The sequence below is a fragment of the Hibiscus syriacus genome, unplaced genomic scaffold (genome assembly GCF_006381635.1).
Source record: "Hibiscus syriacus cultivar Baekdansim isolate YM2019G1 unplaced genomic scaffold, ASM638163v2 tig00004046_pilon, whole genome shotgun sequence".
NCBI lineage: Eukaryota > Viridiplantae > Streptophyta > Magnoliopsida > Malvales > Malvaceae > Hibiscus > Hibiscus syriacus.
The window spans coordinates 487,540-559,628 of NW_024061997.1; the positions used below are offsets into that span (position 1 = coordinate 487,540).

General features: G+C 33.3%; 5 protein-coding genes, 1 long non-coding RNA gene and 5 pseudogenes across 7 annotated transcripts; 4 read left to right on the top strand and 7 right to left on the bottom strand.

Annotated features, from left to right (window-relative positions):
* Window positions 1-12, top strand: part of LOC120188279 — a 5,185-nt pseudogene extending 5,173 nt beyond the window's left edge.
* Window positions 13-1,309: 1,297 nt separating this feature from the next.
* LOC120188349 lies at window positions 1,310-4,047 on the bottom strand (annotated as a pseudogene).
* Window positions 4,048-4,989: 942 nt separating this feature from the next.
* On the bottom strand, window positions 4,990-10,052 carry LOC120188358 (annotated as a pseudogene).
* A 2,384-nt stretch (window positions 10,053-12,436) lies between these two features.
* Window positions 12,437-15,019, bottom strand: LOC120188369 (annotated as a pseudogene).
* A 2,456-nt stretch (window positions 15,020-17,475) lies between these two features.
* Window positions 17,476-19,304, top strand: LOC120188158 (protein OCTOPUS-like). The gene has a single exon (XM_039191677.1). The coding sequence runs from the start codon at window positions 17,625-17,627 to the stop codon at window positions 19,197-19,199; it is 1,575 nt and encodes a 524-aa protein (XP_039047608.1). The 5' UTR covers window positions 17,476-17,624; the 3' UTR covers window positions 19,200-19,304.
* A 5,012-nt stretch (window positions 19,305-24,316) lies between these two features.
* LOC120188380 (pentatricopeptide repeat-containing protein At3g09060-like) lies at window positions 24,317-27,486 on the top strand. Its single transcript, XM_039191830.1, has 2 exons — window positions 24,317-26,765; window positions 27,251-27,486. Exon 1 carries the CDS (start codon window positions 24,411-24,413, stop codon window positions 26,496-26,498), a length of 2,088 nt encoding a protein of 695 aa, XP_039047761.1. The 5' UTR covers window positions 24,317-24,410; the 3' UTR covers window positions 26,499-26,765; window positions 27,251-27,486.
* LOC120188390 lies at window positions 27,028-28,092 on the bottom strand. Its single transcript, XM_039191840.1, has 2 exons — window positions 27,702-28,092; window positions 27,028-27,624 (listed from the first exon to the last, which is right to left on the bottom strand). Exons 1-2 carry the CDS (start codon window positions 28,044-28,046, stop codon window positions 27,190-27,192), a joined length of 780 nt encoding a protein of 259 aa, XP_039047771.1. The 5' UTR covers window positions 28,047-28,092; the 3' UTR covers window positions 27,028-27,189.
* A 2,129-nt stretch (window positions 28,093-30,221) lies between these two features.
* LOC120188169 lies at window positions 30,222-31,443 on the bottom strand (annotated as a pseudogene).
* Window positions 31,444-32,489: 1,046 nt separating this feature from the next.
* Window positions 32,490-34,523, top strand: LOC120188402 (transcription factor DIVARICATA-like). The gene is made up of 2 exons (XM_039191846.1): window positions 32,490-33,429; window positions 33,841-34,523. Exons 1-2 carry the CDS (start codon window positions 33,002-33,004, stop codon window positions 34,337-34,339), a joined length of 927 nt encoding a protein of 308 aa, XP_039047777.1. The 5' UTR covers window positions 32,490-33,001; the 3' UTR covers window positions 34,340-34,523.
* A 2,600-nt stretch (window positions 34,524-37,123) lies between these two features.
* LOC120188412 (sulfoquinovosyl transferase SQD2-like) lies at window positions 37,124-41,725 on the bottom strand. Of its 2 annotated transcripts, XM_039191864.1 has the most exons (12): window positions 41,215-41,725; window positions 40,878-40,944; window positions 40,062-40,132; window positions 39,335-39,452; window positions 39,146-39,219; window positions 38,918-38,973; window positions 38,745-38,828; window positions 38,419-38,506; window positions 38,259-38,336; window positions 38,007-38,063; window positions 37,728-37,786; window positions 37,124-37,643 (listed from the first exon to the last, which is right to left on the bottom strand). In XM_039191864.1, exons 1-12 carry the CDS (start codon window positions 41,565-41,567, stop codon window positions 37,291-37,293), a joined length of 1,458 nt encoding a protein of 485 aa, XP_039047795.1. In that variant the 5' UTR covers window positions 41,568-41,725; the 3' UTR covers window positions 37,124-37,290. The 2 variants fall into 2 exon arrangements, with proteins under 2 accessions (XP_039047795.1, XP_039047788.1); XM_039191857.1 differs by having other exon boundaries at window positions 37,124-37,786; window positions 41,215-41,724.
* On the bottom strand, window positions 37,124-54,097 carry LOC120188425. The gene is made up of 3 exons (XR_005522414.1): window positions 54,087-54,097; window positions 42,960-42,968; window positions 37,124-37,285 (listed from the first exon to the last, which is right to left on the bottom strand). It is a non-coding gene; the product is annotated as an uncharacterized LOC120188425 (long non-coding RNA).
* Window positions 54,098-72,089: the final 17,992 nt, after the last annotated feature.

A 72,089-nucleotide genomic window follows, 5' to 3' on the forward strand; every position in this document is an offset into this window, starting at 1 on the left:
ATATGGTAAGAGCCATGAATGCTTTTTCCTATTGTTGAATGTGTATGCCAATACGAAACTCTTAAACATACAAACGCAATCAAGCTTGTTATAATTTTAGAATAATTGTGCGGTTTTAGCATGGAATCCTAGTCCCATGATATTGATAGTTGATGCATGTGTCTTAGCTGTTTTCATCCATGCAATCATCTTTGATTAGATTTTCACCTTTCCCTACTAGCAGTTGCCTTCTTACTTAGGAATGTCCCATGATATATATATATCTTTTGCTATCTCTTTTAATATCTTTTTTTTTAACTTTCAAAACAACTAAAATTATCCCTTTTTTAATTAAGAATATATAGTTGATGGTTTTGGTTTTCTATTTTTCTAATTCAAAAGAAAATCAAAAAACAAAAGCTGGGCTTTAAGTTGGATTCTTTGAAATTTTAGTTGACTGGACAAAAAAAATTAAAATAAATGGTTTTTTTTTTTGGAATAGTAAGGAGGCTAAAGCCAGAGAGTTATCGCTTTACACGACAATAGGGAGGGCCTAGAAGATCTCTTGACATAATTTCAACTAGAGGCGCAGGAGGCGACTCCAAGACTTTGAGGGATCCATCCGATAGAACGTCATGTTTTGCGATGAAGTCAGCAGCCGAGTTTGCTTCCCGGTTAATCGGAACAAAATCTGTCACCCAGGCTTTGTGGACAAGGTTGTCGATAGCACGGACCAAGGAGAAAGGGCTATCACTCAAAGAATGGTTGATAAGCTTGAAGGCATCGGAGTTGTCCGTTTGGACGATAACACGCTCAAAACCATTTAACCATGCGAGAAAAGACCTTCAAAGATACCCCACAACCATACGAGAATGGTTTCTTTTTTTAATTATAAATGTTTTTTTTTCATGGTGACCACCCTGTTCTTCAACTGTAACAAAGGTAAGATAAATAGTTATCCAAGCATTTTATTTTATTTTCCTTAAAAGTATTCTATGCCAAATTCTTGTCTCTAACATTAGGCGCGTGGTTAGAATGTCATGATAAAAAAACGTATTGATATTTGGCACTTTAAATCCAAATAATATGATACTAGCATCATTGGATACAATATGATTACGACATAGATAGAATTAGTAAATACTAGTTTTTATTCGTAAAGACAAACTGAATTAACCCAATACTTGCCCAAACCCAAATCATCCAGCAGGACTGAGTCCGACTACCGATAGAGATGAATCTCTCTGATTCTCCAAATATAACACACACACATATAGGGATGATAAATTGTATAAACTTGGCTAACTACCTAGAATCGAAACAAGATTGAAACCATAAAGCATTAAAAGAAAGAACCTATTGTTATTGGTATCTATGCAAATTCTGCTCCATACAAAATCATTGCAATGTAGGATACTTGTATCAACAAAAAACTATTTTTCTGCAGAAACCCTGAAACCTCTATAGCATAACAAAAGCCAGAATATAGATACGAACCAGGGGAAAAGATGGGTTTCGTTGCACATGTTGTAGTTCTCGAGCACATTCCGAGTCACAAAAATGATTCCCTCGTGAAGATTTTATTTATATTGAGCGACTAAGACGTGCTTTTCTTGCTTCTGAAGTTTTCCTTTAGTAATGCAATTTTTTTCTTGAATTGATTCACTGTCTTTCCCGGAACAGCAGTGGCCACTCGTTCCCAACGCTGAGGGGTTTCCTTTGGAAATGTCTTCAGAGCCTGAACCAGTGCTCTTTCTTGTACAGCTGACCATGCATCTTGTTCTGAACTTGATGAAACACCATTGCTGGAAGCTACATCAACAGGAGTACTTGTGGTTTTACCTGAGTCCTCGGGGCTGCTTGTCTTGACAGCTGTGTTTTCAGTCTTTGAAGTTGAAACCTCTACCACTTCCTCCCTGGTGGAAAGCGGAGATGAAATAGACACTGTTGGCTTCCTCTTCACAAGAAAAGAATCGAATACTTTGGTAGCATCAGGCTTCTGGAGGAGGACTGTTTTGGTAGCTTTCAGAATTTCTTCCACAGATCAACCTGTACCAATGAACTCTGAAATAACCTCCCACCTACGAGATGTCCCTTTTGGAAATTTCTGGGTTCCTTTTCTCAAAAGCTCAATCTCTTCTTTGGTCCAAGGTTTCTCCTTCTTCTCAAAGCTGCTTGATAGGATACTCCCATTGAACTCCACAAAACCATTTGGCTGTGACTTGTTCGTTTCATCTATTTTTTTGTCGTTCACATCACTATTGTATCCACGAGCATCTCTAATCAGTTTAGCCTGCTCTAATGCTTCTCTGTTATCCATTTTATCACATAAACTTCTCAGCTGCTCAATGCCAAGGGTCATACATAGACTTTCCACATCATCCTCAGAAAGATCCAGCAAATGTTGCGATAAAACAGGTGCAGAAAGTGATCGAAGGCGAGTTCGCTCTTTCCGGAGGAGCTTCTTCTCTTTCTCCTTTGTTTTCTTATGCTGTAAAGCAGCTTCAGCAGCTCGTTTCTCATCCTCTTCTTTCTGGTGTCTCTCCTCTTCAGCAGCCCTAGCAGCTTCTTCCTCCTGCAACAGTTTTGCACGAACCTTGGCTTCTTTTTTCCTCTGTTTCTCAGCTTTCTCTTCTTCCTTTCTCCTAAGTATTCTCAGGTCTCTTTTATAAGCATTGTCAACAAGTGCACGTATCCTAGCATATTCCTCCCTCCTAGCCTTCTCAGATAGTTTTGCATTCTGCCTCTCCATCCACCTTTTATGATCACGAGATTCGGCTTGTTCAAGGTCATACTCATCTGCATGTGGGAATTCCCTCCAACTTTTAAAACTATACCAAAAATTATAGAAAGTGTCGACATCTTTTAGCGGAGTGCTCTCATCTCCTAAAGGTGGGACAGGCTGGGTCACCGACCATCGGCCATTCCTCATGAAAGCTGGACCAAACACCTTGAAGTAGTCTTGTGGGGCACATTCGGTAGGAATTTCATCATCAAACTCATCAGTGGAATCATAGATTCTTCTCTTTACAGGATCGATCAAAATTTCATATGCTTCTTGGATGGACTTGAAGTGATTCTCTATTTCATCCTTTTGCCTGTTTTGCATCCTCAGTTTCCTCCGCAAGAAGAAGGTTTGCGAGCTTGTCCGGATGATGTCTCAAGGCAGCTTCACGGTAACTTTTCCTAATTTGATCCTCTGTGGCAAGATATCTCAAATGGCTCAACCCGAGCAATGCATAGTGATCTTGTTGCTTGCCATCAGAACCTGATTTCTTTTTCCCTTTGCTGCTATATGAATCAGATGATGGCATATATACATTCTCCTTATCATTACTGACTTTCTGATCATCGACTTCTCCAGTATCATCCTCCTCGCAACCAAGGAGTTTAAGAGCAGCATTATGAAAAGCAAGACCAGCAGGTTCATACTTTAAAGCCTTAACAGGAAGGCAATTTGAAAAGACACAGAGTGGCTGTCCGTCCACAAGCTCCTGAGAATACGATACAAGCCGAATGCTTGTGTGGACCGCCATAATGATTAATAGTGGGTACACGAAGCCAAACAGGAAAAAAAAAACAACCAATATCCGGGAATAGCTTTTGCGTATCTTTTCCTTGTAATCAACTACAGAATCAATAATAGATATTCAAATTAGAAATCAACTGCAAATCCAAATCAGAGATACGCAGAGAAAGAAAACACAGCTTAGAAAAATCTGAGTAAAAACAAAATTGGAAAATAAAAAAATAATAGCAAATAGTAGTGGTGGTGGGGAGGAAATAGCAAATCCGAAACTCAATAGTAATCAATCCAATTTCAATATCGGAACTTCTAACATGAAAACATCCATAGAGAAAATGACAATTTTCTAAGAGTTAAAAACATGAAAGAAAATACAAACGTTAACCCAAAAAATTATGACAAATTGAGGAAGAAGATGGTGGAAGTAACTAGAGTGAAGAGAACATACCACTTTAAGGCTTTGGAGATGGAGGAAGAACAAAGAAAACCTCAAAAAATTAAACGGCTATTTGGAAATGGGGTGAAGAAAAGAAGAAATGCGGGATAGCAGAAAGGAGATGAAGAAATAAGAACGAGAAAATGAGGAAATTAGGCTAGACGCGGCGTTGGAAGGAAAGGAGGGAAAAGTAACCCTAAACAGTATATAAAGTTTTTGTAAATATTAAAGTAACCTACATAAATGGGTTTGAATAAATTTTATTTTTCTTAAAAAATAATTGATCATTAATATTATTAATTTATGATAAATTAGTCCTTCTTCATGAATTGTAAAGTGAAAGATTACTGATGTGACACATTAATCAAATGATATAGCATCGTATAGTTTTGACTGATCATTTAACTCTTCTTTGGGAAAATTTCCACACAACCATATAAATTAAAGATAAATAGTTTATTTGGACACAATAATTGTAAGCTGAACAAGTAGTAAAGACCAAGGATTCACTTAATGTTGCCAGCCATTTTCTTATTCTTTAGATATCAAGTGGTTAAAAGATAAATATTCATATTTAAATTTTTTGTTATCAATTATAAATTGGTCTAACATGATTAGATATTATGTCTTTCAAACAATGTCTATAATTCGAATCTCAGTATTGTAAATGGAATAAATGAGTTGCAAGAATTTTTCGATTGCCTGTGCATCCCTCATAGATCTTTCTTCATTGCCATTTTTTGAGGTGGTTTTCACTGGTATTTCACATCATATAACTTTACTTTTCCTATATGGAACGTTTACAGGAGCATTAGAATGCGGCATGCAAATTAACAAATGTGAATATGACAAGCAAATCAAGAACAAAGGAAAACTGAGAGACAACCCTCCAGGGGCTCGAACTTGACACAGGACAACAGAAGTTCTCGGTCCGATGAAAGAAGCTCGCTTTCTCCGATTCAAACATACAATCGATTCAAACAGCTGCAAATAAGGGACGATCTGACATCAACTATCCCATGAAAACTAATACTGGAGATGTTCTTGATTAAGATTGCGTGAAGTCCATGTTATTGCATGTGGGTTGCATGGATAAGGGCAGTCTATCTGTTTCGATACTTCACGATTGAAGTACCAATCACCCACGGACTCCGCAATGGTCTGTTTTAAAAAACGTAACCCCACAAAAATGGGGTTACTAATTAAAATTCCAACTGATGAACAAATATGAACCGAAGCATAAGTATTAGACAATCACAAGCCAGACCAGACTGCAGCATTCATAGATTCAGATTCATGAGTCCTATAAACGAATCACCGGTTTTCGATCATGAAAATAGTGGCAGATCCAGAACACTATCATTTTCATCTTCATAATGCAGTACATGTAAATCATTCCTTACCTTATTGTTGATTCTTGGAGAATGAGGTGAATGCCATGTCTCGTCCATCACTGTCTGGCAATGAGCAAGCAAGATTTATAAACACACCCCCTTCTTTGTTTCCTGAAACATGCTTAATGCCCCGAGCATAGAATCACGGAAACCTATATGCCAGAAGCAACAAGAAGATCAGTCCGTAACATTAGAGCTGCATCAGTAATTGGAAATATTAACAGCAAGCCATATCTCCAATTTTCACGGAATAGTTAACAATGTCGGCAATTTGAACTAAGTAACGCCATTATAAAGATAGAGGACCAAATGCCAATTTAAAGTACAGGGACTAGATCACAATTTTCAGATTAGTAGATTTGATCATTACTATCCAACCAACCAGGTAACCACCTTGTAGTCTTCGATCTGTGTAGAATCACACTTCTGAATGCTCAGTCTGCAACTGCTCCAGTAGCCCTGAGGATCTGATGCAACTGGGACTAAAATATTTTGTATCTAAAAGGTTATGCCAGTGTTAGAAAATGTAAATGGAATGGAAAATGGCAATAAAACTTAGCAAATCGATCGGTTTCAACAAGTTACCTGCCAAGAATCATAAGCTGGGTTGACAATGAAAAATGGGATCCTAACATTTTTTATAATTTCTTGAGGAAAAAAACACTGCAATGGCAGTTCATAACAGATCAAGGCAGGTACATGTAAAATATGTTGAACTTGAACAAATGAACAGATAAAAAGCAAAAACATGCCTTAACCGGTTCCATTATTTCGACACAATTCTTGCCTAAACTTTTCGCTACGCCCTGAAACGACAGGCAGACGAGGAATTAGCAGCGTCCACTAAATAACTATGATATATGGACATTGAAGAACCACCTGAAGTTGGACAATATCATGATAGAAAGCAAGTATGGTACGATTTCCAAGTACATCTGGCCTGCATTGCAAGGGAGAAAATGGAAGTAGACGAATTTTCGACATTACAATGCATGAAATATCAAACGGATTAATGAAGCACTAGTTGATTCTAGATGGTTTTAGTTCTGCTGTACTGCATCTGCATGCTTGCATGCATAGACTGATAGATACATACAATATGAGATAGAAGCATACATAATTCTATAGTTTCAAATTCAAACACGTATATAGACCAGTATGGTTTAAGTATAGATTGGAAAGAATTGATTTGTACCGAAAGAACATACTCGTTAAGAAAAAAACCTGCATCTGCAAGACATTTCACAGTAGCATTCTTCGGCAAATGATCTCGAAAAGCATCGCAATGTATAAAAGATGCCAACCCCCCAGCAGAAATCCTGAAAGAAGTGCCTGTAAACGGGGACAGACACAAGATTTTTTGTTATAAGGGGCGAACTTATAAAATTAAAACATATTTTTAGAAAATACAAAGAAAATATCTAAATATATAGGAATTTGAAACTTTTAGGGGACCGCCCCACCCACACCCTTCTAAATCCATCCCTGCCTGCAAAGTCATCAAATCCATCACCTTGCAACAAAACAATGGCATGACAACAATTGAAAACAAAGTAGCAAATAACAAGTTCACCATTAAATATGAATCTCTAATACCTGTTTCGCCTCAGACAAGCCAAGTGATAAGAGTTCTTTCATAATTGCTTCCCAAATGAGTTGGCCTCTGAAGAAAAGTTCTGTTCCATTCTATTAAAAATAACAACAAAACAAAATACTGGAAATGTAAACCAATTATCTTTTCTTTGACGCGAAAAAAAAAGGAAAGATAAATTGCGTCCGTAACGCATCATAACGGCGGCATTGTAACATTTTCCAAAGTTAGCGGGAGTATAAATAAATCGAGCTTGAATGAACAATGTTATGCTTGTGTTCGTTTGTTTATTTTTAAAGGTATTCATATTCGGTTCGTGTTCGTTTAAAATATTAATATCATGTTCATGTTCGTTTGTATATTTTTTAAGTTGTTCGTGTTTGTTAATATTGGTTTATTCGTTTATATGTTCAATTTTTAGTTTTGTATTTTCATTTAAGCTAAAGAATGGTAAAATTATGCTACTAGTACTTTAATTCCTTAAAGTTTACAGTTTCAATTTCAACTTTTACTATGTGTTCAATTTAATCATCATCTTCACAAATATTTAAAATATAAAAAATAAAAGGAAAAGGAGATCGGGTAAACGAGTTTTCATGAGCATAAATGAACGAGTCGATAAAAGAGCTTATAGACGAACTCATATATGACTTGTTCGTAAACATAAACGAACCGAACACACCTTTGTTCATGTTCATTTATTAAATGAAATAAATATTTTGTTTCATACTCGTTTATTTAACTTAATAACGAACATAAATGAACAGGTTACCGAATACTCTGTTCATGTACGCCCCTAACCATACCGGCAATTTAATATAACGGTAAAGACCAATCTGAATTCATAAATAACTAACAAGTTTTACCTTGAACTCACTTTCAGGGTGGCCAGCAAAGGATGCACCATCACAATAACGTATCTTAACTCTGTTCCAATTATAAAAATCTAAAAAAGAAAGCGAGAGAATAAGTTTAATCATCTTGAAAGAACATTCTTTAAACAACATAAATTCAGAAAATTAAATTAAATTAATAATGCAACAAATAAAAACCAGGATTTTGAGTAGGGTGAGGGCTTAAAATCCCATCAAATTGAACTCCGTCCATGTACTTTGAAGAACCTAAAGCTGTTCCTTTTCGAGCATTACACGTTTCTATTGAATTACACCAACCTCCACCCTATACTCCATAAAAGCCATAACAAAAAGTCAAATTATTGTTTTAAAAAATAGAGAGCAAAAAATTTTCGAATTATTGTTTTATTTTCTCTGATCTTTATTTTGCTCAAATTTGGTCCGATAAAATAAATTGGTAGTGTTAATCCAAATATTTTTGTTTATTAATCTAGAGCGATTATAATGTATTATCTGTTTTAAAGATTCTCTATCATTTGACAATAAAAGTTCTAACATCCTTGCAGTATTTGGTGTTCGAACTTGAAATCTCTAAAAATAATAATTATCTCTTTAATCACGGAGATAATTTAGTTCGTGAAATTCAAATAATTAAACATTATGTTGTAGTAACTAGAAGCTAGGAATTGGTTTCGTTGTTATAATCGATTAAAAGTGGTTAGGATTAGGGGTGCTTATCGAGCGAGTCAATCGCGAGTTGGGCAGTGCTCGACTCGTACTCGTTAAAAAAATTTGCTCCTCGACTCGACTAATTGCTCGTTAAGCTCGTTAAAATTGTGCTCGGCTCGTGCTCGTTAAAAAAAAATTGTTGATCAACTCGACTCGTTGCTCACTAAGCTCACTAAAAAATTTACCTTATTTTTTTAACTAAAAATAAAATTTACTAATACTATATGAGAATATTAAAGTTGTTTTTTTGTATTAAAATAATATGATTAATTAATAATACTTTATTATTTATTAAAAATAATAGATTAGTTAACTTATTATTTATTAATAAATTAATAATTATTATTTAGATTTATTTTTTGAATGAATAATTTTAAGTAATTACTAAAATATATTTTTAAAAAATTAACGATCTGCTCGCGAATTTATCGAGTCGAGTTAGATTTTGTTCGGCTCAGCTCGTTAAGATCTCGAGTCGAGTTCAAGTTGAGACAACTCGAGTTAAGTGTTTACTGAATTTTGACCGAATCGAATTCGAGCTGCTCAACTGGTTAAGCACCCCTAGTTAGGACAAATCAAACTGATCGAAAAATATGTGATCATTATGTATTTTAATTTAGGTAAACTACATTATATATCACCAAACTTTAAGTATTGTATCGTTTATACCACTAAACTTTTAATTTTACAAATTATAACATTAAATTTTAATTTTCGTTTTAATTATACCATTGGATTATTTAATTGTTAATAGCCAGATCAAAACGACGTCATTTTGGTGAGGTGTCTAAGTCTATAACTATCAGCCATGTCGGTAGTTGTGAGCCACGTTGGCAGTTGTTAGTTAGTTTAAGTATTATAACGATTCAATGGTATAATTGAAACAAAAATCAAAGTTTAGTCAATGAAAAAATTAAAAGTTCAGTGGTATAAATGACAATGCCTAAAGTTAAGTAGTATGTGATGTAGTTTACCCTTTAATTTAATATGAGGTTGTTGGTTGGAGTGAAAATTGAGTTTAAAGTAGAGAAATTACCTCAAGGTGGAGAAGCCAATTGGCAGAGCCAGATCCAAAGCCATTCTGGAAATGGTATCCAGGTAAACTTCCGTCTAAGCAAACTGAAACATAGAATTAATTGGAAACTGAAATAGTTAATACCGGCACTTTAATAATTTAATATGAAAAATTTTGGAGAAGGTGGGGTGGGATCGTTACAGGCGCCTGTAGCTTGGGCTGTGTAGAGTAAAGTTAACGGAACGAGATCGTCGGAGGAGTGGAGATCAAAGGTAGAAGAGGGAGTAGTAGAGTTACGTGAATCGGAGAAGAGAGTGAGAGCAACGATGATGATGGTGGTGAATCCGACGATTGCGCTGCCCCATTCCCTTTTCGTGCCCTTTGTCCACCAAGTCAAAGCGCGAAGCCAAGGATCTGGATTTGTTGCCATTGATTTTTTTTTTTGGCACCAAATTCAAAGCTTAATTCTTGTCTTATAAACTCGGACGGGTTACCGAACACCAAACCCAGATAAACAAAGACGACAAGTTTTGAATATTTTATTTTCTCTCTTAACTTGGTTTGCAAGTTCAATTTGGTAGTTATAATTATTTGGAATCCTTCTAGTTTTAAAAAAATTAATGTGGCCCTCAAATTATTTTTGTATTAAATGTGACCCTTTAATTTACAAGATAAATTTAATATGGTCATTTGACTAATGTTTTTTGTCATTAATTGTTACGATGTTGACGTGGAAATTCATTGTACTAACATGACGATTCACAGTATTAACATAACAGTTTATGGTGACTGATTACATGGTGAATGACATGGTAGATGAGCTAAATTAATTTATTTGATATAGTTTTAGGGTCAAATTGATTTTTTTAAGGTTCAAAGACTTCTTTAATTTTTAGAAAAATAAAAATTATTTTAAATTTAAATTATTAAATATCCAAATATTAAAAAATAAAAATTAAATTACTAAATATATATATATATATATTAAAATACTATTAAAATTTTAATATATATATATATATATCATAAGCTCTAAAATGATAAATGATAAATTATTAAAAATATTTTTGAAAAGATATATTATACAATCATAATATATATATATATATATATATAATGTACAATCACATCATCAACACTTGTATAAAGTACTTTGACTGGATTAATCGAGACTTACAAATTTTATATCTAAATATAGTTGTGAAACATCGTAAGTTATTTGCACCAATACACAAACATTGTAAGTTACAAAATTTGTAAGTCTGAACTAATTCAATAAGAATACTTTGTACAAGTATTGATAATATGACTATATGTTACTAGGGTTGTAAACGAGTTGAGTCGAACTCGAGTATTATTGAGCTCGAGTATTACTAAGCTCTATTCAGCTCAAAAACTTTAAAACTAAGTTCGACTTGATTCGAAAACTCGTGAACTTAAAATTGTCAAGCTCCACTCGAACTAGAAATAAAAAATTGAAGTTGGACTCGACTTGAAAGCTCGCGAGCTTAAGATTTTCAAGCTCCACTCGAATTAAAAAAGTGAAGCTCGACTCGAACCCGAACCTTAAGTACATAAAAGTCTTATATTGTATTTTTTTAAAAATAACATATAAATGTTAATATTATTAATAATTTAATTTTAATATATTATTTTTTGAGTAGCTCACAAGTTTTCTAAGTCGAGTATTAAGTAGTTCGCTTTGGTTCGTTAAGAATTCGAGTTAAGCTCGAGATCGAGATGAGTTTATTCGATTCAAGTGTTGACCGAGCTTTAACGGAGTCGATCTTGAGTAGCTCGCTATCTGTCTCTTTAGGACTCTATATGTTATGTTATATTATGTATCTCGTCTCATTTAAATTTTTAATATTTTAATATTTTATAATTTAGGATATATTTAATAATTTAATTTTTATTTTGAGTATATTTTATATTTATTTTATATTTATTTTTTGAGTATTTTTATATTTTAAATTTAAAATAATTTTTATTTTTTTTAAAATTAAATAAGCTATTGAACTTTAAAAAACTAATTTGACCCTCAAACAAGACAAAAAAATTAATTTAGCCCATTTCTCATACCATTTGCTACATCATTAGCCATCGCAGACTGTCACGTTAGCATCGTAATGATCAACAATGAAAAATGTTAATTAAATAGTCACATTAAGTTTATTTTTTGAGTCGGAATGTCACATTGAGTATAGAAATAATTCGAGTACCACATTTATTTTTTGTAATTATAAGGGCCTCAAATGCTTTCTTACCAAATTTTTTTAATTAGATATCTGGATTTAGTTTCTTTTAAATAAATTATCTTATATATAATTTTATTAAATTTTTAAGAGTTAAAAGGTTGAAATGATATATGAAGTTAGTTTTTGGGCTAAAATTGATGCTTGAAGTTGGTATTTCATTATCAGTTTGAATAAAATAATTAAGTTTATGTGTTAATTTGAATCTTAACTTTTAAAATTTGGGCAAATATATATTTGATATCAAAATTTTATTTGATATCATTGTCCAAACGACAAGACGAGGGAACCAGAAAATTTACTAACAATAAGTTGGTGGAATATGGGATATTAGATCTCTTAATAATATAAAGAGTATGGATTATGATATTATGAATAAAGTAAACTGATCGAAAGAATCACTCTATAATAAACATTTACGGTATTTAGTCTGAATTTCTCGATTAGATATCGGTAATTATAAAAAATATAATTGAAGGGAACCATAAAAATATTCAAAGTTTCCAACAGTAATCAATTCTTTCAAGATCATTGTCCAAACCACAAGACGAGGGAACCAGAAGAAAAAAAGATGATGAAACAGAAATATGAAATCGCAAAAAAGCATTTACTTCCTCAGATAGAGCAGTTTTTTAGGGTCAGCCCATCTTTTCCTCGCTTGTGCTCAGAAACACTTCCTATGCACAATTGAAGGGCCAGATTCATCATATTCAGCTTTAGCAATCCACATCTACAATTACACCAATAGTTAAGTCGCGTGTTACAAAATTGTTCGTAAAATTTTGCCAATAATGTAAACTTACCTGTTGGAAAGTGCTGAGGGATGCTAATATGGAACCACCGATCCACACACTGTACTTCCTCTCAGGTGGTGCAACCACCTTAATCTTCATGCTGCTAGGAGCCAGTGCTGTAATCTCTTTGCTCATTCTATCGGCAATACCAGGGAACATGGTGGTGCCACCACTGAGCACGATGTTTCCATATAAATCCTTTTGATATCCACATCACACTTCATTATGAGTTGTACGTTGTTTCGTGGATACCAGCAGCTTCCATACCAATAGATGGCTGGAAAAGGACTTCTGGACATCGGAATCGCTCGGAACCGATGGTGATCACCTGACCATCAGGCAACTCATAGCTTTTCTCGACGGAAGAACTGGTCTTAGCGGTTTCTAGTTCTTGTTCAAAGTCAAGGGCAATGTAAGCCAACTTTTCCTTCACGTCCCTCACGATTTCCCGTTCAGCTGTAGTGGTGAACGAGTAACCACGCTCGGTTAAAATCTTCATCAGGGCATCAGTGAGGTCACGACCGGCAAGATCGAGACGCAATATTGCATGTGGAAGAGCATATCCCTCGTAAATAGGGACAGTGTGGCTAACACCATCTCCGGAATCAAGCACAATACCTGCACCAAACCCACAAAACAAATATCTCACATCAGATAACTCTGCATTACCACCATATTAAGTACAGCCAGTCAAGCATAACTATAATTCGATTTGCAATATGATGTAAGAAAAAAAAAACTTCATTGCCTATGCTGGTAATAAACCTTCCTAGTGAGAGACCTTTCAACAATGAAATTATAGTTAGTTGGCTAAGGCAGGTGATCTTCCTTCGATGAGATACCAAAACAAGTTAATGAGTAATGACACAAAACATTGCGAGACAAATCGAAACAGATCATAGTTTAGAGGAAGCGAATGGGTAACAGATCATAGTTTACAGGAAACGAATGGCTTACCAGTTCGACCACTAGCATACAGGGAAAGAACGCCTGAATAGCAACGTACATAGCAGGAGCATTGAAGGTTTCAAACATGATTTGGGTCATCTTCTCACGTTAGCCTTTGGGTTAAGAGGGCTTCAGTGAGGAGAATCGGATGCTCCTCTGGAGCAACACGAAGTTCATTGTAAAATGTATGATGCCAAATTTTTTCCATGTCATCCCAATTATTGACAATGCCATGCTCAATTGGATACTTCAGAGTTAAAATACCACGCTTAGATTGAGCCTCGTCGCCAACATAGGCATCTTTCTGCCCCATACCGACCATCACTCCAGTATGGCGCGGACGACCAACGATACTAGGAAACACTGCCCTTGGAGCATCATCCCCAGCGAATCCAGCCTAAGAAACAATGTCAAAACTTGTCAAGCTTAACTTATTAATTTATTATTGGAACAGCATTAAAATTAATGATAAAGAATCAAGCCAAGTACCTTAACCATTCCCGTTCCATTATCACAGACAAGGGGCTGAATATCCTCACCATCAGCCATCTTTTACAGTCTGAAACATAAGCAACAACATCAGTACTAAGTAACAAAATTCTAGGTAATTAAAGTCATATCTAACAATACCATATATTGGTCTGAAATCAGATATTTAAACAATTCAACAATAAATACTTAATACTCTCAATCTTCCAATTCAACAGGTCAGATACCTGTAATGTTTGTAAAATCCAATTCAACAAATCTGTTTTAAAATTCAAATCCTTTAATTATCCGCATTTAACCTGCATATGACTATCCCAACCAAAATTAATTAAATCAACTCCAGGATATTCAAATCATTTAATGAGTCCAAAATATTTTTAAAAAGCAAAGCGGATAATGAATTGTAGTATTCGAATCTGTAAGTAAAGTGAATTCGGATAATTCATATCTGAGTGTCAATATCCGCCTTTGCTACTAAACCATTGCAGATAGCAATAAGAATATCCAGATTCAAATATACTGAATTCTAGGCACACAAAAAAGTCAGATATGGACAAATATCTTCCGCACTGTCATCCCTACAGTTAACCAACATTCCCAACCAAAAACTAAAAATGGACTGGATCAAAAGGTAAACGATTCGAAAAAAATTGGGAAAGAAACAGTGTAAAATCAACTACATTTTGGATATATATTGTTAATCAATCCATAGATTCGCACAGTTCGTAGGAAAGAGATTTCAAATGAGTCAAAAAACATGATTTAACAAAAGAAAACGACAGATCAAGATAAAAAAAAATTACTAGCTCCAAAGCAACACGTTACCAAATGCAGAAAAGTAATCAAACGAATAACAAAATCAAAGATTGAAGAAGAAAAACCTAAAAACGGATTGAAGATTTAACCTTCTGAGAAGGAAAAAAAACGAATAAAGAGAAGGTGTGTTGAGAGATTTCGGGTTCCTTGAGGTTGTTTTCTCAACTGCTGCCCGCGTTTGGAGCCTGGCGTTTGATTTTATGGTAATTTACTAATTTAGAAATGGGGTTATTCACCAAGTGGAATTATCGAATGTCTGTTATCCGCTACATCTAAAATGTACCACATATAGATTATCCACCATTCATCCATTTGATAATTTTAGACTTACAAAGAATGATATAAAAGTAATATATTTCATAAATACGAAATATGATAAATATAAAAATAGTATTTAAATAATTTTAAAATATTGAATAATTTATTTTTATTAAGTTGATATAAAAAAGTATGAAATTTAATACTCATGCATGGACAGTGGCGGATGAAATCCGAATTTCTTTATACTAGTTGTTAATTTTACTGGTGGTGCGCACCTTAAAATTTTATTTGTGTCTATCTCATAAGAATTTTTTTTGTTATTAGTAAATATGTGCCCATTTTAAAAAATATTTATGGATCTACTACTGTACATGAATTGCTTTTTTTTTAAAAAAATAATAAAGACATGTATTCTTAGAACAATATTAAATGAGGTAATATATTTTTTGAAATTGTATTTTTACGTTTGATTTGAGAATATTTTTCAAGGGTAATAATCTTTCCGAGGAGTAACATTCTTTGATTTATTTTCAAGAAAATATTAAGTTTATATTAAATAAAAAGACAAAATATATATATAAAAAAGGTAACACAATCTTAACATAAAAATTCAAAGAGCGCAAGAAAAAAATTAAATAAAAGACTTCCTTTCAATGCATGCTTCCTATCCCACAAAACTTAATAACTATTAATAATCTTTTTGTCTCTATTCAAAACAAAACATAATATTGATGTAAGCGTGGAAATAGAGAGAACTAATATAACAAATTGCTTTGAGAATGATTACACATACATTGATAAACTTACTGCATACAGAATCTGTAACATATGACCGCATCCCCCGATTGCATGCAAACAATGTTTTAGCCACCATTCCACATAAAGGATAATAGTCATTAGACATGTCCGTCAACTGAAGACAACAACCAACCGGAAGCACCCTCATATGCCAAATGCCATCCAAAAATATGGATAAATGGGACATAAAAAGCTAGAGTGCTCGTATGATTTAATATTGAGTAAACTACATATCAATCACTAATGTTATCAATTTATTATAAATTGGTCATTCGACGTTAATAATCATTAACAGACGTGGAAGAAAGTACAACTAAAGTGTCAACTTCTTACCTTGATTGCCACGGTGAAAATTCAAATATCTTCAATGGTCACCTCTTTACCTTTAAATAAAAATTCAATCCCTAAACCTAATTTATCCTATTTTCATCTTTATCTCTTTTGTTTAAAATTTCTTGGAAAATTTCCTAGAAAAAATCCAACTAAGGTGAAGATGGAAGACTTAATGGATGTTCCGCTTTACAACTGTGGACATTCGATTAAGGTGGCCACCACTCGGACGAATGAAAATTGTAAGAGAAGATTCTTTGGTTGCTGAAATTATGACAAAAAATGTTATTTTTTTTTTGTTTGAATGGATCCTCCCATGGATGTTCTGACCATTCTTTTCTTACATTTTTCTCGGATTATTGAAGTGCCTAATGTCAGTTGGGAAGATATTGGAGGCTTTGAGAATGTTAAAAGAGAGCTTCAAGAGGTAATACTCCAAATTGATTTTCATTTCTTTACTCGTCTGTTTCTCATAAAAAAAAAAAAGCATGATCAAATAGTTACGTTGGTCTGCAGACCGTTCAATATCCAGTGGAGCACCCTGAGAAAGTTTGAGAAGCTTGGAATGTCGCCCTCAAAGGGAGTACTATTCTGTGTTCCTCCTGGATGTGGTAAAACACTTTTGGCCAAAGCTATTACCAATGAGTTCCAGGCAAACTTTATTAGTCTTAAAGGTCCATAGTTACTTACAATGTGGTTTAGAGAGAGGTTAATGTTCGTGAAATTTTTGACAAGGCATGACAGTGCGTACCTTGTGTCCTCGTCTTCGATGAACTTTACTCGATTGCTACCCAGGTAAGCTCACAGCCTTCAAATTTTATCTTTACAGATTAAGTAGTTCTGTGGTAATATGGGTTTCAATACATGGATTGTTTCTATCAAGAAAAGCATTCTTGTCTTTGAACCCGGTTGGCGTTGTTTACCTTTCCCTTCCATCTTAGGAATTTTCTGATAATTTTTAAACAAAAGAGATGAAGATAAAAACAGGGTAAACTATGTTTAGGGATTGGATTTTTATTTAAAGGTGAAAGGATGATCGTTGAAGAACATTTGATTCTTCATCGTGATGATCCAGGTAAGCAGTTAATGTTCTAGTTGTGCTTTTGTCATACATATTAACGATTGTTACGTTTGAGTGATCAATTTATAATAAATTAATAATGTTAATGACTAATTTATTACTTTTTCCAAACTTGAAAATTGCAACGGTGCAGTTGAGTAGTGTATGGTGGGGCATTCTTAATTCTAAGCCGAGATTTCCTCTCCTTTCCAGATATCAATCTATGATTATGTTTCTCTTTCATGATGCTTACGTCTACTTGGATCCTAAAAGGATAATTCTTCCCTTTTTTCTTTCTTTGAATTGAAGCTAAGAATATGGAGGAGCTGTTCATTTCATACCACTGCTTATGAATCCCAACTTGGATCCACCACTATCACTGCCGCTGCCTCCCCCTGCTTCCACTTCCTGCGCCCGCCATCCTCAAGAGTGTTTCACCGTCTTTTGTCCCTCATGCCTTTACGAACGTCTCTCTCTTCTCGACCCTTCTTCTTCTTCTCGGAAACCTCCCATTGTCGCCGCTACTTCCACCACCACCGCTGCGCTTAAATCCATTTTCAAACCTTCTGGAGGAAGCGGTACCAGACTCGGGTTTTCCCCAGAGCTCCGGCGAACAAAGTCCTTTTCTGCACCAAAAAACGACGGTCTTCCCGGAGGTTTTGAGCCTCAGAGGAAATCTTGGTCACTCTTTTCTCAAGATTACGAGAGAAATCAACGAAAAGCTGGACATTTGGGTTCATCTTCTAGTGTTGTTCAAGGCCCTGTTTTTGAAACCAACGAAGAAGAGCAAACTGAGAGGGAAACCAATCACGAAAACGATATAGAGTTCGCAGAAGAACGACGACTCGATTTGGGTGTTGATACAGGGAGTTTAATCGAAGAGAAAGTTGAAGAAAAGGAGCTGAAGCCCATGAAGGATCATATAGATCATGATTCGCAAACAAAGAAGAAGAGTACCGGAAGCTTCTGGTCGGCCGCTTCAGTTTTCAACAAGAAACTGCAACAATGGAGGCAAAAACAGAAACTTAAAAAGATGAAAAATGGAGGTGGGTCGGTTAGATTACCAATGGAGAAGTCTTTAGGGAGAAGGTCTTGCGATATAGATCCAAGGTTTTCATTTGATGATCCAAGGTATTCAGTCGATGAGCCAAGAGCTTCCTGGGATGGGTGTTTGATTGGAAGAACAACATTTCCAAGGATCCCAGCAATGGTTTCTCTTATGGAAGATGCTCCAGTTCATCAAGTTATAAGGTCTGATACTCAAATCCCTGTTGAGGATCCGTTGGTAATGGATTCCATTAATGGTGAATCTCTCCCTGGAGGATCAGCTCAAACAAGGGATTATTATTCTGATTCCAGGAGAAAGAGTCTGGATAGGTCCCGTTCTATAAGGCAAACTGCAGCAGCTGTAGTAGCTGAGATCGACGATATGAAATCCATTTCCACTGCAAAGGTTTCCCCTGCTATTCTTGATTGCAAAGACTCGAACTCTGAGAGTTTCGGGATGAGCTTTAGAGACGACGCGTCTATGATTGGCAGTGGGGAACGCAAGGGGTCGTCTAAGAAATCGAGGAAATGGAGTAAAGCTTGGAACATTTTCGGGTTCATTCATAGGAGTGTTAACAAAGATCGTGAGGATGAAGTAGATGAGTACCGTAGAGCTAATGGTGTCGAGAGATCGTATTCGTATTCCGAATCTAGGTCCGAGTTGAAGGGAGGTTTTAATCCAAAGCTTGCAAGGAGCAATAGCTGCGTAAGTTGGCGGAGTTCGAGAGATTTTGGTGGTGCAAGAAAGAACGGTGTGGAGCCAAATGGACGGTTAAGTTTCGTCTCGACACCGATGAGCGGCGGAGGCAGCAGCCGGAGATGTGGGTCGGGTAAAAGCAAGGTAAACCATGCACATGCTATTTCAAGGTTGTACTGAATTTGAGATCAAAACATTGTGTTTCTTTTGTGTTTTATGAAATATATCATTACATAAGACATTATTCGATCTTTGATCTCATGTTACCTTGGGGATCATCCTACTGCAAATTTATACTTTTTTTTATAAAATAAATTGAACGACGTTAAGCTCTTCTCAATGTGAAAAACCTTTGCTTTTGATTGTGAGGTTAAACTTTAAACGATGAATGTTCAAAGCCCCCATCCCCATGCATCATTACGCATTGGCAAAAGCAATGATTGTTTCCCCATTAACAACGTTTTCTTCATACATTGTCAGTAAAAGAGTGTTCGGGATCATGCTTTGTCTTCCTTTTTCTCTCAGCATGTAAAAGCTCATCATTAGCTCTCTCCTTTTGACAGTAAAGTCAAAACAAAAAGACTAGGAAAACGTACCCGCACGTTCCTTCCTAGAGGATAAAAGATGGAAAAGGAGAAAAAAAAGTACAAAAGAAGTTCAAAACCAAAAACCAAATGTTTGACAAACAAGGTCACAATTAAAACACGATAAGAAGTGGGTTAATAATTTGTTTAATATAATTATGTTATAAATTTAAGATACGACAAACAAAAGATATCATTCTTTTCTCATTATGTGTTCTGTATTTCTCTCTTACTTTCATTGTTGGCCATTAGCCGATCATTCTCGACAAAGATTTTAATTTGATATGGTAATGGGCCAAAATATGAGTTAGATGAGTAGTGGATCTAAAATCTAAGATTTTAAAAGTTTGGATATTTAAAAAGTTCAAAGGACGAATGATATAAAGAATTTGGAGAAAAAAATGTTCTCACGATACGTTCACAGACTTTTTGAACAAACTTCACTAACTACATCGAAACTTTATCATTATCTTGTAATAAGATTAAACTAATTCCAAAAAAAAAGATATATTATATTTTTTAAATGATTTGATTTAAATAGAGGTGTGTTCAATTTATTTTATATTCAGAATCAAACTTGTTTGTTATTTGGTTTATTAGACTTAATATTTTTCATATAAATAGATACTTCAAATATTTTATTATTTATAATAATTATTCATATTATATTTTTATTTTATATTTAATAAGGAATATGTTTATTTATAGTTTGATTGTATATTATTCATAATTTTTGTAAATATTCGTGAAAATATTCTTGACACTAAACAAACATTTTTATGAATATTTTCGTAACCGTCTTTCGGTTGGACCCCGGAATTGGGTTTCGACTTGAATGAATTGGGTTGGAGTCGCCACCTACCATTTTAAAACGAATTTAGTGGGTCGGACACCATCTTACCTGATCTTCGTTTTACCAGAAACGTGTCGGGTTCGGGAGTCGGTTACGGTCAAGGAAGGATTAACACCCTTGAACCGCCCTTTCGGTACCAATTAATTTATCGGTTGTCTTAGTTACGAAAATTTAAAATTACAATTTAAAAGTATTCGATTATAATTGTTTACCTTTGATCATTTGAAAGTTCAACTGAAATGTCAAAAAATATTAGAGGATAAAATGAAAATAAATACAATAAAATACTAAAATAAAATAGATCACAGAGATAATTAAAAGTTAGTAAAATAAATAAATAAATTATATATTAAAGTAAATAAAATAATAATAAAAGAAAATAAAATGAATAAAAAGTAAAAGGGTTAGTTAAAAAATAAAAATGAGAATAAAAAAATAAAAAATAAAAAAAATAAACTAAAAAACCGTGTAAGAGGAAAAAGAAATAGAATGAATTAACCAAGGAGTATGGAGGAATTAAACTAAATGATAATTAAACAGTGACTAAAAAGAAAAATAAATAAATTATAAGGTAAAATTCAAACATCACCAAACATGCAAAAAATAGTGACTGAAACGCAACCTTTATAAAATTACGAGATCAAAATGAAAATGAAATAAATCAGCGTTAGTGACCAAAACAAAATATATGAAAATATAAGAGTCAAATTCGAATATTGACACAAAAACATGCAATATAAAAACAGGGCTAAAATACAAATTCTGGAAATTTAATGCTCAAATTAAAATAAGTTAAAAGTTTAATCTAGGGCCAGAAAGCAACATTACACGGGATGAGGGACCCATTCTGTGATAAACCCCTAAGCAAAATTACGAGCCACCCCCATCGAAACTACGTCGTTTCGTGGGGACTATATATGGCCCAAACGAAGGCCAAATTCACCCAGTTCTCTCATTTTACAAATTCTCATCCCTCTCTCTTAGATATTTCTCTTTGCCCTCTCTCTATCAATTCTCCCAACTTACCCCTCCCGGTCCAACGCCGGCTACCATCTAACGCCGCCAACCGTCGCTCGCCACCCGTAAACCCAAAACCGAAGCCAAAATTCCACAAAGTAGCCCCAAAACGCGTAGATCTACACCCAAAGATATGATTTTTACCTTCGACGACGTCTTCTCGGCTTCCCGGAGGCTCTTCGGTCTCTTTGTGCTCGCTATTTACTCGATTGTTTTTATTTTTTTTACTGATATTTTTGTGGTCGTTTTTTGTGTGGCTGTGATGTCTCTTGGTTTACTGTTGTTTCTGTGTTTCTGTGTTTGACTTACTGTCGCTGGTAGTGTGTTGTTGGCCGATGATGGCTTTTGCTCGATGATGTATGGTGTACCCTTGATGTTTTTGTGAGGTTCTCGGTTTACGGTGGCTATGGCCTCTCTTCTGCATGGCCTCACCGAGGCTTTTATAGCTCGGTTCTGGTCGTTTCTTAGCCCTGAAATGGTTGGGGTTATGGCCGGTTATTGCGTGCATTTCGGAACGTGCTGGTTCCGATTTTTGCTCCGATCGTGTTGCATGTTTGACCAGCGACATGCGATGCTTCTAACTCTTAATATCACCTCTGACTGCTGAGGTTATTTTCTGGCCGTTGGATTGGGTCAGATCCAACGATCCAGATTAACTTGTGCCTTTTACCCTTTCAACCATTTGGTTTGTGCGGTGCCTTGACAAGCATTGGAACCCTAAACTACTGTTGGGATGGTTCATGCCCGAACCGACTCTTTTGGATTGCTTTATTCAGACTTCAGTTTTGGACTTGGACCCTACAAAAACAAAAAATAAAAAATAAAATAAAAAAGAGTAAATAAATAAACAATAATAATATATTTAAAAAATATTTTCCAAAAATCTATATAACATATATTTTTAAAAGTATTTTAAAATTATATATTATATATTTTTGAAAAAAAATGTTTTCAAAATTATATAGTTTTCAAAAATATTTTTAAAATTATATACTATATAATTTTTCAAAATGATTTCAAAATTATATAATATATATGTTTTCAAAATGTTTTTTTAAACTATATATATTTTCAAAATGTTTTAAAAACTATATAATATATATTTTCAAAAATGTTTTAAAAACTATATATTATATATTTTTTCAAAAATGTTTTAAAAACTATATATTATATTTATTTTCAAAATGTTTTAAAAACTATACAATATATAAATGTTTTCAAACATATTTTCAAAACTATATATTATATATATGTTTTTTAAAAAATATTTTCAAACTATATTTAATATATATATATATATATATATATATATATATATATATATATGATAAAAAAATAAAAAAAAATAATTCCGAGTGAAAAATGACTGTCTACAAATATTAAATAAATGATTATGAATATAAATATATTTTTTAAATAAATAAACCAAATCAAATATGAACAAATTTAAATAAATTAACCCAAACCAAATTTTAATACAAATTTTTTTTTTTTGGATAAGCAAATTATATTCATCCAAAAAAGAGTACAGCAAAGTTGTTACAAGAACAAGGCAAAATCAGCACTAGATCAACCCCCAATTTATACCCACTTGCCTATTTACATCATCAATCTCCTGTAAACTATAGCTATACAATTTGATTTTTACAGCATCTTTAATACTACTTACAATCATATCAGCAGAACGCGAAACACCCCTAAAGCTTCTATGGTTACGCTCCTCCCAAATGTAATACAAAAAACCAGTCCAGCCAAGCTTAAGAATCCTCACCCTGAGAGATTTGCCCTTCAAGTTAACAATCAACCATTGAAGGCAATCGTCCCAATTAAGCGAAACAGGACGAATCCCACAGGAGACTAGCACAGCATCCCAAACTTCTTGAGCAAAGAAGCAATCTGCAAAGAGATGGTCCCGGGACTCAATCCCAGACCCACACAGGACACATCCATGATCCAAGACCAGACCGAACCTAATCAGCCTATCTCTCGTAGGCAGTCTATCAAGGGTGGCCATCCAGGCAATAAGGGAGAATTTTGGAATATGAGCAGGGAACCAAATGATCCTGTGCCAAGTAACTTTCGCTGCACGAACTCTGATCTGATCCCAAAGCCATTACCCTTAATCAGGCTCCAATTAGTACAAGGAATAAACAAGTTCCTAGCCTCCTCACGAAGTTTCAACAGCTTTTTTAACAACCAGCTGAAATAGGCTTTGTACTCAACTTCCCAGAAGCTTACAGCTTTAAGACAGTATGCATGTAACCATGCAATCCAGAGAGAACCATCATTTGCAAGAATTTTTTTAATGAGCAAAAGGCAGCAAGCCTTATTCCAAAGAACAAGACTTCTTAGACCCAGACCCCCCTCAGACCTAGGTGAGCAGATTTGGCTCCAACTTACACGAGCACCTCTGGCAGGGACATCACAACCTTTCCAGAAAAAACGCATGCAAAGCCTCTCAACATCATTGATAATCCCCTTGGGAAGAACCAGCTGCCTGCTCCAGAAGTTAAAGATACTGAACAAGACGGTTTTTACCAACTGCAGCCTGCCCCCAAAACTGAGCTTTTTACTAGACCATTGAGCCAGTTTACCTTTAATACGTTCCAAGAGAGCAGAACAGTCCTTCCCCGTGAGTTTACGAGTAACAAGAGGAACTCCAAGATACCTGACAGGGAACTGCGCAGTCTTAAACCCAGTAGCTTGCTGGATCAGACCAAGAGTGTTAATGTTTAAGCCACATACAAATTTATTTTATGGCTGCTCACCCATATGTAGATTTGTGGCCCAAATATTCTAATATTTTCACGGTGGCTAGTGGCTTCGTGGCAGCCCATTTTTAGAATTTTCCAATTTCTGGCCGCCGAAATTCAGTCCTCAGCAGCGGAGGCTTAGATGATTCGACGATGCGACTAAGAAATCCCTAACATCTTTTCCATGTCAACCTTCCCCAAAAACCTCTCACCAAAGCGGCTTCTCAAGCTCCTCAAATTAGAGAGAAACCCAGACTCGGCTTTGGCTCTCTTTGACTCTGCTACTTGTCATCCGGGATACACCCACTCGCCCGACGTTTTCCACCACATCCTTCGTCGACTAGTCGACTCCCGACTCATTTCCCAGTTGAGTAGGATCGTTCAACTCATCGAAACTCAGAAATGTAGCTGCCCAGAAGACGTTGCTTTGACGGTAATAAAAGCTTATGCTAAAAACTCAATGCCTGATAAAGCATTAGATCTCTTCCAAAGAATGAAGCAAAGTTTCGGCTGTGAACCTGGTATTCGATCTTACAACACTTTACTCAACGCTTTTGCTGAGTCGAATCGCTGGGAAGAAGCTGAGTCTTTTTTTAAGTACTTTGAAACAGTGGGAATGGAGCCAAATTTGCAAACCTATAATATTTTGATTAAGATTGCTTGTAGAAAGAAACATTTTAAGGAAGCGAAACAGTTATTGGATTGCATGTGGAAAACGGGTTTACAACCAAATGTACGTAGCTATGGGGCTTTGATTAATGAGCTTGTAAAAGATGGAATCTTGGTTGTTGCTATGGAATTGTTCGACGAAATGTTTGAGAGAGAAGTGATCCCTGATGTTATGTGTTATAATATATTACTTGATGGGTTTTTCAGAAATAGAGATTTTGTGAAGGCAAATGAGATTTGGGAGAGATTGTTGGAAGATTCTTCAGCTTATCCGAATTCGGTTACCTATAATGTTATGATTAATGGTTTGTGCAAATTTGGAAAGTTTGATGAGTGTTTGAGTATATGGGAGAGGATGAAGAAGAATGAAAGGGAGAAGGATTTGTTTACTTATAGTAGTATGATTCATGGATTATGTGAGGCGGGGAATATTGATGGTGCTGAGAGAGTTTATAAAGACATGGTTGAAAATGGTGTCATGATTGATGTGGTTACTTATAATGCAATGCTTAATGGGTACTGTAAAGCTCGGAAAATTAAAGACTGTTTTGCAATGTGGAAATTGATGGAAAAAGAGGGTTGTAGCAATGTTGTTAGTTTTAATATATTCATTAGAGGGTTGTTGGAGAACGGACAGGTAGATGAAGCCATTTCTCTATGGGAGATCTTGCAGCAGAGAGATTGCAGTGCTGATGCTTCAACTTATGGAGTTTTGATTCATGGGTTGTGTAAGAATGGATGCTTAAAAAAGGCTTTGGATATATTGCAAGAGGCTGAACTTGGGGAAGGTAAAGTGGATAGCTTTGGATATTCCTCAATGATTGATGGGTTAGGCAAACAAGGGAGACTAGATGAAGTAGCTGGTTTACTTTGTCGGATGGTCAAGTGTGGTCATAAACTGATTCCTTATGTTTACAATCCCTTGATTCAGGCTTTTGTCCGAGCATCCAGACTTGATGACGCAGTTCAATTTTTCAGGGGAGCGGACTCAATGGGTTATTCTCCTTCTGTTGTCTCATATAATATTCTCATTTCTGGCTTGTGTAAAAATGAAAGATTTGGTGAGGCATACTCAATCTTGAAGGAAATGTTAGAGAAAGGGTGGAAACCAGACATGATTACCTACAGCTCGTTGATGAAAGGCCTTTTCCAAAGGAAGAACGTTGACATGGCACTCAACTTATGGAACCATGTGCTTGAAAAGGCTTTAAAGCCTGATGTAACCATGCACAATATTATCATTCATGGCCTTTGCTCTGTTGGCAAAGTTGAGGATGCTTTACAGCTCTATTCAAAGATTAGGCAAAGGAACCGTGCTACTAATCTCGTAACCTATAATACTATTATGGAAGGGCTTTACAAAACTGGAGAATACGAGAAGGCATCAGAGATCTGGAAACAAATTTCAACTGATGGACTACAACCAGATATAATTTCTTATAACATTACTCTCAAGGCACTTTGTTCTTGTGGTAAGATATCAGATGCAGTTGGCTTTTTGGATGATGCTTTAGAGCGTGGAATTCTTCCAACTGTTATTACATGGAACATCCTTGTCAGGGCAGTGCTGACCACAGGCTTCAAAACGGCTCTTTCAATTTAGAATTTACTTGCAGTTAAATTCCCATTTCTGGAATTTTGGCTTTAATCTCTGTGAGTCTTACTCTTCTAGTTAGCAGTTGAAATGTTTGCACTCTTCACCAGCAGAAGAATCCTGGAGACCAGTCTCTTTGAGTTGTGTACCTTGAAGAGATCCCAAGTTCTTTAGATGTTCTGGGATCAAGAACTGCTATAATTGTCATTCGTTGGATTTAAGGGATGTGCACGAAGGATGGTTTTTGCCAGGAAAATTATTTTGAAGTGACTAGAGGTATGGAATATGGATGCATGAATACCTAAGGTTAAAAGTCACTGTTAACCAATTACATTTAACAACATGCCAATTCTTGTAGGCTGGATTAACATTCTTTAGAGTTTCGAAATGACATGAAATCATACTCACCCTTTTGATAAAAGCTTAGTCTTCCCAGTTGGGACATTCACATTTGTTGTTTTCCACTGCAATGAGTGGGAAAAACTTCATAAAGCATCAGATTTTGAAACTCACATTGGTAATGGTGATGGCAGCTATATCACTAAGATCAGATGTTGATGATGCTAAAGAAACATTGCTTGATGTATCAAGCCCAAGTATTAAGTTATTACATGGGTTTATTGGATCATGCTACATTTCCCTTGATAATCATGGATAACTTTACAGCATAAGATTGTTAGATTAGATATGATAAGAGCCTTTATTTGTTTTCATCTTTCTTATTTGTTTTCTCTGCTTCTGATAACAATGTCTGCTCATAGATGAATTGGAAAAATAAAGCAACTAAAATAGCTCCAAGAACTGCAACTTTTCGCCAATCTGATGCACAGATGAAAGAGTCTGCAATTCCAAGGGCAAGCAGTGCAATTAGAGCAAGGTAAAGATTCCTCCTTGCTTTTGACCCAACTTTTTCTTTAGTAATCTCCTTAATCTTCTTAGCTTCCTCCTTTGCTTTTTCCTTGTCTATAGTAGGCTTTTTATCTGTCAGGTTCTTAAAGAACAACCCTTCATTCCTTTCTTTCTCTATTTGACCTTCAAACTCTGCTAACTGGTCTTCATTCATCTCAATCTCCTGCCTGTTCAATTCTTGGGATTCTTCAAAGGCTTGCATTTGGCTCTCAATGTTCTCCATTATCTGCTTAAATAACAAATGAATAAGCATAACTACATATCAACCAAGACTGTCTTAAGAGCATTTAGTATAGACCCTACCCTTTCACCAGCTTCTTCAAGTCCTTTGAGAGCATCTTCTCCAACTTTATCAAACTCAGCGTTGGCTTCTTCAGCAAATTGAGTGAGATAAGCTGATCTTTCATCCAAGTAGTCGGTGAGGCGAACTTTCTGAGCCTGCAACATTGCTATTTGAGCAAGCAGCTCTTGCTTGCGAGTGTCTCCTTCCGGCAACGACGACGACTCTGGATCGGAATTAGACTCGGAATCATTCGACTTGCTGAAACACAATATGGAGTTCTTTGTGTGTGCAATTCTTCTTGTTTGGAAAAAGGCATGGTTACTACTGGTAGTAAAGGAGGCTTGAATGGCTTTGAGGGCTATCATCTTTTTTTTTCAATGAGCGATGGGAGGATAATCCAATGGCGGCTTAATTTTGTACGTCTCTTCTATTTACAACTGGATATACTTCTTTGAACCTCTCTTTTTTGTGTACATTATCCCTTTTGAGTTTTAATTAGAAATTATAAAGCATTGTGAAATTACCTTTTTCGTCCTCGAAAGGGGTATCAAATTGCATCTTTTGCATTTTTCAGAACATTTCCTCCAGGTCTGGGATTTTATGTTTTTTATGCGTTGGATAATTCCGATATATCTATATATTTTAAAAGTTTCTTCATTATTTGAAGTCTTATTCAAAAAATAATTATTTAAATTATACCGATTTTTATCAAAGTCCTTAAATGTTTTTTTATCAGAATAAATATTTAAAGTATTGATATTTTTTTATCTAAGTACTTTAAATATTTTTATTAAAATAAATATTTAAACTAAAATATTAAAAAAAAATAAAATGACCATTAAGGGATTTTGATTCACGGAATGTAAAATTAACTTTATGAATAACATTATTGGAATGTAACATGACTATGAGAATATTGTATTACATTGTTTGGTTTGTTTAGAAGGAATGTAAGATTACAATATTTGGTTTGAGGAATATAATTTTACTTGGATGCATATTTTACCAAATTATCCTTGTAATATATTTTTTTAAAGTTAAACTTTAATATTAATTTATAAATATTTGAATGAAAATTTATAAAAATATTTTAATCGTTATACTATCTAACTTTTGAGGAGAAATTACATTTAATATATTAATATAATTAGTATATTAAATTTATATTTTTAAATAATGTTCATAAGTATCATATTTATTTATATAAAATATAATATAATATAATATAAAAATAATATTATGGTAGTAAAATATTATTTTAAATAATTATATTTTTACAATAATACCATTTTTTTCATCCCATAAAATTATAAATAGTAAAATATTGAATATTAAAAATATAAAATATTTTAAATTCTTAAAATTCTTAATATTTTAATAAATCAAACTCTTTGTAAATTATTATTATTTTTATAATTTTGTTACAAAATATAAGAATTTAGAAGGATCATTATAAAAAGAATTCATTAGTCCAAGGGTATTTTTGTCCAAAGTGATGGAAATATAAGATTACCTAAGAATTTGAGGGTGTGTTTGGCTCACGGAATGTAAGATTACAAGTGGGAATAAAAGATTACCAGATAATAGGATTACTGGGAATGTTACATTACTGTGTTTGATTGGTTTGACAGGAATGTAAGATTATAGTGTTTGGTTGAAGGAATAAAAGATTACTGGAATGTATATTTTACCAAATTGTCCTTGTTCTATATTTTTAACAAGTGAAATTCTAAATACGTCTATGAAGTGCATGCACATTGTCAATAACTAAAATAGATTTTAAATAAATATTACATGATAATCACATCATATTATTAAAAAAAATAACTCAAACATATGTATATACTTAAAGACTCATACCTCAATGTTTATAATTCTACTAAAATCCTTTTATGGTTATTTTAATATTTTTAATCCATAATATTAAATTCAAATTATAAAAAAATAAATTCAAGGTGGTTTAAATGGGACACACAATCATTGCATATAAATAAATATGAGTTGTTTTTAATCTTTAACAACAAGATGATTAATCCCTCTTGCTTATGGCTTAGTTGTGAATTTCATCCCTCAACTTATGGCTAAGTTGTGAATTTCATCCCTCGACTTCCCAAATGCTGAAAGTTAATCCCTCAACCTTACAAAATCTTTGTTAAATATTATGGTTAAACATATGTAGTAAAACATCTTTTCGACAATTCCTCAACTAGATAATGACATTAAATCTTTTTGTGAAGTCCTAGTAGTAACTATTTTAATTCAACCAGCATTTCTTATAAAAAGAAAATATTATCGAAGATTTGCTCCATGTTATCTAAAAGTTTGATTGATAGTTATTCGGAGGTGATTCCAAGGAAAGAAAACGACAATCACATAGCAAACTAGCTGTTATAACTAAACAAAACAAGATATTGAAACCCAAAGATCAAAGTTCAATCTTCCTGATAGCCTAGGCTTCTCAAACGAAAACAATAACTGGTCAACAAACCAATAAGGCCTTCACTACGAAAAATCGTAGAATTACAATTACCTTAACTCCACTATATAAACAAGTTGGGCCTTGACGCCTTGTAGGTTGTCTTCAGCTTCCTGGTAGGTGGCCTCACCTTCTTGACCACCAATGGGAACTTGATTTTCGAGTTGTGGAACTGTTTGTTGTTGTCCCTCTTGAATAGCTTAACCGGGATGGTTGCGGTCTTGATAATCTGGATGCAGGGGAACCTGACCCTGTGTCGAGAAGCCATCTCGGTGTACATCTGTTCGACAGCTCCATTCAAAGTAGTGTTGCGGCATTCCTTATACATGTTGTGATAACCGGTACGGCTTTGATAGCAGAGCCAGATACCGTAGTTCTTGATCTTGGTCGGGTTCTTCTAAAAATTCTGCAGAAGAATTTAACTTAAATATCAAGCATTGCAAGTGAAAATCAAAGAATGAATCTGAAATCATGTTCCCTTGTGTGTCAAGCATTAACAATAACTTCTTTTTTTCTGATGAAGTTTCCACAGTACAAAGCTAGGAGATCACAACAAAGTAAAATATTGAGAACTAGTTGCAAGCATCTAGTTATAAAAAGTTTCAAACTGATTTTGATGACTGCTTTTTTAATTCGATCTTACATATGAAGCTCCCAAAAGTTAAGTGATCAAATAAATCATTCAATGAAATCTCAATCGACCAAAAAAAGATGTATGAACTTTTTAAAAGTGTAAATAAATTTGGTATGAAAACCTTGAAGATCATATGTTTCTTTTCTATACAAGTTCCCTCCTATCAAACAAAAATTACAGAGTAAATTACGCAAACACGAGCTAATCATCAACAATTCCAGCAAAATAGTTTCAAACATTAATCGAAATGAAAAGGGTAATTTACCTAATGAAATTTCAATTTTCAACACAACATCCCAACAATAAATCAATTAATACAGAGTGAATTATAAAAGGCAAATATACCTTACTGATGGCGAGGACTTGACCGTTGCTCTTCTTAACCTTCTTCAGCTTCCTCAGGAAGTACCTGATGAATATATTCAACAACACCCAAAAGTCAGAAAACTTCAAAGCTTCATTCAAATGGGATACCAAATCAAATAAAAAACACAGATGTCCATGAAAATAATAATTAACCAGAACTTGGATTTGGCTCGAACCTCATTGGTGGCCCAAAGCTTCATCCTGTAAATCTTGGGATGTTCATCGCTCTCCGTTGGGTGAGCCCTTCCAACAACTTGGTACTGGTGAAGCTGCAACCATAAACAAAACCAAAAAAGAGTATCAAATAATTCCATTTTCTTCATATTGATCCAAATACAGCTAATAGCTTCCGAGCCAAATGAAATAAAGAAAATTTCGAATAGATAGAATCCCGAGCATAACAGAACAAAACCACAATCAAATTATAAGAACAGAGCCTGAAATATTAATAACAACAGAACACTGAAACTAAAAGAGGGAAATCGAGGAAGCGTTGGCCAGAACAAAGAGGGGAGAAGAGTATTTTAGACAATGGGGACCATGAATGTTCAAATACCTAAGGAAGTTGTGGGACTAACATTCCTAGTAAAACACGGAAAAAAATTACTATTGGTATTCAATGTTTACCCTCACTTGGGAATAATAATCATCCAAACGTGGGTAAGTTAAACAGAAAAAAAAGATTCATCCCAGGAATGTTTTAATCTATGAACCAAACGGGGCCTGAAAGTAATGACATTCTATCATTTTAACCAAAAAATGTTATTAGTGAGAAAATAATATTTTCATTAATGTAAAATTCTGTGAACCAAACGTGGGACTATAATTCCGAAAAAAATATTCTCATTAATAATGTAAGATTCTAAGAACCAAACCAGCAAGATAAAATTAATAGTTAATTTTAACATTACACCAAACTAAAATTACAGTCGCAGTAATCCAGTATCGATATATCAATGAGAAAAGACAAACATGTCACGTGCTACAGCTACATGTTAAAATTTCATCGCCATTGTCAGGGTTGGTCTTTTTCTTCAGATAAAATGACCCCCCCTCCAACACTCATTTTAGTTGTTTCATTCAGCAATTCAGGATGAAAAAGCTACAAAGCCTGTTGTCTAATGGCTTTTGCTCATTGTCTCTTTACTGGCGTCGCTTTCTATATATTAATAACATGTACAACTTCGGTTTGGTCCAACCACGGATAGGGCCCACAATCTCCATTCTCACCAATCACAACTCAGCACCTTTGACCCCTCCCTGTCCCTTTATTTCTCCTTTGCTTTTCAATCGCTGCTGCTAATTCCTTGTTTCATACATATGAGCTTTCATTCACGCACTCTCTCTTTGGTCTCTTTGCTTTTGCTTTACCTTCCCAGGTGAATATAAAAGCTTACGAAATAAAGCAAAAGTTTTCCTTCACTTCTTGGGTTTTCAGTGTTTTTCTTTCCACCTTTGTCTTTCAAAGTTTACTCTTTGATTTGGGTTTTTGAATTCTGATCTGGGTATTGATTTTCAGTGTTTTAAATTTACTGTTGTTGTATGTGGGTTTGAAATCTGTTATGGCTGTCTAGGGTTTATCCATTCATACATCAAGATCTGTTATTTACTACAATTTCTCCAAACTTTCCTTGGCTTTTGGAAGTTGATTCCTTTCTAGGATTCCTCTATTATGTGAAAAAGGATACTCAGATTCCATTAATGCTTCTTTGGTCATTTAAACGAGCCACGTCTCTGCATTTTTCTGTATTCGATTCTCTCTCTCTGAACATTTCACTCAAAGAAGGAGAAAAGCAGTCTTTTATTTTCTTTTCCTATAGGGGGGCAAATCATCTTCGGCAGCTATGAGTAGGGAACTTGAAATCCTCTCCCCAGCTTCTTATTTACAGACATCCAATTGGCTTTTTCAAGAGAGCAAAGGTACAAGATGGACTGCCCATGAGAACAAGTGTTTTGAAAATGCTTTGGCTTTATATGACAAAGACACTCCTGATAGATGGTTAAAGGTGGCAGCCATGATTCCTGGAAAAACAGTAGGAGATGTGATCAAACAGTACAGAGAATTGGAAGAAGATGTTAGTGATATCGAGGCCGGGCTTATACCAATTCCTGTATATAGCAGTGATTCTTTTACATTGGAGTGGGTTGATGTTAGTCAAGCCTTTGATGGATTCAGAAACTATTACACTCCAGGTGGAAAAAGAGGGACCGGGACTCGACCATCTGATCAAGAAAGGAAGAAAGGAGTGCCGTGGACTGAAGAAGAACACAGGTGATTGTTTGTTTTTGGCAAATTTGGATACTATTCAACTGTGATAGGGTAAATGAAGTTATGGTTGGTTTTTACATGTAGAATTTGTAGAGTTAAGTCTTTGATAATTTTTGGTGTCATTTAACTATGATTGGATGAACCAGTCTTTAGGATATCAAGTCATGGTCGGTTTCAAGTGTAGAATCTGTAGAGTTAAACTGGGAGTTTTGCTTCCTGCTGAAGATTGATAATTTGGATACTTGAAACCACTGTGAATGTAGTTGACTCATTTTTAATGAGAAACAATTTGAAACTTATGGTAGGAATGTGCTCTCCTGATTCATCCTTGCAATTGTTATGGATGCTGGAACTTGGAATTTGTTTTAGCTAGTTTCCTCTAGCAGCTGATGTCTATTTGGTTATTAATGACAGGCAATTTTTAATGGGTCTTAAAAAGTATGGTAAAGGGGATTGGAGAAACATTTCGCGCAATTTTGTGACGACTAGAACCCCGACTCAGGTGGCAAGTCATGCTCAAAAGTACTTCATCAGGCAGCTGACTGGAGGGAAAGATAAGAGGAGGTCAAGTATCCATGATATCACAACAGTTAACATCCCCAATACGGCAATTTCTTCACTGGATCATGGCAAACCTTTGTCTCTGAATAATTCTTCCTCAACCATGCAGCCACAAGGGAAACCGAAAGTAGATGGAGTTACTAAAGAGGTCTTTGATTTTGAGTGGAAGCAACAAAACGAAGGAACAGCTATAGCTTTCGACCAGATGAATGCCTTCCTCTCCCCTGTTTGTGCTATTTCTTCATATGGGCACAAGCTGGAAGAACAGGATTTGCTAAGAGGAAATCTTCCAAGATCTCAATTCGGATTATACAACATTCCTTTCCAGATGCAGTCAATGCAACATCAGTGAATTCACTGATGAATTCACATGTGCATATCTTGAGGATGCAAATATAATCCATATTTATCACTCTTATGGAAGATCAATTAGGTGGTGTTTGTGATTATCATTGGAATTCTGGATCATTGTAAAAAGAAGCTTATTTACATGAAGCTTGGGGCTTTTATTAATATAATTGTGCCTGTGTTGGATATTGCCATGTGCTTCAGAGTCCTCTGCAAAATATGATAGACTGTGCCATAAAGACTTAAAAAACTTGACAATGATTTTCCTTAAACTGTGATTTTCTGCACCTTAACATCATGGATGAGAAATCAAAGGATCTTTTTTTTCCTTGTAATAAGTTGTTGGAATTTTGATTGATGTTGAAGAACATAGGGAACAAAAAATATAGCATCAAACAAAATTATCAATGCTCATTTCACTTTGGTAAAAGCACTTAAAATTTGTTGGAATCTTCTTTCTGGTTAGTTCTGCGTGGAGTTCTGATGAAAAACTGTTAACAAATATTACAAGCTTATTATTGCAGCAAATTATCATTCCGGCATCAGAATCATCCCGGCATCAGAATCATCCCGAAAACCCCTTTCGATTTTATTTTAACCTTTTTTTTTCTGCTATGAAAATGGCAAAACCATTGATCTGATTCTGAAATCAGCATTTCTGCAATACCAATTTGGCTCCTTTCTTTTGTTGTTGATGTTGCTTCAGCAACCTTCATGAAAAGACTTGTTGCACAATGCGCATATAATTTTCGATCCCACCCACTAGACAAAACTATTTAAGGGCAACATGGAACAATATGTAAAATACAATAAAGTTTTTAATTTCATTCTTGTTAATGACAAAACTGTCCACTTTCCTTTTTATTGAAAGGATCACTTTTTTCTGCATATTGTATAGGAAATGCACCTTGCTCACTTTATTAGGAGTTCCTTCAAACAGCTACATATAAAATCAGCCTGTCATCTTCAGATGTCTTTCTTAACCTTCATTAATACAACATAGGACAAGCAGTTGAATCCTGAGCTTACGAGTACATCAATGGAGGAGAAAGTTACGAAGACAAACATTCATTTGTCACTTGTTTTTTCTCTCCAAGTTTCAACCATCAATCAGAAGCAGTTTAGTGGGAGAAGACTGGCCAACTGCAAATCATGGCGTTCTCCAAGTTGTCTTCATACAGATTCCTATAGCTTTGTGTTAGACATGTACGATGAAATTAATTATATTTTGTCATAAATTATAATTGATAATTAAGTTGGATTTTATTATAATTCTAGTGGTCGAAGATTATTTGGTAATTAAGTTTATTTAATAAAGTAAATATTTATTTTAAGCAAGAATTCTTATTCGTAAGAATTCTTGGTCATCAAGTATTTGACTTTGAAATCAGAGAAAGCCGTTAAAATATGTGAGAGAATTTTTTTTAGAGAGACATAATCTTTTTTGTAATTTTTGTAATTTTTTGGGGTTTATATTGTAGAAACAATTTTGTAGAGAAATTAAGAGTTGTTGGGATACATCGAATTTTGATATCTATATTGGATTTTTGTTACATGTACTTATACTCTTCGTGTTCTCTACGCTTACAATGGATTATTGTTCATCTCGTCCATGGAGGTAGGCAAAATCAAACTACGTTAAATCTCGTTTCTGTGCATGTTTTATTTTATGTCGACACCATTTTGGTTATTTTTCCGCTCCTATATTACTAACAAAACTAATATATAATTATATCAGCAATTCAAAATCTTGTTGAATGTAATATTTTAGGTTGCGTACAACCTAAATGTTATACATTTTTATAACATTTTCGGTTGCGCCTATTTCTATCATCTTTTAATCTTAAATTAAATTGTCTTTTTCTAAACTTTCCCATCTTGCTAGTTTTAACATAAACGTTGTTTGGACATAAAAAAACATCTTGTTTAGTTCACCAAGCTAAGCGAGAAGATTATGATTTTTAAGCTTAAATTACAAGGTTCATGAAAGAAATTGATGTTCAAGTGATAGAGAATTTGAGAGAATATCAAGAATAGTTCTGGTTTGGAGTTTAGAATTTGTAGATAGAGTAGAATTGATATATGTTTTTTTTAATAATTTGTAGCGATTATAAGGTAATATATGTTCAAGATTTTTTTTAGTCATTGAAAACGTGCACATGCCCTACAAACTCAACTGCTCAAACTCCCTTTAATTAATAAGATTACTCAATGAATTCTATTGATATATAATTTTAAATATCAATATTGGGATGAGGTTTGATGTTTTGAGAAAATTCTTCAGAATACGAGATATCAATATTGATTTAGGCCTCCAAGTTTAACAAAAACAATGAAAAATCTCGAGACATCACTGCTGCCCTTGTAATTAAATGATGTTTTCATATCATATCCAATTTCTTGGGCCAATGCAAATGGACCAAATTTTAGAGGGATATGAAGCGATGAAACATGGCAGAAGAAGCTTCAATTGTTAAGGCTATTGAGTCCTAATTACTCTTCAATTCTCGAGGCCCAATAAACTCATTTTCAAGCTTGGATCCAATTACCACATTTGGGGCTTAAATATATATACAACATATCTATTTTCAGAAACAGATGCGTGATTTTATCTTTAGAAAAGTAAACCTATGCATTTAAATTAGAAATTAATGAGATGCGGAATTATAAAATTTCAAGGTACTAAATTAGATTATCAATAAAAAAATATAAAGAAAATATCTAAAGTACGTAAAGATTTAAAATTTTCAAAATACGACCACACACTCGATCTATCCGAGTATTTCTTACAGCAAACTTGCATCCCAATGATTTGACGTCCATAATATACAACAAGTAAACGTTGCTGCAAAAGAATCAATCATAAATACCATACAAGAGCCTCTTTGAAAGCCTATAAGAAGTTGACAATCCCTATAAACTTTCAATTTCCTTTCTTTCTACCAACCAACTAAATCACCTATAGTTGATCTCCGGGGACGGGAAAAGTCGTTTTGCCAGCCATTGTAGAGGTCTAAGTAACTGTTTTCTCTTCTTCTGCCAAAACCAAATGGCGGCGTTGTACTGTTCATTTCGTATCTTCTTAGTGGCTGCTCTCCAATCGTACTTCTCCATTTCTTTGCGTGCAGCTTTGCCTATGGTTTCTCTGAGCTCCTGATTTTGTAACAGGGGCTCCAGTTTGCTCAAGCAATCATCAAGATCTCCAGGATTAAAGAGAAAGCCGGTTTTGCCCTCCTGGTCTGCTGGAATTATATCTGGGATCCCACCGGCACGAGCACCCACCACAGGGACTCCTGAAGACATGGCCTCCAAAACAACAAGTCCGAGTGTCTCGGATTCTGAAGGCATCACAAATACATCCCCACTTGCATATGCTTGAGAGAGCTCTTCACCTTGTAACATTCCAGTAAAAACTGCAGGCATGCCTGAAAACAATCTCTCTAGCTCTTCCCTGCAATGATATTAAATATTGTTTTAGCGGAGCTCAAATTAACCACTCGGCAAAAATAGTATCCCTGAAATTTGTGAGATCACATTAAAGCATTCAATCGCTGATCCAATAAGGGCATTCTCATTGAGACAGTCCGATATTTGATCGGTCCAATCTAATACAAGATATGGGTATTCATTCATCAAGAGTAGGTTAAGTTCATGAACATCACAAGGATTACCTGTATGGTCCGTCCCCAATAAAAGCAATTCTAGCCTCAGGAAGTCTATCCATAACACTGTAAAATCATATATTCCCAATGTTACATTTTGCAAAATTCATAAATCAAGCGGAGTATATGGTTGCGATGGAATTTTGACATAACTCTGTTAGTTTTTTTTTTCTTTCCATTTTCAGCTGACATGTTATTTTTTTAAAGAAATTAACAAGGAATATATTAGCAACAAATTTTCATGCAATTCCTACATGGTACCTTTTGAGGAAATCCAAACTCTTCTCAACTCCAAGACGACCAACATGAATTACCAGTGGTCTCTCTGGTTCACCATTGCTGTATAAAGCAAAAAATATACCGCATTTAAGTACTCTATTGTAATTTAGGAGAGGAACAAAATAAAGCAAATGTGAAGCACCTCAATCTTAAACGCATTTCATGAGAACGATATTGCGGGTGGAAGCTTTCAGAATCCACACCCTTGTTCCAAAGACGAATCCTACTAGCTGAAAGTATTGATTAATTAAAAGGTTAATTTAGGCTTGAGCTATCTGCATATCATCAGCAGATCAGCACCCGTAGAAGGAAATAAGAGAACAAATAAAGTAAAGAAGGCATTTATCACACCGGGGGTAAGCAACGGAGAGAGAGGAAATAAATTAATGCGTGTACATGGCTTGACATTGTACTAACAACAAAGTTAAAATGTAAAAGGCTAGTTTGATATAGGATGTTTGTGTTTACCAGCAGTTACCCTAGCTGCTTGGAGATCCCTTGCAATTGCAACTGATGGAACCAGTGTAAGATCTGCTGCTCTATGAAGAAATTCTGATAAAAGAGAGCAAAATAGATGTCTATTACTCCGACATTGGCAAGAATACCAGCTTAAAAGGAGGGTGAAAAAAGATCTTACATACTTAATATCAACCACATAGGTTTCACCAACCAACTAAAAGTATATCTTGGGATATACCTGTAGAATGAACGAAAAGTAAGACTTGAGATTGGGTTCCATTTAACAGTTCATTAGATTTTTGTACCTCGACATACAACTTTCGAGAAGAAGCAAATGATTTTCTGGTTACATTTTTTAAGAGAATAGGATGACGGATTTATCAGGTGAATCAATGAAGAATCAAACTCACACTGGAACATGGGTGTGGTAAGACATCACTATGGGTACACATAGTAGTTTTGCAATAAAGAGAGCACCAAAAACCTGCAATGCAGTCCACAGCAATCAGGAATGCCTCCTACCACTCCTATTAACTTTTCACTTGAACAAAATCGCAACAATATATCAAGATCTCATAGAGCAGCAATTAGAAGTGTACCATGATCCCAGGTGAAGAGGCATGTATTATATCAGGCTTAAACCGTGCAACTTCTGAAATTATTCTTGGACTGAGTGCCAAGGAAAGGGGCACTTTCTGGTACAAAGGACAGGGGAAACTGCAATGAGAAAGAGAAGAAAAAATATATTAAAGAACCAATAGAAGAAAGAATATCCAAAGAATAAACTAATGAAACAGTAAAAACATACAGTTATGTCAAACTGTTTGACGCAGATGGTAACTTCAGAACAAAATATAATAGGACCAGAACAAGATCGTAATTTAAGGATGAAGTAAACTGAGATTAACTAACGGTGATAGACATCTTTCACGAACCAGGCTATTTGATTCCTAAGAGACAGAGACACAGATACTAAATCAATTGTAAATACTCATCTGATACATTTCTTACACTTAAAGCAATTGATAAATGATAACATTTTACCAACCCTTTCTGGAGTTTAAAATCATATCTGCTTAAGAATGCTTCATAACCAATAACTTTTGCAGGGTTGCACCTCTGGCTTGTAAACATTTTACAATGTAATCAAAGGTTAAGCAACTAGTATTTTGTTTTTTTTTTCTAAATAAACTTATATTTCCATTTCTAGATATTTAGCCTTAGAAAGCATAACATCAAGCGGAGAAAAGCATAGGTAAGAACAAAATGGAAATTCTGTGGAAGCATAGTTCAAGCTTTAGCTTGAATTTAATCGAGTATACCAACCTTCTCGATCCAATCAGCTTTGCTCCATAGAACTCCTGTGGTACCCCTTCGTGTGTTGTTACAACCATTACCTGTTAGTTCCAATAACCTTACAGTTAGTTCATCACTGGAAAATGTTTCTGCAACGTATTTGCTATAGTAAACATTTGGTAAAAAAATTCAGCTGATTTGGCTATGAACTTTTAATTGAGAATGAACTTATGCAAAAACCAGTATTTGTACAGCCTCGTTAGTCGCTTGAACATTATTCTTCTATGTTCTGTCAACTACAAAATGATTTGAATCAAATAAAAAGAAAAGGAAATAATCTCCTAAGCAATACGACGCCCAACTCAAGTGCTCAATCTTCTTAAGATGCAAACGGGACTTAGAATAAGCTTCCATGGAATATCATTCAAAAGCGCTGCCATAAACACATTAGCTAACAAATTAATGAAGTTAGTTCATCACTGGAAAATGTTTCTGCAACGTATTTGCTATAGTAAACATTTGGTAAAAAAATTCAGCTGATTTGGCTATGAACTTTTAATTGAGAATGAACTTATGCAAAAACCAGTATTTGTACAGCCTCGTTAGTCGCTTGAACATTATTCCTCTATGTTCTGTCAACTACAAAATGATTTGAATCAAATAAAAAGAAAAGGAAATAATCTCCTAAGCAATACGACGCCCAACTCAAGTGCTCAATCTTCTTAAGATGCAAACGGGACTTGGAATAAGCTTCCATGGAATATCATTCAAAAGCGCTGCCATAAACACATTAGCTAACAAATTAATGATCATAACTGCAACGCTGAATGCAGATAATGAGCATACCTCATCTCCCATTTCCCGTAAATATTTTATAAAGTTCTGGAACCTGTTTTTGTACCCTGATATATATCTGCAAAATGGAAACAAATGCATTAATTTTCAGTGCCAAGTTTTTACATTAAAACATAATAGTTGTAACACATTGACCCTTAAACAATAAGCAAAGACCCAAACTTTCACAATATTGACAGAAGGCATATCACAAAGGCGAATGGCACAGAGATAACAACCATGAAATGTAACTCTCAATTATTAATCACATCAACTAACATTCAAAGTACCATACGAAGATGAATCAAACATAAGAATGAAACGTAAAATGCAAAGGAGAGTAACTCACGAAAAAGGAGAAGGCTCAACAAAGAGAGCAATACGACGAGGCTTTGAATTGTTCTCGGAATCAATCGAAGGAGGACTTTCCTCTTGTTCCCCATCTTCTTCACTCATCTCTGTAACAGTCGTTTCACTTGCTCTAACAACACCGACCCTTCTTTTCCTCTCACTCTTCAACCTTGGAAACTCAGAAAAACATCTTTTTCTACAATTCAGGCTAATGGGTTTTGTTGAAAAAGGGTAAACTTTAACAGAATCGGTAAGGTATAGATTACAAGAAGAAGAATTGCTTGAATTTGAAGAGTATGCAAATAAAGGATGAGTAGAGAGAGAAAGATTTACAGATAGAGAAGAGGACATGATGTAGCACTGCGTCGGTTAACAGCTAAAGGTGTTAAAAAAAATAAACGATGTTTTGGATTGATTAATATGGAACACAAGATTTGGTGAAGGAATGTAAGGGGTCTATGGAAAACGCATAATGGGATATTCTATATTCTATAAAGGAAAGGAGTATCCATGGTAGCCATTGAGTATATGCTTCTAATATTTGATAAAAATTTGAGATATATCTTTTTATTTTAATTTCGCATAATTTGGTTTTTTGTTCTATGTTTTTATTAGTTTCGAATTGATGACATTCTATGCCCTCACATCTAACAAAAAAAAATATGCACGAATCAATTTACTTTTATAGGAATTATTATTGTTTCTAGAGATTATAAGTTCGAGAACCAGCAATTGCAAGAGTAATTGTGTAATACCCTTACCCGTATTTAATTTCCAAATATGAGCCAGAATATCACAAACTAATTTTATAACATTTCAATTTAAATCATTTATCGATTTATCAAGTAATATCAATTTCTAGTTTTTAATTAACCAAACTAAAACCAATTTCAGATAGCAACTTAGCAGTACATAACTAATAGTTGCTTAAAAATTGGCTATATTCAACTTAAATCGGTAGATCTATTTTATTCTATTGTTTACCGAATTATTAAACTTGCAATTCATTTAACAGTTACAAACATTAATATAAACTATCCATTGTTTATTTTAACTATTATCCATCATTACCAACACGACTATCTTATAATTTATTATCAATTTTATCTAAACTAGTGTAAACCAACTATTATTATTATATACATGTCAACTAGAAATTTAAACTACATCATATTGATGTAATTACTGATATTGTAGATATACCTCTTGATGAGTGTGATGCTTGCTACTCCTCATTTCAATTTTCTATTTTTTACCTACGTGTGAAAATCATCACACACTAAATATATGCTTAGTGAGGCAATAATAATAATCAGTGCAATACAATGTATATATAAAGAAATAACAATACTCAATTCATCATGATCACTTTATCTATATTACCTTCATGTTATACATATTAACATGAAATAAACAATGTATATAATTTCTTACCAATATATTTGTCATTTATTCCATAAGCTCATAAGCTTAATCATCCATTTATAATTTATTAACCAATAAACCATAGCTCAAATATAAGCCTATGAGAACCCTGGGTACACGAGTCAAATATGCACTGAAGTGCTAGTACACATAAGGTTGTGCCCACCATAATACACATAAGGTCGTGCCCACCATATGCACTTAGTGTCCTTTATACACACTATAGTGTTAAATCAAATATGCAGCCTGCTGTTGGACTCTATGGCATGCCAACTATGCCAATATCCCTCAATGACCTACTTGGGCATATAGTGTAACACCCATCTCCTGTATACCCTTCCGTACACGAGATACGAATATCACATCACTTTAAAATTATTTTGGCATTTGAAAAACCATAAATTTTTGTTTCAATTTTTAACAACTTCAAAGCATGATATTCATATAAATAAAATACTAAAACTAATAATTTAATTACATTACAAAATGTTTAATTTAGTTCCATTACATGCCAACTAAGTTTTCAAAAAGAATAAGATTGTCATAACGTTACTGATAGGTCAACCTTAATTGATGATCGCTGCTGCTACTGCTACACTCCTTACGCAATTAATCTTTGCCTTTACCTACACGTGAAATCAATACACGTTAAGTATTTACTTAGTAAGACATAATACTACAAAGATATCAAACTTTATACATGAATATCTTATGAATATTGAATGACGATTAAATTGAAAAATCTATAAGGTCCATATAAGCCCTTATCAGTTACACCATAATTCTTTCAATAACTCAATTAAATTATTCTTATTAAGCTCAGCCTATCTATCATTCTATATATTTTCCCTAATTATTCTTTATTTTCATAGTGTAAGTCAAATTAGAACGTACTATACATATATTGCACCAAAGTGCCAATTGATCATGTATCTTTTATAAATATTATGGGCGGTATCTTAACTACTGTTAACCCACCATTTTGTATTTTCATTTGGGCATCCTTTCATACCCATTATGTATTGTTTACGTTTCTCCTTTATGACATCCATTTATACCAATTATGACTTGCTGTACATTTTATTTCTATATGACATCATTTCATACCACTTATGCACAATTTCTATCCAAATGCATTATAATTCCTTTAGTCTTTTACCCAAAGGCATTTAATCTTTCATCTAAGTTGCATGATTGACACTTGTCTGCCAAATGCACAGCTAGTCCATTTATCTTTTACTCAACGATCTTTAATCATTCATATAACTGGCATAATTGACACCTTTCTGCCAAATGCACAGCTAGGCCATTTATCTTTTACTCAACGGTCTTTAACTGTTCATCTAACTGGCATAATTGACACCTTTCTGTCAAATGCACAGCTAGGCCTCAAAGGCACTTTGTTGAGTTAATCGATTGACGGAATTGGCCAAGAGGGGGGTGAATTGGCAATTAAAAATTTGGTGGAAGCTTTTGCAGAAAAATTGAAAGTAATTGCACAGCGATTTAGAGTGGTTCGACTTTCTCAATCAAAGTCTACGTCCACTACCTTAGCTATCCACACTAAGGATTTTCCAACAAATTCACTAATTTGTTCTTTCTTTTGAGGCCAAAGAGATAACCTTACAACACCCTCAAGAATATACCCTAATTCTTGAGAACACTCTTTCCCAAAGAGAAGATTACAAATTTGCAAACTTATAAGGAAAACCTCACAAGGTAAGATGTTTGCACAATTCTAGAACAAGAAAAGAACACTCACAAATAATTACAAATGAGCACAAATGGTGTTCTTTGAAAGCAAAATGAATATTGAAAGGAAAATTGGCTTGATTTGCACACACTTGGTGTTTGATGCTTTCTCTCTTGTTTCTCTATGATTTCTTATCTTTCAAAGGCTTCAGAACTTGTTTAAATACACCTTGAATCACTTCTGAACGTTGGGGATGATTAGTGAAGATCATATAGCCGTTTTAGTGTGAAAAAAATTAATAAAACAGTTTGGAGTGTGGGGGGAATCGGTACCCCCTATGGGGAATCGGTTCCCTAAGTGTAAAATTCAAATATTTCGACTGTTATACAAGGGGGGAATCGGTACCCCCTTGGGGGGGGGAATCGGTTCCCTCCGAGCATATTGGAATTCTCTGAGCCAAACCATTCAGGGGGGAATCGGTTCCCTCTGAGCAATCTGAAATTTTTGGCTTTGAAATGGTTCGAAATACTTTGTAAAATTATTTTGAAATTGTTTTAAGATTAAAACTTAATTTTACACTTTGAGTCAGGATTAAAAATTATCTTTGAAAGATTTGGAGTAATGTTTTGATATTCGAATAATTCTATCGAATATACTTAGAAAATCATTTGGAAAATCTTAAAATTCATTTAACTTAATTTGTTATATCGAAATATCAAAATGTTTTCAACAATCTCCCCCTTTTTGATATAACAAAACATTTTAGTAATTTTAAGATTTTGAAATCAAGTTTTGAAATTACTCCCCCTTACTTTAACACTTCTCCCATTTATCATTTAAAAACACTTTAACACTTCTCCCCCTTTTTGTTAAATCAAAAAGACATTTTAAAGAATTTAAACAAGGTTTTGAAATCATTTAGCTAATTGATTATATATAATATAAGCTGCTAAGATCATAAGCAAGAGAAACGTTAGCCATTAGTTTCATAATCAATATTCATAATTAATGTGAAATGGCAAAATTGGTCGTATATATAATCATGAAGTAAATGATGCAATAATGAATAAATTTAATCACACCAAATAGATAATTTCTAACCATTCATAAATCCAAACAAATTCAAAGTCAATCAATCCACAAATTCAAACATTCCAAAATATTCAAAATGTTAAAACAATAAGTTTGGAGTTCAAAGCAAAAACATTGAATCACATATCCGGATCAGGAGGAGGAAAACGAGCTCGCATATCGGCCTTTTCGTTAGTGAGGTCATTAATACGTGCGTTGGTTGCTTCATTATTTGCACGCATTTCCCGAAGAATTTCTAATTGTTGAGCTCCCATTGTGGATAAATGAGACTCTATAGAAGTAAAGCGCGAATCCATAGTAGTGTATCGAAAATCGAATGTCTCCATAAAGGATTGGAAATATGGAGGCATTGGATGCGTTTGTTGTGCTTGCTTTTCGGGCTGCTCCTCGGGCTGCTCAGGCTCATCTTCGGCTTCATCGATGTCTCGCATTAATTGCTCAAGCTCGAGATCTTCGTCAGCTTCAGGTGGAGCTTGTGAAGAACTAGCTCCCGGAGTATTTGCAGAAGATCGAACCCATTCATTGGTTTCCTTATCCTTAATCCATCCCGCTCTCGTTAAGGAAAGAAGGTTAATTTGTTTCTTAAGGGGAAAAACGACATCTAGACCGACTCTAAGCCCAGCTTTGGAAAACAAATTACTCAAAATGCAACCGTAAACAAGAGATGAACAGAGTTTTTTTGTTAGGAACAAGATTTACGGTTTCAACAATTTCAGCAAAAATAATCCGAGGTAGGTTGATTTTAATATTATTTTCAAAACAATGTAACCACCAAAGATCTAAGGCTCTAAGAGTAGAATAACGACCTTCGGATGGTCGAAACCACCAAGAAATCATTAGATGAAGAAAACGTTCATGAAGGTCTAGGACACTTGCACTATCCCTTCTTTTATAACGAGATCCTAAAACCTGTTTTTCATTTGAAATACCATCATTATCTAATCCGAATGTATTAGCTATGTAAGTCGAGTCAATATATAAGAATTGTCCTAGAAGGTAGGAACGAATTCCTATGGTCTTGGTTTCAGTTTGGTTTTTAACACAAACGGCATTATAATAGAAAATACGAAAAAGTTGATGGTAAACGATAGGTTCAAGGTCAAAAAGTTTATCAAATTTCCACTCTTGTAAAAGAGGAAGATATTTAAAATTGATAGCTAACATAGCTTGACGAGAAGGAATACGTTCTTCCCGGATTTTGTAAGAGTCGAAATATTGATAATACCAAAAACGATGATTTCTAGGACCAGGATGATTGAAACACGAATTTTGGATAGTCAAATTAGGATCAATAGGATTAGGATTAGAAATTGGAATAGGTGGAGAATTTGGAGGTGGATTTGGTTGACGGTGTGAACGACTAGATGAAGACCTAGCACGTTTAGGATTGGACATGGTTTAGGAAATCGGAATAGAATTGATAACCTGCAATTTAAAAAACACATGTATGCAATTCAATCAATCCCAAAACTCAATTGAGTCCTCAATATTTCAAGGTTCTCTAAATCAATCCTAATGGGCAAAGTTTTTGAAAAACTTTTGAAAAATATGGTTTTGAGAAACAATATATGTATAGTTTTCATAATAACAACATAATTTAATCAAAACACAATAATTTGAAAATTAATAATTTTTTTATTTCGAAAATTTAGAAAATTTAGAAAAATCTTGTGTTTTTTATGAAATTAGTTGTAATATCTAGTTTCTAATTACTAAATAATCAATACCCGATCAAAAATTCAACCTAGAACTAATTAAAACTAGTTCTATGTTCATAAATTGATAAAAAGAAGTTTTGGAAAAATACCTTGAATGATTTCGAATTTGAGTGAGATTAGATGAAGTTTGCACGTTTTTGATGATTCCAACAGGTTTAGAGGATGATATTTGAAGTGAATTCCGATTAAAAACGTTGATTTGAGGCAAAAATGGAGATTTGAATGCTTAGAGGGTGAGAAACGATGCAAGGAAGAAAATAAGAGAGGTTTGAGCAAATATTGGGTTCTACCCGTGTTAAAACCAGAACCCTAGGGGGTATCGATTCCCCTGTGGGGGGAATCGGTTCCCCTTCAAAGGGGGATCAATTCCCTCTGCACCAAAAATGCTAAAATCTGATTTTAAACATCCAAAATGCTAAATTAATTTCCTCTAGTGGTATTGAAAACTCATATATTGAAAATTAATCATGTTCAAACAATTCAATTAATCTTTAAACGATATTTGAACATAAAATTAATTTTTTCGTCAAGAATCATAAACTCCCCCTAACTAATAGCAATGAATGCAAAAAATTACTATTATAAGCATTTTTCATTTATTATTAAAAGTGCTAAAATTATTTTAAACACTCAGTGAAGATAGATTGGTCAAACCTAATTCTCTCCTAAGTGTCCAAAATCATTCCTTGTCTAAAGGTTTTGTAAAGATATCCACTAATTGGTGCAAAGTATCAACAAATTCTAGAACTACATCTTCCTTAATGACATGGTCTCTAATGAAGTGATGTCTTATTTCAATGTGCTTAGTTCTAGAGTGTTGGATGGGATTTTTAGTGAGACAAATAGCACTAGTATTGTCACACTTGATAGGAATGGTACCTACTTCAATTCCATAATCAAAAAGTTGTTGTTTCATCCATAAAACTTGTTCACAGTAACTACCAGCTGAAATGTATTCGGCTTCAGTGATAGATAATGCAACACAATTTTTTTTCTTTGAAAACCAAGAAATTAGCATATTTCCAAGAAATTGGCAAGTACCGGAGGTGCTTTTCCTATCTAATTTGTATCCTCCATAATCCGCATCAGAAAAAACATGCAAGCTAAAGCTAGAGTCTCTAGGATACCAAAGTCCTAAACTAGGAGTGTCTTTAAGGTATCTAAAGTTTCTCTTAACAGCTAGTAAATGTGATTCCTTAGGACATGATTGAAATCTAGCACATAAGCAAACACTAAACATAATATCCAGTCTACTTGCAGTTAGATAAAGTAGAGATCCAATCATTGACCTATATAATTTAACATCTACACATTTACCTCCTTCATCTAAGTCAAACTTTGTTGAAGAGCTCATTAGAGTGTCATGAGGTTTCCCATTTTTCAGTCCAAACTTCTTGAGCATATCTTTGACGTACTTAGATTGATTGATGAAGATGCCATCTTTTCTTTGCTTGATTTGGAGTCCCAAGAAAAATGAGAGCTCCCTCATCATGCTCATCTCAAACTCACTTTGCATTAGCTTAGAAAATTCTTGGCAAAGAACATCATTAGTAGAACCAAATATTATATCATCAACATAAATTTGAACTACTAATAAATCTTTACCTTTATGCTTCAAAAACAATGTAGTGTCAACCTTCCCTTTTGAAAAACCTTTTTCAATTAAAAAATTTGACAATCTTTCATACCAAGCTCTAGGAGCTTGCTTTAAACCATAAAGAGCTTTTGTCAATTTTAAAACATAATCCGGAAAATTTGAATCTTCAAAACCTGGAGGTTGTTCCACATACACTTCTTCTTTTATAAAACCATTTAAAAATGCACTTTTAACATCCATTTGATATAATTTAAATTAATTAAAACATGCAAATGCTAATAACATTCTAATTGCTTCCATCCTAGCTACGGGAGCGTATGTTTCATCATAGTCTATGCCCTCTTCTTGAGTATACCCTTGAGCAACAAGTCTAGCCTTGTTTCTCACTATATTACCACTCTCATCAAGATTATTCCTAAATACCCATCTAGTACCTACAGTAGATTTATTACTAGACCTTTCAACTAATGTCCATACTTTACTTCTCTCAAATTGATTTAACTCTTCTTGCATAGCCATAATCCAATGTTCATCATTTAATGCTTCTTTAATATTCTTAGGCTCTATGCATGAGATAAATGCAACATAATTACAAATATTTCTAAGAGAAGATCAAGTTGTTACCCCTTTTGATGGATCACCTATAATTTCACCATCCTTGACATAGTTGTACTCTCTTGGATAAGATACTTCCCTTTCTTCAATGGTTGGATTCTCAAGAGGATCATGAGTTTCCTCATTTTTCGTTTCTTCCTTTGATGATGGTTCTCCAACGTCATGTCTAACGTCATTTGTATTTATAACACCTACATCATTATTCACACAAGAATCCTTCCTCGAAAGGGGATTATCATCGAAAACAACATCTATAGACTCTTCTACAACTAAAGTTCTTTTATTAAATACACGATAGTCTTTAGAATTTAAGGAATAACCCAGAAAAATTTCTTCATCACCTTTAGCATCAAATTTGCCAAGGTTTTCTTTACCGTTGTTTAAAACAAAACATTTACATCCAAAAGGATGAAAATAACTAATGTTAGGCTTTTTATTTTTGAAAATTTCATATGGAGTTTTCTTTAAAATTTTCCTAATCATTACTCGATTTACAACATAACAAGCGGTATTTGTGGCTTCCGCCCAAAAATATTTTGGCAAATTATTTTCACAAAGCATGGTTTTAGCCATTTCTTCTAAAGTTCGATTTTTCCTCTCAACAACTCCATTTTGTTGAGGGATTCTAGGTGCTGAAAAATTATGGCTAATACCGTTAGAGTTACAAAATTCAGTAAATCCAATATTTTCAAATTCAGTTCCATGATCACTCCTAACACTAGTTATAGAGTAACCTTTTTCATTTTGGATTACTTTTGAAAACGTGATTAATTGTTCTAATGCTTCATCTTTAGTATTTAAAAATAGAACCCAAGTATATCTAGAATAGTCATCTACCAAGACAAATGCATATTGTTTTCCACCCAAGCTAGTAGTTCTAGTTGGCCCAAAAAGATCTAAATGGATCAATTGTAAAACTCTACTAGTTGATACATCATTAATGGATTTAAAAGAAACTCGCTTTTGTTTTCCTTTAGCACAAGCATCACAGATTTTATCATTATCAAATTTAAGCTTAGGCAACCCTCTTACTAGGTCTCCTTGAATTAACCGTTGCAAAACACTCATACTAGCATGTCCTAGTCTTCTATGCCATAACCAACTATCATGTTCATCCTTAGCAACCAGGCATAAATTAGTCATATCAAAAGAATCTAAATGCACCATGTATATATATATATCCCTATTTTATGAACAACAAGCATAATCGAAAATAGATGCAATGTTAATCAATTTTGCAATCATTTAAAATAAAACATTGTATCTTTTATCAAATTTATTTTTCAAAAGATTATGCTTTTAACCCATTCACATATAAAACATTATGCAATGTTGATTATAGAGATTAAGAGAACATGCATAAAGTTTTTGAAAATGTTATGCAATAAAACTTTATAATATTTAAACAAAAAATCTATGCATAAACATTAAGAAAAAAAATTTTAGGTCAAAATTTTGCAAAACCAAAGTTCTTGAAAAATCGATATCAATTGTTAAAGAGATATCAATTACTTTTTAAAAACAATTTTGACCAAAAATTAATATGATGAACTATAGTTTATAAAACATTACCAAAATTTACCATGTTCATCATACAATATTTTTCAACATACATGAGATAAAACATAATTCAACATTTTAAAGCCTCATGCATGCATAAACTAAATGAGCAACCAAATAATAAAAACATTAAGTTTAGAGGTTACCCATTCCCTTTTTATGTGTGGCTTAGAGCATCTTGAATATCATCATCTTTATCACAATTGCTCTCACACACCTACAAGTGACATTTAAGTAGATTTTGGTATCCAAATTGCTTTGGATCCTTGAACATTAGTTTCAATGCCTCTTGTTCCTTTTGGAACCCATACTTGTCTAATTTTAAATCGTTTTCCTTTCTTTAAAGGACAAGTATGTTCCTTATGACCATGATAATGGCAATGTGAATAAATTGTCATTATTGAACTAGATGAATTATTTAGAATGATCTCTTTTTCTCTTGTTAAACATTCAAGCTTATCTTTCAAATTGAAATTTTCTTTTTCAATACTTTCAAATTTCATTTTCAATACTTTCAAATTTCATTTTTGAGAGTTCTAAATCCTTCTTCAAGATTTCATTTTGATTTTCAAAATCCATTTTCATTTCTAGAAGAAGTTTGTTTAATTTGAAAATTTCTTTTTCAAAGTTTTCAGATTTTATTTTTGAAAGCTCTAACTCCTTTCTCAACATTTCATTTTGATTTTCCAAGTCTATTTTAGCTTTCAAAAGAAGATCATTTTTAGCAATAAATTTAGAAATCAATTTATTGTATTTGGAGTTCATGGTCTCAAACTCCGAAAATAATTTATCATAAGCATCTTGTAACTCATTAAAAGATTTTGAATTTGATATATTTGAGTTAGAAGATACCTTTGGCTCTGTGAGAGCTAATAGAGACATCACTTTTATTTGTTCTTCTTCTTCATTGTCTCTATAGATCTCCTCAAGCTTATCCCACATTTCTTTGGCACTTGAACAAGAAGAAACTCCTTTATATACATTAGGATCAATTGCACAACACAACATGTGCATAGCCTTTGAGTTTTGTTGAGCTTCCTTCCGTTCTTGAATACTCCACTTCTTTGCCTTCTTAGTAGGAGAGGAATATCCTTTCTTGATTATCATCCAAGCTTCCATATCAAATGCTTTGATGAATATCATCATACACCTCTTCCAATGACGATAATTTGTTCCATTGAAGTGTGGAGGCACGTCAATAGGTCTGGATTCTTCCATGGAGAATGAACCGGAAGTAGACGCCATCTTTATCGATTTAACTCTTCCCGGATCGACTCAAGAGGTGATTAAACCTTCAAATGAGTGAGGCTCTGATACCAATTGTTGAGTTAATCGATTGACGGAATTGGCCAAGAGGGGGTGAATTGGCAATTAAAAATTTGGTGGAAGCTTTTGCAGAAAAATTGAAAGTAATTGCACAGCGATTTAGAGTGGTTCGACTTTCTCAATCAAAGTCTACGTCCACTACCTTAGCTATCCACACTAAGGATTTTCCAACAAATTCACTAATTTGTTCTTTACAACTATGACTATCATAACATATACGTACATAATTAAATGCACTCACCTGGATTGTATCGCTATAATATCCAAAATGCAAAGGTGATCACTCCGATACTTTGCCTTTATCTTTAGTTTTGCTTGACTCTGGAGCTTGATTTTGATATATTCAATCATCCAAATAACAACACGTACTGTTGAGTTAATCGATTGACGGAATTGGCCAAAAGGGGGGTGAATTGGCAATAAAAATTTCAGTGGAAGCTTTTGTAGAAAATTGAAAATATTTGCACAGAGATTTAGAGTGGTTCGACTTTCTCAACCAAAGTCTAAGTCCACTACCTTAGTTATCCATACTAAGGATTTTCTACAAATTCACTAATTTGTCTTCCTTTTGAGGACAAAGAGTAACCTTACAAATCGCTCAAGAATTATACCCCAAATTCTTGAGAACACTCTCTGCCAAAGAGAACAATACAAATTCCGCGAACTTACAGAAAAACCTCACAAGGTAAGATGTTTGCACAATTCTAGAACAAAGAAATAACACTCAAGAATAATACAATTGAGTACAATAAGTGTTCTTGAAAGCAAAAATGAATATTGAATGAAATAAGCTTGAAACTGCTCAAACTTAAGGTTTGATGCTTTCTCTTTGATTCTCTCTCAATTCTTCTTAATTTTTGTTGATCAATGGCTTCTAAGCTTGTTTAAATATTCCTTGGATCAATTCTGAACGTTGGAGATCATTAGTGGAGTCAATAGAGCCGTTATTGTGTGAAAATAATTAAATAAAACAGTTGGGAGCGTGGGGGGTATCGACACCCCATCATAGGGTATCTGTACATGCAGTGTAAAATTCAAATATTTCGACCGCTATAAGACTGGGGGTATAGGTACCTTCTGGGGGGTATCGGTACCCTCCGAGCATTCTGTTATTTCTCAGAGCCAAATCTTATATAGGGGTATCGGTACCCTATGGGCAATCTGCCTTTTTCCGTTTGAGATTTATTAAGAAAAGATTTTTGGCTCGATTAAGGCTCAAAATACTTTGTAAAATTTGTTTCAAAAATATTTTAAGACTAAAACACATCTTTACACTTAAGTAAGGATTAAAATTGTCATTTGAAAAACTTGGAGTAATATTTTTGATATTCGAATAATTTAATCGAATATATATTTGAAAATGATTAGAAAATCTTAAAATAAAATAACATTTAATTTGTTATATCGAAACATAAAAATGTTTTCAACAATCTCCCCCTTTTTGATATAACAAAACATTTTAGTAATTTTAAGATTTTCTTATTGAAAATCATTTTAGAAAACAATTTTGAGAAAATTATTACTCCCACTTACTATAACACTTCATTTCTCCCTGTTTTTGTTAAATAAAAAAGAAGACTCTAAAAAGTTAAAAAAAAGTTTTTTTTTGTGAATTGATTATAATTAGATATAGCTTAAGCTGTTAAGATCACAATCAAGAGAAATGTTAGCCATTAGTTCCATAATTCAATATTCAAAAATAATGTGAAATGGTAAATTGGACATATTTACTAATATGTAAATAATGTAAATGATGCAAAACATAAATCAAACATATATATAAATAAGCATTTAAGTTCAAACATCCAAAACAAATTCAAACATCCACAAATTTAAACATTCACATACATCCAAAATGTTAAAACAATAAGTTCTAAGTCCTATCCAAGAAAACTAAAGCAAGGCATGGTTCAAGCATCCGTAGGAGGATCGAGAGGAGGAAAATGAGCTCACATAACAGCCATCTCATATGTGAATGCATTAATTCGATCGTTTGTTGTTTCGTTGTTCGTGCGCATCTCCCTTAAAACTTCCAATTGTTGAGCCCCCATAGCTGTAATATGGGACTCGATGGATGCAAACCTTAGATCAAAATTCTCCACAAATGATCGAAAATATGGAGGCATTTGATCCTCTTGCTGTGTCAGCTCATCGTTAGGAACTTCAACGTCAATATCTTGCATGAGTTGTTGAAATTCAGGATCATCATCATCTGCCGGTGCCGGAAGAGGTGGAGCTCGTGAAGAACTAGCTCCCGGAGTTTTCTTAATTGTTCGAATCCATTGACCCGTTTCCGTATCCTTTTTCCATCCCGATTTCTTTAAAGAAGTCAAGTTTATTTGGTTTTTGAGAGGGAAGGCTATATCAAGTTGTACTCTAAGCTCGGCTTTGATAAACAAGTTACTCAGAAGATAACCGTAAACAAGAGTTTCTCAAAGCTTTTTATTAGGGACAAGATTTATGGTTTCAACGAGTTCGGCAAATATAATTTGAGGTAGGTTAATTTTCCTATTATTTTGGATACAATGTATCCACCAAAGGTCTAAGGCTCTAAAAGTGGAGTATTTGCCTCCAGATGGTCTAAACCACTAAGAGATCATCAGATGAAGAAAACAATCTTGGTGATCTAATACACTCGCACTAGACTTGACCTTGTAAGGAAATCCTATTGTTTCTTTTTCATTATATAAGTTGTCATTTTCTAAACCAAATGCATTTTCTATATACTAAGAGTCAATATGGATGAATCATCCTAGAAGATAGGATCGTATTCCTATTGTTTTAGTTCTAGCTCGATTTTGAATACAAACGATATTTAAATAGAAAATTCGAACAAGTTGTTGGTAAACAATTGGTTCGAGTTGAAAAAGTTTATCAAACTTCTAAGCTTCTAGAGTAGGAAGATATCTAAAGTTTATTTCTTGCATAGCTCAAAGTGAAGGAATACGTTCTTCCCGAATTTTGTATGACTCAAAATACTGAGAATACCTAAAGAATAGATTTTGTCTACGGCCAAGTTCGTTAAAGCATGAATCACGAATAGTCATAACAAGATCATCAGGATTAGGAATTTGTTGGATAAGAGGAGGATTTGGAGGTGGGTTAGGAGGTTGGTTTGAACGACTAAAAGATGTCCTAGGGCGTTTTTGAGACATTATATAAAAAATCGGAAGGGTAACCTACAAATTTAAAACATATGTATGCAATAGAATCAATTCCCAAAACTCAAATGAGTCCTTAACATTTCAAGGTTCTCTAAAATAATCCTAATGGGCAATTTTGAAAACTATGTTCGAAAATAACGTTTGAAAATCAATATATAGTTTTCAAGGATAACATAATTAAATCAAAACACAACAATTTGAAAATCAATTTTTTTTAAATTTCAGACATTAAAAGAATTTGATCAAATCTTGTGTTTTTGATGAAATTAGTTATAGAATCTAGTTTATAAACATCATATAATCAAAGCCCGATCACTATTTCATCCTAGAACTAATCAAAACTAGTCATAAGTTCAAAAATCAATAAAATAGAGTTTTCAGAAAAATTACCTTGAAAGATGAATATTGAGTGGATTTTGATGATGTTTGCTCGAAATTAATGATGATAGCAGGTTTAGGAGTTGAAAACTGAGTGAAATTTGACTTGAAAATGTTGATTTTAAGCAATGTAGAGATTAGGGGTGAGAGAAGAGTGAAACGGCGAGAGAGAGATAAGGAGAGGGTTTTAGCAAAATAAGGTTCTTGGGCGTTTAATAACCAGAACCCGTGTAGGGTATCGATATCCTCATGTGGGGGTATCGATACCCATTCAAAGAGGGTATCGATACCTATGCAAAGGGGGTATCGATACCTAGCGCTTAGAAAAGTTAAAAATATGTGTTTAATCATTTGAAAATCCAAATTAATCTTTCCTAGTGGTATTGGCAACTCATATTACGAAAAATAACTATGTTCAATCAATCAAATCTATCCTTAAATTCTATTTGAACATATAATCAATTTTCACTAAGAATCATAAACTCCCCCTAACTATTAGCAAAGAATGCAATCAAAAATATTATTTTTATAAACATTTTCATTTCTAATTAAAATTGCTAAAATTATTTCAAACACTAAGTGAAAATAGGTCAGTTAAACCTAATTCTCTCCTAAGTGTCCAAAATTTCTCTTTATCTAAAGTTTTTGTAAAAATATCCGCTAATTGGTGCAAAGTGCCAATATATTCTAGAACTATATCTTCTTTTGTGACATGATCTCTAATGAAATGATGTCTAATTTCAATGTGCTTAGTTCTAGAGTGTTGGATGGGATTTTTAGTGAGACAAATAGCACTAGTATTTTCACACTTGATAGGTATGATACCTACTTCAATTCCATAATCTAAAAGTTATTGTTTCATCCATAAAACTTGTGCACAACAACTACCCACTGAAATGTATTCTGCTTCAGTGGTAGATAAAACAACACAATTTTGTTTCTTTAAAAACCATAAAATCAGCATATTTCCTAGGAATTGGCAAATACCGGAGGTGCTTTTCCTATCTATTTTGCATCCTCCATAATCCGTATCAGAGAAGGCATGCAAGCTAAAGCTAGAGTCTCTAGGATACTAAAGTCCTAAACTAGGAGTGTCCTTAAGGTATCTAAAGATTCTCTTAACAGCTAGTAAATGTGATTCCTTAGGGCATGATTGAAATCTAGCACATAAGCAAACACTAAACATAATGTCCGGTCTACTTGTGGTTAGATAAAGTAAGGAGCCAATCATTGACCTATACAATTTAACATCCACACATTTACCTCTTTCATCTTTGTCAAGTTTTGTAGAAGAACTCATTGGAGTGGCATGAGGTTTCCTATTTTCCAGTCCAAACTTCTTGAGCATATCCTTGACGTACTTAGCTTGATTGATGAAGATTCCATCTTTTCTTTGCTTGATTTGGAGTACCAAGAAATATGAGAGCTCCCCCATCATGCTCATCTCGAATTCACTCTGCATTAGCTTAGAAAATTCTTGGCAAAGAACATCATTAGTAGAACCAAATATTATATCATCAACATAAATTTGAACTACTAATAAATCTTTACCTTTTCTCTTTAAAAACAATGTAGTGTCAACCTTCCCTTTTGAAAAACCCTTTTCGATTAAAAAATTTGACAATCTTTCATACCAAGCTCTAGGAGCTTGTTTTAAACCATATAAAGCTTTTGTCAATTTGAAAATATGATCTGGAAATTTTGAATCTTCAAAACCTAGAGGTCGTTCCACATACACTTCTTCTTTTATAAAACCATTTAAAAATACACTTTTAACATCCATTTGATATAATTTAAATTCATTGAAACATGTAAATGCTAATAACATCCTAATTGCTTCCATTCTAGCTACGGGAGTGTATGTTTCATAAAAATCTATACCTTCTTCTTGAGTATACCCTTGAGAAACAAGTCTAGCCTTGTTTCTCACTATATTACCACTCTCATCAAGCTTATTTCTGAATACCCATCTAGTACCTACAGTAGATTTATTACTAGGCCTTTCAACTAATGTTCATACTCTACTTCTCTGAAATTGATTTAACTTTTCTTGCATAGCCATAATTCAATGTTCATCATTTAATGCTTCTTTAATATTCTTAGGTTCTATGCATGAGATAAATGCAACATAATTATATATATTTCTAAGAGAAGATCGAGTTGTTACCCCTTTGTATGGATCACCTATAATCTCACCATCATTGACATAGTTGTATTCTCTTGGGTAAGATACTTCTCTTTCTTCAATGGTTGGATTCTCGAGAACATCATGAGTTTCCTCATCTTTCACTTCTTCCTTTGATGATGGTTCTCCAACGTCATGTCTAACATCATTTGTGTTTATAATACCTACATCATCATTCACACAAGAATCCTTCCTCGAAAGGGGATTATCATAAAAAACAACATGTATAGACTCTTTTACAACTAATGTTCTTTTATTAAATACTCGATAAGCTTTAGAATTTAAGGAATAACCTAGAAAAATTCCTTCATCACTTTTAGCATCAAATTTGCCAAGTTTTTCTTTACTGTTGTTTAAAACAAAACATTTACATCCAAAATGATGAAAATAGCTAATGTTAGGCTTTTTATTTTTGAAAAGTTCATATGGAATTTTCTTCAAAATAAGCCTAATCATTACTCGATTAATAACATAACAAGCAGTATTTGTGGCTTCCGCCCAAAAATATTTTGGCAAATTGTTTTCACAAAGCATGGTTCTAGCCAATTATTCTAAAGTTCAATTTTTCCTTTCAACAACTCCATTTTGTTGAGGAGTTCTAGGTGCTGAAAATTATGGCTAATACCATTAGAATTAAAAAACTCAATAAATCCAAGATTTTCAAATTCAGTTCCATGATCACTTCTAACACTAGTTATGAGTAAACTTTTTCATTTTGGATTACTTTTGAAAATGTAATGAATTTTTCTAATGCTTTATCTTTAGTACTTAAGAATAGAACCCAAGTATATGACAAATGCATATTGTTTTCCACCCAAGCTAGTTGTCCTAGATAGCCCAAAAAGGTCTAAATGGATCAATTGTAATACTCTATCGGTGGATATATCATTAATAGACTTAAAAGAAACTCGCTTTTGTTTTTCTTTAGCACAAGCATCACATATTTTATTATTATCAAATTTTAGTTTAGGCAACCCTCGAACTAAATCTCCTTGAATTAGTCGTTGTAAAACACTCATACTAGCATGTCCTAGTCTCCTATGTCATAACCAACTATCATTCTCATCCTTAGCAACTAGGCATAAATTAGTCATATCTATAGAATCTAAATACACCTTGTATATGTTTCCTATTCTATGACCAGCAAGCATAATCCGATTAGATGCAATGTCAACAACTTTACAACCACTAGTCTCAAACATGACATTGAATCCCTTATCGCATAATTGATTAATACTCAATAGATTATGCTTTAATCCATTCACATATAATACATTTTTAATTTGTATGGAATAGGTATTACCTATAGTACCTATACCTTCAATGTGACATTTTGAATTATCACCAAAAGTCACATCTCCTCCATTTTTGGCGTTAAGCTCTATGAACCGGCTCTTGTCTCCGGTCATGTATCTTGAGCATCCACTATCAAGGTACCATGAGTTTGAATTTGTTTCCCGTGCCTTGTAGCAATGCTCCTTTTCCTACAAACATAGATTAAATTTTGATTTTTGGTACCTAAATTCTTTTGGGTCTATATTCATTAGTTTCCAAAATCCTAGTCCCTTTAGGTATCCATTTGTGTAGGATATCCTTATCTTTACTCATAATGAGTCCTTTAGGAACCCATATACTTCTAATGATTTTACCATTTGAGGTTTTTTGGGAACCTCTATGATTGTAGCTTTTAAAACTTTTTCTAACAAAGTTGATTTTTGAACTTTCTCAATTTTCAAAACGTTTTGGATTAACTTTATTAAAAGAATCTTTAAGATCATCGATTTTCTTTTTATGATCGTCATTTACTCTTGAAAGTAAGTTATGCAAATCGGTGTTTTTCTTTTCAAATTCATCTAATTTGATTTGAAATTCTTTGATCTTACTTTCAAGATCATTGTTGGTTTTGGACATAAGACTATTTTCATTTTTCAATTTTGAAATATCATTTTTGTATTTTGAAAATAAAGTCTTATAACCCGAAGCCAACCCCTTGTAATCCTCTAATAACTCATCATGAGATAAATCATCTGAATCAAATGAGTTAGAGGTTACCTGAGAGTCCTCTCCAAATGCCATCAAGAACAAGTTTGTCACTTCTTGTTCCTCTTCATCGGAACCTTCTTCATCACTCCATGTAGCCACATGATCCTTACGCTTCTTTTTAGATTGATCATTTTTCTTCAATTGCGGGCAATCGTATTTGACATGACCCAACTTTTTGCACTCATAATAAATAATAGGGTATTTCTCCTTCAGTTTATTTTTGAAGCCTTCGTTTCGTTTGAATTTTATTCCTCGGTTGGGCCTCATTAATTTTCTGAACTATTTGGCAAATAATTCAATTTCCTCGTCATCGTCATCTTTATCCGAATCACTCTCATCCTTTGTGGATTTGAGAGTAACTCCAACATTTTTCTTCTTCTCCGACTCTTTCTTTATCTCGTCCATCTTTTCGAGGTCTACCTCATCTTGAAGCATAATTTCATCCATGAGGAGAGAACCAATTAGCTCATCGAGGGTTAAGGATTTTAAGTTCTTAGCCTCAATGATCGTCGTCTTCTTTGATTGCCAAGATTTTGGAAGAGAGTAAACTAACTTCCTTACAAGCTTCTCATTTGGAATGATCTCTCCAAATGATTTGAGACCATTGACAATCGTGGAAAATCTATCCGTTATAGCCTTGATATCTTTATCCGGTTTCATCCTAAAATTTTTATAACTATGAGTTAGAAGACTAATTTTGGATTCTTTTACCTCGTTTGTGCCTTCATGAGTGACTTGTAGTTTATCTCATATTTCCTTGGTGGTTGTACAAGATGATACTCTCCCGTATTTATCCCGTCCAAGAGCACAAAATATAATATGGATAGCTTTGGAGTTGGGCTGGAACATTCTTGTCTCTCATTCACTCCACAATCTTGGATGAGTAGAAGGTTTGATATATCCGTCTTCTATGATATTCCATGCTCCAATGTCACTTGCTTGAATGAAGTACATCATTCTATTCTTCCAATAAGCATAATTAGCTCCATTGAAGAAAGGAGGATTGTTGACGGGCAATGAATCAAGATTGAAGTCGTGGTTTGAAGTATAGGCCATTGATGACTTGATTATCGATATAACTATTCCCGAATCGACTCAAGAGGTGATTAAACCTTCAAATGAGTGAGGCTCTGATACCAATTATTGAGTTAATCGACCAATGGAATTGGCCAAGAGGGGTGAATTGTCAATAAAAACTTCGGTGGAAGTTTTTGTAGAAAATTGAAAATATTTGCACAGAGATTTAGAGTAGTTCGACTTTCTCAACCAAAGTCTACGTCCACTACCTTAGTTATCCATACTAAGGATTCTCTACAAATTCACTAATTTGTCTTCCTTTTGAGGACAAATAGTAACCTTACAAATCGCTCAAGAATTATACCTCAAATTCTTGAGAACACTCTCTCCCAAAGAGAACAATACAAATTTCACGAACTTACAGAAAAACCTCACAAGGTAAGATGTTTGCACAATTCTAGAACAAAGAAAGAACACTCAAGAATAATACAATTGAGTACAATAAGTGTTCTTGAAAGCAAAAAATGAATATTGAATGAAATAAGCTTGAAACTGCTCAAACTTAAGGTTTGATACTTTCTCTTTGATTCTCTCTCAATTCTTCTTAATTGTTGTTGATCAATGGCTTCTAAGCTTGTTTACATACTCCTTGGATCAATTCTGAACGTTGGGGATCATTAGTGGAGTCAATAGAGCCGTTATTGTGTGAAAATAATTAAAAAAAACAGTTGGGAGCGTGGGGGTATTGGCACCCCATCATAGGGTATTTGTACCTGCAGTGCAAAATTCAAATATTTACCGTTATAAGACTGGGGGTATCGGTACCTCCTGGGGGTATCGGTACCCTCCGAGCATTCTGTTATTTCTCAGAGTCAAATCTTATTTAGGGGTATCGGTACCCTCTGGGGGGTATCGGTACCCTATGGGATATCTGCCTTTTTCGGTTTGAGATTTATTAAGAAAATATTTTTGGCTCGATTAAGGCTCGAAATACTTTTTAAAATTTGTTTCAAAAATATTTTAAGACTAAAACACATCTTTACACTTAAGTAAAGATTAAAATTGTCATTTGAAAAACTTGGAGTAATATTTTTTGATATTCGAATAATTTAATCGAATATATATTTGAAAATGATTAGAAAATCTTAAAATCGAATAACATTTAATTTGTTATATCGAAACATCAAAATGTTTTCAACACGTATAATATCAATTGTTAGTATATTTCTTAACAATTATACTCAAACGTTATTCAAGAGTATATATTATTAACCTTCTATAACAATTTCAACCTAATTGGTCGTTCCAAGCTCAATAGTATCGATACTACTACCCTGGTACCGATACTTTTATACTATGGTACTGATACCCCTTTCCGGTATCGATACCAATTTTAGATTCGATTTTGCTTGGTATCGATACCCTTACCATTGTATCGATACTACTCAGCTAATTCATCCCATTATAGCCTATAGTATCGGTAATGTTCTATCAGTACCGATACCTTTGCCCATATTTTCCAGTTTTTAACCCGATTATTACATGAATGGGGTCAAATTTTATTATATTTACACCATACAATACTATCAAACTCTTCTTTAACTATCCATACTAACATTCCTTCATTTTAATAGTTAAAACACCTAGTACCCCTCAAGATCATTGGATTCTAAGAATCACACCAAATTTTCTAACTTGTTTTTAAACTCATCCAATTCCTCTAATCTCTTATTTACTACTTTGACAAGTCAATTCTTTCAATAAACATCAATAAATACTCATATATCAACATATCATTTAAAAACTCATTTTCTTAAATCTCTAATATTTCCTCCATTTCATAGTTTTAATCTCATATAACATTTCCTTAAGCTTACCTATTACTTAAGGTTACAAGGACCGACCAAACTCAACCGAAAACATGAGCTAGATGAAGCTTACCTTAAGCTATGGAGGAACACTCTCACCCACGGGAAGAAGAAGAGAAATAAGTGTTTCACTTTCCTTTTTTTCTTAAATCCCTGATTTAAATGGGTTTTAAATTCATTTTACCTAAAAGACCAAAATGCCCTTTCAATAAACTATCTATTACAAATTGGTCTTACTTAAGTCATTTCTTATGCTTTACCAATTACTCAATTTAGTCCTCCAAATTTTTAATTCCTTTCAAATTAATCACTGACCTATTATTTGGGGTATTATAATTCTCCCCCTTAAAAAAATTCGTCCTTGAATTTAAAGACTTTATGCATTTACCACATTACTTCAACCAAATAAATCATTTTGTTACGCGATTTCTGACTTTCTTTAATCCAGATCTTTATTGATTCTTTTTCATAATTCAATTCTAATTGAATCTCTATTTTCCTTATGACCCATTTTTCTATTCATGATTTAAGATTGATTGAAACAATTTAGAAAATACTTGATGTTCAACTTTTCCTCTAATAGTGCGTCAGACATAAAAAGTCTTCCACAATACTACAACATCTGTCCTGACCTCCAAAATCCTTAATTTCTTCATTTTATACTTATAACATTATTATTTAGAATTTTTTTTCTTTCCTTTGTAGTATAATCAATGATCACTTCATACATCTTTAGAGGTTCCATATATCTTTTCTTTCTCATGTTCACTCTCTTCAATTTCACAATTATTTAAGGCTCGTGCGATTAGCACCACTATAGTACCACTCAATATACCAATAATGATATCAAATCTTTTAAGGCAACATTACTACTACCAACTTTAAATCATACGTAGATAATTCCTCTTGATTCATTTAATATTAAATTATAAAAACATGTTCAATACTTTAATAACCAACAACCTTGAATTCCACCTCTCAATCTGGAGGTAACCCAAGATATTAATCTCAAAAGACATCTCTGATTTCCCAATTTAATGAAATTATCAAACAATTCTACTTTTCTTATTTGATTATCTATCACATTAACTAGACATCATTCTCTTCACAATCATTATCAATATCACTTTAAGCAATGATCTTAACTCATCAATTTGTAATTCCATAAGATTCACTAAGAACATAGCCCCTGGAATCTTTATTAATTGGCTACTACATTTCCACTCACACTTGTACCATGACCCATTAAGGTTTATGGCAATCATTTTACTCAAGATTGGTTCTACATTAATTTCTCTAGCTCTAGCCAACCTTGTACTAATATATGAGTGCATAGATCAAGGGTCAACAAATACCAATACTAGCTCATCAAAAGATGAAAAGTACATGTTAAAATTTCTGGATCATCCCGATCCTCATTGGTCGTAATATTATAGATTCTGGCGACTTCCCGAGTCTCTTGTTGCTGCAATGATTCATCTCGTCCCCTTGATCTTCCACTTCTTCTGTTTCTATTAGAGGTTGCCACAAATCTTTCAGATTGCACTAAATTGTCCCCAGATTTCTTTGGACAATTTCGGCCAAAGTGACTGGTCTCACCACATTGGAAGCAAGCTCCACTAAGAAGTCTGCATACTCCTCGGTACACTCTTCCACATGTCTGATATACAATTCTTTCTCCAACTGCTCTACCTGAGTTAGCAGCAACTGACGAGGACTGTTTTGTTTTCTGTGAAATTGTAGCATAACCCTCTTTGTCTGAATCTCTCGAACTTAAGCCATTGGCTCTCTTAACATAATGGGGAGTTGAAGGTAATCCAACTCTTTTCCCCATATACAAACTATGTTCTACTGCTAATGTCCCCTCTTGAGCTTTCTCGATAGCTTTGGCTCGGTTAATAACTTCTTACAAGTTAGGAAAACTCAAAGCCAACATCATTTCTTTTAATTTTGGCCTCAACCCTCAATAAACCAATCACGTTGGGCCCTATCATTTAGAACTACCTCCATAGCAAAATAACTCAACTTATTATACTCAGCTTTGTACTCGTGTATTGCTCAATCACCTTGTTTCAAATTTAGGAACTTTAACAGCGTTACTCGTTTGAACTAATCACCCACATACTTGTTCTTAAATTCTTCCAGGAAGAATTGCCAGGTTACTTCCTCCGGTGGTGCATACATCGTAGTATTTGACCACCAAACTCGAGCTGATCCTCTAAGTAAAGATACAGCTCCACCCAACTTTTCCAGATCCGAACAGTGAAGATTTTTTAGCATTATTATAAATGCACTCTATTTCAAAACTTGCATTACAAATCCGTATCGTGCAACATAGAAAACATAAATAGTGAGTTTTGTACCTTTAGTAAAGTAATTTATGTGATTATTGAACTGAAATGAAATAAATGATTTTTTTTGTATATATGTTCATTCTATTTTTTAATATATTTCATCATCAACCAATAAGGTTGGTTCGAGTGGTAAGCAACTTGATATCGTTTAAGCAAAGTCTCGAGTTCAAGTCTTTATGTATGCAGAAAATCCTTGTTTGAAGACTCACCCACTAAAATTAGGTGTGCGACGCAGATCGGTCCGGATTAGTCAAGGCTAAGCCTTGGAATCAGGAGGACAAATAAAAAAAATATTTCATCCTCAAACTTGCTATTACGTGCAAAAGCAATAATGTGATAAGCAAACATTTACGCTCACTGATTATCAATTGTTTAACTAAATATAAGTAGTATTATAAGATTAATTATAATACAAAATAAAACTTATATTAGTTAGTAATCTAAACATGTACGTAGTTCATAAAATTATCCCATGTAAATAATTTAAAAAAAATATTTTGTTGTCTAAAGTTCAAGTTGAGAGATAGTTTGTCTTGGCTTTTAATGCACAATTGACTTGCAAGTAGAGATGTATATGTGTTAGTTTGGACTAACATCACATCAAACTGGACCCAAGATAAATTAAGATCTTAAATCCATTTAAAGATTGGTTTCACTTGTAACATCTAAAATATATTTACATTTATCCTCAATAAATATAGGACTGTGTGTGTTTGACATGGGTAGTCATCCGTTTTTGAACGGATTTAAAAAATATTTAAATATTAATTATATATTATTATTATTATTAGGGTAAATTACACCGAAGACCACCAAACTATGATCATTAATCGATCTTACCACCAATTATTTTTTGTCTCAATTCGGCCACCGAACTATTTTTTGTCTTAATTCGACCACCAAACCTTTTAATTAAATCAATCAGACCACTCTCCGTTAAAAAAACGGACTTGCTGACGTGTCCGCTAATAAAAATAGCATAATTATATATTTGGTCCTTAATATTTACATATTCTATCAATTTAGTCACTATTTCAATTCAATTAAATAAATTTAACTATCCAATTAGAACATGACATGTGTCAATACATGATTGAAGGGTTTTATTTATGAATTTTAAATTATTTAATTAAAAGATTTTTTAACCAATCAGGTGGTGACACGTGTCACCACCCCGATTGAAATGAAAAATTGAAGAACAGCCGATTGAAATAAAAAATTGAAGAACAGCCGATTGAAAAAATTGAAGAACCAATTTGAACCCCAAGGGATTCGAACCTACGTCTTTGAGGGGAGAGTAGCCAAATGCCAAACCGTTACGCCAAAACTCCTCAATGGTTCTAACTTACAACAATTTGTATTTGACTTCTATGGTTAAACAAATTATTTGGTTAAAGAAATTTCAGTTTTATTAATGGTTACAGAAAAAATCGGTTAATAATTTTCAAATAAATTTCGGTTTGATTAACGGTTAAGGAAAAATTATTTTATTTGAAAATTATTAACCAAATTTTTTCTGTAACCATTAATCAAACTGAAATTATTGACCGTTAATCGACTCAAAATTTATTTGAAAATTATTAACCGAACCAAATTAAACGAATTTTTTTCTTTAATATTAATCGAACCGAAATTTATTTAAAAATTATTAACCAAATATTTTTCTTTAACATTAATCGAAATGAAATTATTTAATCGTTAATCGAACCGAAATTATTTGACCTTTAATCGAGCCGAAATTTATTTGAAAATTATTAACCGAATGTTTTTCTTTAATCATTAATCGAACCGAAATTATTTTACCGTTAATCGAACCGAAATTTATTTGAAAATTATTAACCGAATTTTTTTCTTTAAGCATTAATCGAACCCAAATTTATTTTATTCGATTAATAATTTTCAAATAAATTTCGTTTCAATTAACGGTCAAATAATTTCGGTTCTATTAACAGTTAAAGAAAAATAATTTATTTTATTCGGTTAATTCGGTTAATAATTTTCAAATAAATTTTGATTCGATTAACGGTTAAATAATTTTGGTTCGATTAACGGTCATTAAAATTTCGGTTTGATTAATGTTAAAGAAAAAAAAATTCGATTAATTTGGTTCGGTTAATAATTTTCAAATAAATTTCAGTTCGATTAACGGTTAAAGAAAAAAATTATTTAAGCAAATAATTTGTTTAATTTTTTTATAATTTACAAACTGTTACAAGTTAAATACAAACTGTTGTAAGTTTTCAATTGAGTGGTGACACATGTCTTGTTCTAATTGGATAGTTAAATTTATTTAATTGAATTAAAATAATAACTAAATTGATAGAATGTGAAAATATTAAGGACCAAATATAAAATTATGCTATTTTTATTAACAGACACGTCAGCAAGTTCTTTTTTTTAACGGAGAGTGATCTGATTGATTTAATTAAAAAGTTTGATGATCGAATTAAGATAAAAATTAATTTGGTGGCAAGATCGATTAATGATCATAGTTTGATGGTATCTAATTTACCCTTATTATTATTACAAATTGCATTTTATGTAGGCCTCACGCCACGCCCGTATATAAATCAATTACAAATGCAGCTGGAGCTCAACACGATTGACATCAACTCAAGTCAAATCACTGCCGCCAATCATGCCATCCATTAAAACTGATACAACATCAAAACATAAACAAAATCAACTGACAAATCACCAGCAAGGTCAAAGACAAATTCCAACCTAATATAACCTAAATCTATCAAAGTCACCAAATGCAAAGAAAATGTGCAAGAAAGGACAAGGGACTTTAGGTGGAAAAAAGAAATAAAACGGGGTTAGCAAATCAGCAACCATAGGAAGAGAGAAAAAATTCACGAACCATTGGAGCAAGCAGAAAACACGAACAGAAGGGGAAAAAATGAAATTCCCTTCCCCATTCGAAAATACATTGTAACAAGCCTTTCCTATCCATTTTGAAAGAGGCAATACAAGAAAGGTTTACTTTAAATTTATGCTTTCATTTCTTTTATGTTTATTTGAATGTGCTTGCATTATTTCGAAAACCATCGAAAAAAATAAACAGAAAATGTATAGGAATTAGATAGTTACCTGGATTGTGCGAACTTGTACGAAGTCTCGTTGGATATGTTTTATCGCTGTTCGGGTCTCGTTGTAGAAGAAGAGAGGTTGAGTTTAGTCAGTAAGTAAAAAATTCAAATCAATACAGAATAAAGAGGGATTAAAAAACAAAAATAAAAAAAACAAGAGAGGAGAGTAGTTTATCTTTAGAGTCGGTTCTTAGGTCACCATAGATGGTATACACGGGATAGTGACGTTGATCTATAGCCAAAAACCGGCCAGCGTATGAGAGGGGGGTCGAAGTGACCATTGGCTTCGGTACAGGAGTTAAAAAAAAGGAACTAAGGTTTGCTTCTAAGCTTTTAGGAATTAGATCGAGATTAGAAGAAGAAATATGCGAGATTTTAGGGCGATCGGAATCAAACCCACTGTTGATGGTGGCCGGGCGAGCGTGGAACAATGGGGATACTCGGCGGCGTTCATGTGAGTGAAGAGAATGGAGGGACTGTGACTGGCAACAAAGGAAGGTGAGTGCACATAAGGCAGAAAGCAAAGAAAGTTTGCTTTTCAGGAATTCAACTAAACCCACGTGAATTGGACTTTGGGGGTAAACTATTTCTATAGTCCTTCAAGTATTATGGGTAAATTCTTTCCTTAATCCTTTAGTTTTGATTCGTTATTCACTTTAGTTCATTCTTGTGTAATTTCATCTTAATTTCGACATTTAGTTTTGACTTTTATTATTTTAAATATTTGTTTTAGTTTTCGATTTGTATGTTTAATTTTATGATTATTTTAATTTAGTCATTATTTTTAATATGTATATATTTTTTATATAGTTTGGCATGTTATTTTTTTTATTTTTGTATTTAATTCAGAATTTGTGCAATATATGTTAATATGTATAGTTTATAATTTAATTAAAAAATATATGTATATAATTTTTTTGTTAAAACGTCATATTGTATGATATTTTTAATCATGATATTTATTTAATTTATTCTTGCTTTTGCTTATTTTGGTCATTAGCTTTTAGTCTTTTTATTTAGGTCCTAAGGCTGGGGTTGTAAACTTTCACTTGTCTGTATTTTGGACATTCTATTTTTGGAATTTCTATTTTAGTCCTACATGCGTCTATGGGTTTATTTTAATCATAGTGCTTGAAATATAATTATTTGTGGTTCATGACCTTATTTTGTTCTGTTCATAATTTTAACCTTCTTATATTTTGTTTCAATTATTATACTGTCATCTTCTTCATGCACATTTATATATTCGTAGTGGTATATTTATTACCATATTGGACATAATCTTTACCATATACAATCTATATATATGGAAATGTATTGCATGTTTTATGTTCGTTGTTTTAAATATTAACACGTAAATATTATGTGGATATCATTAGCATTCATGACTAAATATTATGTGGCTTTTGAAATGAAAGAACAAAAATGATGAAAGTTCAGCTCGGTGTATCATTAGCATTTACGTGGACATAGTCCAGGGATATTTATACTAAGTAAATTTCTAATAATTAATTGATTTGTTACGTACGTGTATATATATATATATATATATATATATATATAGATATGAATTTTGCTTTTATTTATTTTAAAACAAATTAACATCATGAACATTATTAGAATATATGTTTCTCATTGAACCCTAAGCTTTATTGGTTTTAACATCGTTAATGTTATTTTCTTTATGTACAGTTTGCTTTGACATGTTTGTATCATTTTATTAATTAGTAGCGCTGAGTTTGTATGATATCCTCATGTGCATGATTTAATCAAATGACATAATTGGATTAAGGGTAATACCCTTTTAATTTTAAATTGTTTTAAATGGGAATTGATTAGAGATCCGCTTTGATGATTTTAAATTAAAAGTGTATCACATTAGCAACACCTAAAAATTGATTCATCACCTTAAAATTTGGGAATGGAAGAAAAAGAAATGTTCAGCTATTTAAATTTTTCGAGAAGAGGTAGTTAGAACTTATCTAAGATTTTGCCTCGATATTTTTAAATAATCGAATATTCTTTATCTTTTCTAAAGACTTGGTAATTTCGGTTTAATCTTGTCGCAACCGTATTTCGGTTGGGCCCCGGGATTGGGCTTCGACTTGAAAAATGTGGATTGGGAGTCTCCACCGATCATTTATTTAAAAATAAATGGTTGATCGGATACCCTATTTCTTACCTGATCTGCGTCTTACCAGAAATATGTCGGGCTCGGGAGTCGGTTACGGTCAAGGAAGGATTAGCACCCTTGAACCGCCCTTTCGGTACTACGTAATTTCCTATTGTCTTAATTAAGAAAATTGTAATTTTAAATTAAAAGGTAAAATTTGATAATAAATTACTTACCTCTGATTAATTGACAAAAATACTCTTAAAAAGTCATAAGATGTGTCAGAGGGGAAAATGAATAAATGAAAAAATGAAGAATAAAAATAAGTAAAAAAAATAAAAGGAAAAATAAATAAATAAATAAATGAAATATTATATATATATATATATATATATATATATATATATAATGAGTAAAATAGAAAAATAATAATCATAACAATAATAATAATAATATGAAAATATAATATAATATAAAAAAACCAAAACCAAAAACAATAAATATATAAACCAAATATAAAAGTATACATATAATGATAATTGGCTTATAAATAAACTATTTAAAACATACATATTTATGTATAATGATAAAATTAAAAAAACTAAATAAAGATAATTACAATATATATAGTAATAATACGCTTATAAGTAAAATATTTAAAATATATATATATATATATAAAAATAATAAATATAGTATTAAAAAATAACCAAATGAATATAAATAAATAAAATATATATGTATAGATAATAATAATATATAGTGTAAAAAAATCAATTGAAAATCATTTAAAAGAACATACGTATATATATTTATATAATGACAATAATGTAAATAATAAATAAATAAAAATATCTAAACAATAAATAAAATGACTAATATAAAGGAAAATAAACATTGGGGTCAAATTTGAAAGACAATTAACGTTGATATTACGCATTAGGGGATAAAAAATGAACACGCCTCGGGGTAGATCTAGGTTCGAAACTTCGAAACCCCACCCATTTTTGGTCATCGGCGCAACCCACGTTTTGGGTTATTCGAACTAAATTCAAAAAAATAACGTGCACATGCGAGAAATGAACGAATAAAAAAATGCTACCTTTTATTTCCTTTTCGAATCGTTTACAATAGCTTCGCCTTTGTATTTTCCGTGTTTTCCTCTGTATTTTGTCTGTAAATCTTGTTTGACAATAGTGAGTTACAATGGCTATTTATAGTGCTTGTGGATCTTATCTTTAGGAGTTTAAATCATAGTAGAACTCTATCCTATTTTTAGGAGTTTGAATCCTAGCAAAATTATATTATATTTTTAGGAGTTTGAATCCTAGTAGGACGAAAAGGTGTGTTGACAGCTGCCCCTCTTTGCCCATAGTCGTGTAACGGGGATAGGGCAAAGATTAAAAGACACATTTTTCGTTTGGTGGAGTTGAAAATTGACTCTGATGTTTCAATAACTCCCTGTCGAATTGAGTTACGGATGACTCCTCCGCCGTGAAGCCGAGTTCATCTTGAAATGATATGAAATTGAAGCCGTAGTTCGGAATTTGAATCAGCACGTGGCTTCTCGTTGCCCTTCGGTCTTCTTCTCGGTTTAAAGACCTTGGATCGGAATCGAACACAGAAATCTTCA

Excerpts from the sequence above, each read along its gene's own strand:
- LOC120188158 (XM_039191677.1), top strand. The coding sequence starts at position 17,625 with ATGAATCCCAACTTGGATCCACCACTATCACTGCCGCTGCCTCCCCCT.
- LOC120188380 (XM_039191830.1), top strand. The coding sequence starts at position 24,411 with ATGTCAACCTTCCCCAAAAACCTCTCACCAAAGCGGCTTCTCAAGCTC.
- LOC120188390 (XM_039191840.1), bottom strand. The coding sequence starts at position 28,046 with ATGATAGCCCTCAAAGCCATTCAAGCCTCCTTTACTACCAGTAGTAAC. Across the intron at positions 27,625-27,701 it reads TTGAAGAAGCTGGTGAAAGG|ATAATGGAGAACATTGAGAG; the intron begins GTAGGGTCTATA and ends TTATTTAAGCAG.
- LOC120188402 (XM_039191846.1), top strand. The coding sequence starts at position 33,002 with ATGAGTAGGGAACTTGAAATCCTCTCCCCAGCTTCTTATTTACAGACA. Across the intron at positions 33,430-33,840 it reads TGGACTGAAGAAGAACACAG|GCAATTTTTAATGGGTCTTA; the intron begins GTGATTGTTTGT and ends TATTAATGACAG.
- LOC120188412 (XM_039191857.1), bottom strand. The coding sequence starts at position 41,567 with ATGTCCTCTTCTCTATCTGTAAATCTTTCTCTCTCTACTCATCCTTTA. Across the intron at positions 39,220-39,334 it reads CCTCTTCACCTGGGATCATG|GTTTTTGGTGCTCTCTTTAT; the intron begins GTACACTTCTAA and ends ACTGCATTGCAG. Across the intron at positions 37,787-38,006 it reads ATTGGGGACGGACCATACAG|GGAAGAGCTAGAGAGATTGT; the intron begins GTAATCCTTGTG and ends ATATCATTGCAG.